The sequence below is a fragment of the Adiantum capillus-veneris genome, chromosome 8, assembly GCF_014529385.1.
Source record: "Adiantum capillus-veneris isolate H3 chromosome 8, ASM1452938v2, whole genome shotgun sequence".
Classification (NCBI taxonomy): domain Eukaryota; kingdom Viridiplantae; phylum Streptophyta; class Polypodiopsida; order Polypodiales; family Pteridaceae; genus Adiantum; species Adiantum capillus-veneris.
The window spans coordinates 117,544,462-117,616,550 of record NC_140938.1 but is presented as its reverse complement, the minus strand read 5'-3'; the positions used below and the strand labels follow the sequence as shown (position 1 = coordinate 117,616,550).

Below are 72,089 nucleotides of genomic sequence, written 5' to 3'. Positions count from 1 at the left end.
AATTCGGTCACTTGTGCCAACAATGCCTCTTATCCAGTTAAGGGAGTTGGAAAGATTGTGCTTACTGCTACAAATGGCAGTTCCTTCACACTTGTTGATGCACTTTATGCACCTGGGATCAAGAAGAATCTTTTGTCTATATCTGCACTTGCTAGACTTGGACTTGTAGTCAAAATTGTGGATGACAGATGTACAGTTCATGATCTTAGTTTTGGTGATGAAATTGTTGCATCTGAGCTTTTGTGTCGTGGGATGTATAAGCTCACATTGTATGACAAGCGTGGACAAAATTTTGCAAATGCAGTTGCTGATTCAAGGGCTATTTCAGATACAAAACTTTGGCTTGCACGTTTTGGTCATCTGAATTTTGCTAGTTTGTTGCGTTTGTGGAAATCTGATATGGTTGCTTCTTTGCCACCTGTTGAAGCACCTGCCAAACATGTTTGTGAAGGCTGTATTTTGGGTAAGATGCACTGTTTGAAGTTTCCAAAGGATGGTTCAATTAGGGCCACATGCAGGTTGCAGCTTGTGCATTGTGATGTTTGCGGGCCCATGCAAACTATGTCCTTGGGCAATTACCTGTACTTTGTGACTTTCATTGATGATTACTCCAGGCATGCATGGGTATTTCCGCTTAAAGCGAAGTCCGCAGTTTTTATGTGCTTCAAACAATTTCTGGCTATGGATGAAAATGTCTCAAAATGTACTATGGACACCCTCCGTTCCGATCGAGTGGGTGAGTATATGTCTCATGAATTTAATGCATTTTTGGCTAGTCATGGGATAAAACACCAATGTACAGTGCCTTATACACCTCAAAAAAATGGTGTTGGTGAGAGGAAAAACAGGTAACTTACGGAAATGGCACGATGTATGGTCAAAAGTCAAGCTTTGCTGCATTCTTTTTGGCTTGAGGCGATCATGTGCGTCACTTATATACTAAACAAGTGTCCTATGAAATATTTGCTGTCTATTACTTCATATGAAGCATGGCATGATAGAAAGCCTTCTATTGAGCGCATGCTTGTTTCTAGATGTTTGGCATATGCTTTGGTGCCACAAACACAACACAAAAAATTGGATGATAAGGCTGTCAAATGTATTTTTTTTAGTTATAATGCTGATAGCAAAAGTTACAGGTTGTATCATCCGCAAACAAAGCGTATTCTGGTTTCACGGGATGTAATGTTTGTGGAAGATTTTGTTCAGCCCTTGTTGTCATGTACTAGAGATAGTAATGTAAGCTCACAAGACATTTATGACACTTTGTTGCCTATTTTCAGTGGTGCAAATACGAATGCAAATTCCAATGAGACAAATGTACAGCCTATGGGGGTTTCTGAAAATGTTACAGATCAACCTATTACTGATGCAGATGTACATGATGTACTTGATGATAAGGGTTGAAAATGAGCAGGCTAGAGGTATGCCAAAATGGTTGGTGCATACATTGCGTGACAGTAAATTGGATGCACCGTTGTCTAGTTGTACTCGTTCAGGCTCTAGCCATGCATCTTATGCATGAGATTGTTATGCTTTGGCTGTGTCTAGCTTACATGATGTTGAGGAACCTTTGTCTTTTTTATGAAACACAAAATTTAGAAAATTGGATGGCTGCCATGCAATCAGAATATGATGCACTTATAGAAAATGACACATGGAATTTATGTGATTTGCCTCCTGGCAAAAAGGCCATTGGTACGAAGTGGGTGTACAAGTTGAAATGCAAGCCGGATGGTGAGATTGATCGCCATAAGGCTCGACTTGTTGCAAAGGGTTATGCACAACAAAAAGGCATAGATTATGAAGAGACTTTTTCTCCCACTTGTCGTATGACTAATGTGCATTTTCTATGTGCATTGACATCTCATGTTGGTTGGGATGTACATCAATCAGACATTGTTACTACTTTCTTGAATGGTGACATATTTGAGGAAGTTTATGTAACGCAGCCTCGCGGTTTTGTCAAGAAAGGACAAGAGGACAAAGTGTGCATATGCAAGAAGGCTTTGTATGGGTTGAAGCAATCTCCTCGTGCTTGGTATGAGAAAACTGACACTCATTTGGTCAAACGAGGCTTTCGTAACAGTCCAACAGAAAGCACATTGTATGTAAAGCGTGAGGGTGATGTACTTCTCATTGTGGTTCTTTATGTCGATGATTTGTTGATCACTGGACCAAATGAGAGACATATTGCTGACCTACAAGAACCTCATCTATACACAGACGGAGTAGCCCTTGCGACTTATTTCTCAGCATCTAAAGGTGCAAAGCCCTTAAGATACACAGAGACAAACTTACACATGAAGTGGTGATGGCTATGGGGATATCCAAGCAATGAGTGATAAGGTGCAACCTTGGCAACTACATCTTGGACAATCTAGTAGAATCTAACCCAAAAGGAAGAGATCACAAAGAAGCATACATGAATGTTGGACCAGTATTGACACGGATCTCATGTCAAGCTTTGGGAATGATAGACCGATTATCATTGGCTTGACTTTCTGCACAAAGAGAAGCATTCAATTAGAGCGTTAGAAGGATCTTCCTTGACTCCCACCAAAATAAGAACAAGGGGCCAAAGCTCTATAGCAAAGGTAACAGATAGTGACACCACGGAGTTTGATGTGCAATTCATCGAGTGAAATGAAGGCAAGGAATAGAGAGTCGCCGTTTGAATTCCAATCAACCACTGAGGAGGAAGAAGAAGATGACATCCCCATTCACTTGGTGAGCGAGCGGAGCAAATTCCCATAACTCAAATGCAAAGATCTATGGAGGAAGCTCATTGCAAGAGGAACAATGCAAGAAGCTGGCAGAGGAGAAGAAGAAAGTTGGTACAGAGGGTTCTAAAGTTGATGATAAAGATGAGGTGGATCTTAACATAAAGTTGGAACAAAGAAAAGCCAAGTGGTTAGAGAAGATCGGGAAATATAAAAGAAGAAAAGCAATAGAAGAAGTGGAGCTCGCCGGCACCATGTGCAACATATCCACAAATTTCTCAAACAAAAGGCGAAGGAGGACTCCCAAAAAGACAAAGTAGATGATTTAGAGTCTCAAGAAGACTCCCCAAGAGACCGGAAACAACCCATGAGCAACCGCCATGGGAGGAGGTGGCAGAAGACACCCCAAGAAACCTACACCAAGATCGAGCAACACTTTTCTCACAAGCCGATAACACCGCCACCTGCTAAAGAAGACAAAGAGGAATCTCAAAAGAAGAATGCAGATCAAGAGCAATTTTTTCCAAAACCAAAAGACCTTGAGGAAAACCAGGATGACCAAGAGAAGGAGGAGATCACTCTTGAGAATCCAGAGAAGAAAGAAGTTGAAAGGATTGATCAATCCCAACTAGAGGAAAAAGACCAAGACAAAGCCCAAGATCAGAAAGTCTAGAAGAAAGAGTTCGAGATTGGGATCTCTCAACAATGAACCAATCAAGAAAGAGACCCAATATTACCGCACTCCCGAGTTGTGATTGAGGATCTGACCGACTCATCACGGAATTTGATTTGGAGCATCATCTCAAAGCCATTAAATTGCAATTTCATTTCTAAAGAGTGGTATCCAACCTTTCGAAGTTGTATGCCCAAGATGCCAAAGCAAAGTCTCAAGCAAAAAAAGAAAAAAACACGATTGCAGTAGTAAATAAAGAGCTTACAAGAAAGTCAAAGCAAGCTGCAAGAGGAACTAACAAAAGAAAAGAGAGAAGCTGCTAGCTACTTCAAAGCACTTGAAGAGCATATTGCAGCTAGCAGCGAAGTGCAAGTGGAGCAACACAGACTTGAAGAGGAGTTATAGAAGGAGCAACACCAAAATGCAAAGCTAAGCAACTCATATGATGTTGTAAAGCACACTCTCTCCAAGATCCTGGAAATGCAAGACACAACGGCTCCAGCTTCTACCTCATAAGCACCATCTATAGTTCTCAAGGAGTTGAACATTGTTAAAGCAGAGCTGGCTCAAGCAAGATTTGACAGACAGGTAATGACAGTTGGCCATATGGCCATACAAGCACAAAAGGGACAAAGGAATAGCTAGCTAAAGCACAAGCAGACCTAGCTGCTCAAGTTAAAAAGCACACAGAGGAGCTATAAAGGAAAGATATGGCAATCAATGCCCTGCAAGCAAAGGTGGTTCTCCCATCTCAACCAGCACCAAAATAGAGACCACACATAGACCTATCCCCAATATATTCACCAAGTACATCTTTTGAGGGTGGGCTACATGATTTTGAAGGCACAGAGGAGCTTACACATGCTAGAGACAAAATCAAGAGGTGGATAGCAGGGATTCCAGATCCATTGCACAAAAGAGTATATGCAATATGAATTAAAGGTCTTGGAATCCACTCCCTTGATGATCAAGCATGACAAGGTGTTCCAAAACTTCAGCCACAACATGATCCCTTTGCGACTGATGAACTAGGAAGCACTTTTATGGAAAACAAATCTCCTACAGGGACTAGAACACAACAAGAAAGTGGGATTACACATATGTACCAGTATCAGTAGATCGCATGTTGGTTGTTTTAGAAAATTAACCCCTATGGTGAAAGAATTAGTTTGATAAGCGGCCATAAGAAGAAACAATCTATCAAAATGCACCTCAATATCTCAACATTGACCCCACCTACTGCCCAATTCCAAGGCGGTGATCCTAGGAGAGTTATGAAGTTTGGCATAGTAAAAGACCCTCACTGCTTAACTACCCTATCTTGTTAAATCCAATCAACAATTACCCACCCATTGAGTATTGCATGGTACATACCTTACAAGCAATGGTTACACATATGCGACATGTTCTCGACCTCACATACCAAATGTTGGTGAAGATAGCAAAGATGATCATTACCTGCATCACCACATTTGAGGATATTAAAGCATCAAAACACCCATCGCAAGTGTTCCTTGAAGGAACAAAGGGCATCGCTTGGAACTTGAGATGAAAGTACCAAATAGAAATATCATCATGGGGATGGATGCTTGAGTCATGTTTGTGCCGTCACATTACATGAAAACATTCAAGGAGGCATTCATGATCGGCTTCTTTGAGATGGACTCCACCATCTTCAGCCCCCTAACAAAGGATTTGTCTGCTCAACACATTGCCTATCACAATGACATCCTAAATAATTCCTTCAAAGATTTAGCAATCCAACCAAACATGTTGTCTAGGGTAGAAAAGTTCAGAATGGTCACCAAGACACTGGAAAAGAGAGCTTTTGACTACTGAAGACAAAGCTGTACACAAAGGTAAATATCAAGCTTGCACGAGGACGTGAAACCACTAGGAAGGGGGGAATGTTCGCAGATGAACCAGACGGGCACCCTCCTAGCTGTCCACCTCTTCATAAAGTCATCAATTTTGTACTCCCATTAATTTTTTGAGAAAAGCTTAATAAATAAGAGAAACTCTAATTTTGTAGTTGAATGATTACTGAGACCAACTTTTGTAAATTTGAGTTGTAATGCCTGATTATGAGATTTGAGCCTTGAAAGCCAGCCACTAGCCAAATGAGTCGTAGATATAAAACTCAAATGTTTGAGTTTGAACGCACTCTTTGTATCTTTATCTAAAGTTTTTGGAGAGTTTGAAGCATACGACTGAGAACGACTACTCTCAAGCAACTTGTAATCAATTTTTCTCAAGCTCTGGTAATCCAAATTTTTTTCCAACAATTGCATTGTTCCTTGTCTTGTGCTCTTTAGTTTAAGTGTAACCATTCTCAATTTTAATTTGGTTTTCAAGGGCTTGTCTGCGAACTAAATATATTGTTGTGAGTGTGTTAGTGGTTGTTTTTTATGTTTTGACCATAGGAGAATGTTCCTAGCCCATAGAGCGACCATTTTGGACAGTTCTGACATAGTTTTTGGGACCTTGATCATGCTTTTTGGTACCTTGTCGGATTGTGACCAGACTTGGTAGGATAGTGTCCCTAGACATATTAGACCTTCTCCTAAATTTTCATTGCGTTTCGACTTAGTTTGAGTACTGAAGTGGTGTGACGATCGAGAGTGGTGAGACAAGACATAGATAAATTGCTTGAGTAGAGAGTGATAGACATCTTTGTTCCGTAGGTTCACTTCTTGAGGTTGACATTCTCAAAGAGTCTTTGTGCCCCATCCGAGTCACTTCCCTGAGTATTGACAATGTGTTGCTATGTTGCAGACATCCGATCTCGGTGGCCCGCTAACAGTGACTTTAGGTTAACTTCTTTACTTGACTGCTAGTCCTAGTTGGTTAAGTTTTTTGTTGAGTGTTTGAGACCTTAGGAGTGTTTTAGGCATAGAGAGTTTTGCTTACTTAAACAACAAAGAACACCATTAAAATACAGAGGAAATGGAAGCAAAAACAAAAATGTCATGAGTGTAAAAGCTTAAGCTGGAAGAGAAATCCCTATTTGATTTTGGTACTTCACTCACATGCATTGCCTATGGTACTAGAGCCCTAGAGGCTCCAAGTGTGGGAGATTTTCTTTGAGAAACAAAAAGCCCCGGGCATACAAAATAAGCATACATGTCAAATGATTTTGTATCAATGTGCAAAAAAAGAAAAATGAAAAAAAAGGAAAAGAAAGAAAAATGACATGAAAAAGACTTCCATTGAGCTTCAAGTGAAAAATTCAAGCTTTTGTTTGTAGTTGTGAGGAGAGTTAGCTAGCTAATCAAAGTTGAAAGTCACAATTAGGGAATCTTGCATTTAGATCATCTTCTTAACTTAGCTAGTTCTAGAGTGAGTGTTTTAACCCTTAGTCATAGCTAACTAATCAATAGGTCATCCATAAGCCCAAAACTCTCGATTGATTAATTTCACCAAAGTGCAATTTATTTGTCCTTAATGGCAATGTAACATTTCATAATTATTTGTATTTAATCATTACCACATGTGCTTTGCCTTCCCCTTATACTTTATTGTCATATAATTAAGCTTGCTACCTCATCAAAATTTTTCTTTTTCATGCACATCCTTCCTCGAGCATCTACTACCACATCGCTTTGTCAAGGATGACAAAGCTTAGGAAGGGGAAAATATTGGCAACGTTCAATACCAAAAATTATTTACCTCTTCTCCATGAGCATAATTTTTTATTTACCATGTATAGATTAACGGGCTCTCTACAAGTTCTAGATTGTATCTATTATTTTACTTTATGTGCCTTGGAAGCCAGCCATTTATTTTCAAAACCCTAGTCATATAAGTAAATGGTAGGTCATGTGAAAGAGGAGAGATCATGTGAGAAAACTTAGACTAGATAAGAATAAGGAGACTATGGAGGTGGAGGCTTGGAGCCACATGTACTCTCTTCACATACCGGTTAAGCATGCAATGAAGTTGAGTCCTATTTCTCCTCTCTTTGCTTTTCCTCCAAGTTGTGTATTAGTGCCTTAATTTATGTGTATTAAGAACTAATCGCCCCCTCTAATTGCTTGACTGCCTATTGTGTGTTTGTTATGGTGTTGTGTCCCATAATTAGATTAGTGTGTAGATTAGGATTCGTGCATACATTGCTCTAATCGTAACCCCACATGCTTGGGTAAGCTTGTGTTTAGGATGTGCTTACAAGAAGTAGTAGGGAATGCAACTAAGAGCAATGTGTGACTAGCATAAGGTTTAGCGTGTGTGTGACACTAGTCCCTTGCATTAGTTCTCTCTTCTTTATAATCTAGATGGACTCTCATGATTTCCCCATTCTTTTCTTACTCATCACTCTCACACACTCACCCATGTGTGATGCTTCCATGGCCTAGTAAGGTCGCTACCATCCATGGATCGATAATTTTGTTGATTTGTTGGAGCTATGCTACAAGGGAGCCAACATTACTCATTCTAGGCATGGTAGCATCCAACTAATATAGCATAAATTTCCATAGGGTCAACATGACAGTACATAAGAATACCTAGACAAATAGGATTTCAAAGTTTCTTATCTAGGGATTATCAACCACTTTTTTTCATTGCAAGAAACTTGCAAAATGACACCCTTCAACAGTAAAGGTTCACAATGGAAAGAAATCACAAAAACATTCTTGTATGATGGTTGAATCTAAGGGAGCATTCTACCTATTTGATAATATATCACAACATATGAACCTTAATCATGTTCTCATAGCATTAAGTGATGGCTCAGTTGTAAAGTTGTGTGCATAATTTCCTTAAGATTTAGGGTGCAGGCACCATTGAGTTGTTCTTCACTGATGCAAGTTTTGGAGGAAATGTGTTGGCATTTGCATGTGCTTGATAATTAGAAGAACATTGATGTAAAATAGGTGAAAAATTCAAGTAGCTTGCTTGTTGCTATTTCTAATAAGCTGGTTGCTATGTGATGGAAGCATAATACAAAAGGACTATAGTTCAATAAATAAGTTGGACAATGTTCTTTAAAAATATAATATCAACATATGCGCACTTTATAATCCGTCCCTCTCTTTCCCATCACAATATTTCTCCAATAAACGAAGCACCTTGTAGTGTAAAAAGTTAAAAAAATTAAGTTGAAATATAAATGAAAGAAATTATAGCCAAGGAAAAAAAGAGTATCTAACACGAAGGGTGTGAGGGTTAGTAGGATTGAGGGTTAGATATTGAAGGCGGTTCAGCTTGGTTGAAACAAGCGAGGTGATGAAAACGCAAGTGAGTGAGAAGGGGGAGCTGATAGACTGAAGAAAAAGGAAAGCCACGTTGCATGTCATAAAATCTAATATCTAACGAACCCAAATGATTTTCTCATATTAAACTAATCATTTAATGTGGGAGGATAAATGGGAACAAAGGTTAGAATATAGACATGTGCCTACGGGTTTATCTCAGCACAGGGCCAATGGTAAAGGGGCCCAAATGAGACATGATTGTCAAAGAGCAAGGCTAGATAATGGAGCTTAATATACCTTAGGCTTAGCTTCATTAAAGACCTCCAAAGGTTAGTGTTAAAAGTCCTTTGACCTTAGGTAAGCCAGGGATGTGCTTGAGGTGGGCCCAAGCTTGAGGTGCTTGTCGTGCTTGTCGACTAGGGTGCTTGAGGTGCTTGTCGTGCTTGCTGACTAAGGTGATTGAGGGGCCCCATGACTAAGGTTCTTGAGGGTAATGTGTTCCACAAAGTCAAAGCATGTCCCTACACATGAGGGGAGGGCGAGCCCTCATTCTAGGGGATAGAGAGAGAAAACACACCCTCACACACGGCAAGCTTGGTACCAAGAAGGCAAAAAGGGCACTTGTCAAGCTCCTCCTCATGTTTCCATCATAGTGTTCCTAAAGCCTATTGGTTAGCCTCCCAAGGGGTCCAATGAAGATTTAGTTGAGTTAATTAATTGTTTTTGCATTTATCAAGTCCTCTCTCTCAAAGGGGAAAGGGGGACACTTGACCCATTACTACCCTTGTTGCTTGATATGCACTAAGCTTGTGATTGGCCAAGCTTGAGGAGGTCCAATCATATGCAAGATAGTGCTAGAAGAGGGGGTCAACCAAAGCAAGGAGGGGGGTTGTGGCAGGTATACTCCCCCCCCCCCCCCCCCCCAGACACACACACACACACACTCATGGTGTGTGCGCAAAGTGCAAGAGCTCCATCTCCTTCTCCAAGTTAGTAGAGAAGTTGAGAGCCTAACCAACACTCTTGGCTATGGAATGCAAATCCAACCAAGAGCCATGCTTCAATGCTGAGTGTGTGTGCAAAGTGCAAGAGCTCCATCTCCTTCTCCAAGTTAGTAGAGAAGTTGAGAGCCTACACCAACACTCTTGGCTATGGAATGAAAATCCAACCAAGAGCCATGCTTCAATGCTGAGTGTGTGTGCAAAGTGCAAGAGCTCCATCTCCTTCTCCAAGTTAGGAGAGAAGTTGAGAGCCTACACCAACACTCTTGGCTATGGAGTGCAAATCCAACCAAGAACCATGCTTCAATGCTTAAGCTTGCCATCTTCTCCATCTTCATTACTATGCTATTATGTATGCTAGCAAGAAGAGTGATGATAAGTGAGGAACTATTTCTTTCTCCTATGAATGTTTCTTCTTCCTCTTCCCTACCCTCATTCCCAGCTAGCTCTCTCCACCTTTGAAGGTGTTTGAGGCCTTAAGACTGAGGCTTGGGATAGTTAATGCTTTTTGCAAAATTTATGTTATGCTCGTGATGCATGAAGATTTCCATCTTCATTGCATCACCTAGGTCATAAGGAACACAAAGTTGTATTGTACCAAGTCTCTCTTGATGGGAGAATCTATTATATAAAAGCATATTGGAGGGGGGACAAGCTCCACATAAATCCGGTCCTCCTATTTTGTTAAGTTCTCTAAACTCTCTCTTTCAAAAGTATTGTTCATGCCAAGTTAATTAAGTACTATGATTATGTTGCTACTGTCAATTAAGTTCACCCTCTATGTTCTCAAAGTAGTCTCACAAAAATTTTCTCTTTAATTCTCCTAATTCAGCTATTCTCAAAGTTCATAGGCTATTTCCATTACATTGGTATCAGAGCTATTGGTTCCTCTTTTCTTGCTTATGAAGCAAGGTCCTTAAGTTGTCCACCATGAAAGGTTGGGCATGGTTATTGCAATAGGGTAAGTGCAACAGGGATCTATTATCTTGGTTGAGAAGGACTTAGTTTGAGGTACATTGTTGGGAACTATAGTCTTAATAATGGAGCCTCTTGTGGCTTGCCTTGGCTTTACCATTATTGAGCTACGAGCAAGCTCAATAGAAACCATAATCAACCGAACAATATTAGACCCTCTCCACTAGTCTTTTCAATCAATAGTGTCTAAACCACGGGTATGGCTCCTTGAGAGCTGATTTTCAAAGGTAAAGAAGAGTAGCGAGTAAATTTTTTGAGGGTACCAAAGCACAAAGTAATCTATACATAAGTTTAATTAGCATGGCTGGAAATAACCAAGAGAGTAGAATGAACATTGATAACTTTGATTTTGCACATGAAGGTGCTAATGATGATGCCCCCACATTTGTCAGTTATCTTGTTACTACATTGCAGCAAGCTATGGGCAACCTTGCTTTGCAAGCCAAAGTTATTTAACAACTTCCTGCTTATGGGATTTCCCTTCCTCTCCAAGAGGAGAGAGATCTTAGGAGGCCTCTGGATGAGACCCCCAAAAGAATACTCTCTCCCATACAAGAGGAGGAATCCAAAGAACAAAAAAGTAATGAATCCCTAAGTTCCTTTGAAGATGTGGCTCCACAAAGACGACGGTCTAGACGGTCGCCAACTCCTCCCAAGAGGAAACGATCAACCCACCGTTTTTCTTCTCATCACTCCAAAAGGGAAGAGAGGAAACAAAGGAAGAAAAGGGCAAGAGAGAGGTCACCCTCTTCTCCTTCTTCTTCACCTTCTCCTCTTCTGACAAAAGCTATGGCTATTCTCCTAGAGAATACAAGAGGGGAGGACATCACAAATCTTACCCTGCATGGCAAAGGTCACAAAAGCTCAAGAAGTTCAAAGAGGGAGGACAAAATATCTCTTTTCTCACCTATGATGGCACCTTTGGTGCTACCAACAAAGTATTGGCCTTCATCCAGCAATTTGATGCGGCCTTTGGAGACGAGGGCTTCACGAAGTCCTCCAAGCTACACCATGTAGCTATGCACTTTTAAAAATCGGTTCGTCAATGGTGGTCTAGCCTTCATGGCAACGACAAAGTCCCAAAGACATGGAAAACTCTACGAGTTTCCATCATGAGGCAATTCCTTGCAAGCGATGCAAAGGACAAAGTGCTTACCAAATGGCGCCTTCTCTCCCATGAATCTATCCACAAATATATAGACAAGTTTTGGGATTTACATCTCAAGGCTACTGTCTTTCAAAAGATAGACTTTTCCAATCAAAAAGCAACAATTTTGTGCATGATTACCTGAAGACATGGTCAAGTATGTCAACTCCCAACAACCTGGTTCTATCATCGAAGTAATCCACCACACTATGGTTGCTTCGTGCATCAATTTCCAACAAGGGGCTAGACGGAATATCAAGCCCATGGAAAGCAAAGACAAAAGTGATGCAAAGGGAAAAACCAATGCCCAAAATTCTTCCCAAGGCAATACCAACACAACAACAACAATCAGTCCAAGGAGAAGGGAGTCTACAAAGGTAAAAACAAACTTTCTCCTAAAGAGCTTGAAGCTTTTTGCAAGGACCATAAATGTTTTAAGTGTGGGGAGCAAGGACATGCTATCATTCTTGCCGCAAGAGAAATGCCCACAATGAGACTCCTAGAGGGGAAAGGTAAGGGAGCATGATGCCTTCATCTTGTTTGACCCTGGCTCTACTCACAACTTCATATCAATGGAGTTGGCCACCAAGTTGGGCATTCAAACTTTCAAGATGGGAGATACTGTAACTGCCACTACCTCTTTCAAGAGACAACAAGCCTCCCTTATTCCCTTGATTGGGAAGTTGAGGCTTGATGTCCAAAGCTATGTCAATAAAAAGAAGACTTTTTCATCTCTCCTCTCCAACATGAGGATGCTATCCTAGGGGCACCATGGTTCAACCACATGGCTGTCAACATGAAGTTCCCTGAAAGGAGAATTTACTTCACCTATAGGGGAAAGAGCATATATATAGATGGTAGTGAGTCTGGTCGTACTACACCACTTGTAAATCCTCCCGATTTTGATAAATCAACGAAGAGCTCAGTTTCTATGTACATGATCTTTGTCAAAGAGTCCCTAAAAAGTCCTAATGTTTCATCAAATGTAAATGGTAGGAATCAAGAAGAGTTAGACTTGTCTAATTCTCTAAAAGGATTCCAATATGTGTTTATCAATGATATCCCTATGGACTTACCTCCAAAATGAGGGGATGATGACCATCAAATAGAGCTCCTACCGAGAAGCTCACTGCCTAACAAGCCTCCTTATCGAGTTTCCCAATTTCAACAAGAGGAGATCATGAAGCAAGTACAAGAATTGGTAGACAAAGGGATGGTGAGGCCTAGATCCTCTCCCTTTTGTTCTCTAGTCCTTTTAGTGCAAAAGAAGGATGGTACATACCGTATGTGTGTGGACTACCAAGCACTAAACCATATCACTATCAAAAATAGATTTCTCGTGCCTCAGATAGAAGATCTTTTTCATAAGATACAAGGCTCTACCTAATTCATTAGGATTGACCTTAAAAGTGGCTATTATCAAATAAAGATAGTGAATGAAGATATCCTAAAGATCGTGTTTCGTACAACGTTTGGCCTTTATGAATATCTAGTCATGCCTTTTGGCTTGATTAATGCACCATCCATGTTCAATCGTCTAATGGAGAAAATCTTTAGACCCTACCACAAATTCATTGGAGTGTTTTTTGATGATATCATCATCTACTCCAAGTCCTTGGAGGAACACAATCAACATCTCGAAGTGATTTTTCAAGCATTGGGGGAGAACAAGCTTTTTCTCAATCAAAAGAAAAGTGAATTTTTCCTTCAAGAGACTCATTACTTAGGTCATATTATCTCTCAAGATGGTATCCATATGAATCCATCAAAGTTGGAGGTAATAAAAGCATGGCCTAATCCAAGGAATCTACATGAGCTAAAAAGCTTTATTGGTATGTGTGCGTACTATAGACGCTTCACAAATAGCAGGACCATTACATGACTTAACAAATAAGAACGTTAAGTATTCATGTACTACTAACGAGAAAAATGATTTTGACCCGCAAAGAGAAGCTTACCTCCCAACGAGTCCTTATGCTTTCAGATTTCTCAAAGCCATTTGAGGTCCAATGTGATGCTTGTGATGATTGCCTTGCAGCAGTCTTGCTTCAAGAAGGGCATTCCATAGCATATCAGAGTCAAAGGCTCAATACAGATGAACGGGTCTTAGGCACTTATGAGAAAGAGATTTTAGCTATTCTACATGCCATAAACACATGGAAGCACTATCTATTGGGAACTCCATTTATTTAACGAGAACAGACCACCAAAGTCTCAAGTACTTCATGACGCGAACCAAGATTTTCGACAAACAATTGAGGTGGGCAATTTTTCTTTTGCAATTTTAGTTTCATATTGCTCACATTGCTGGTAAGCACAATCAAGTGGCTGATGCACTTCCATGACGACGAAAAGTTAATGCAGTGTTTATAGCTACTCACAATGATCTATCTTGTATGATAGATGAGTATGCTACTGACCCTGACTTTAAAGACATAATGTCAACCCTTGATTTGGGGAAGAAAGAGGAACCATTCACCTTACAGGATGGTTATCTCCTCCATGGTAATAGGCTATGTATTACCCACTCCCTTCGTGAGAAATTTATGTATGAATCCCATGCTCCTCCTTATGCGGGGCATAGAGGTATTTAACCTACTCTCCGAGGAAAAGAGATGTATTTTCATTGGCCTACCATAAAAGTGGACATACAAGAGTATGTTTCAAAATGTGTGGTATGCCAAAAGACCAAGTATGATAGAGGGAAGCAACCTGGATTACTCCAAACATTGCCTATCCCAAATTCACCATGGGAGAGTATATCCATGGGTTTTATCTTTAAATTACCCAAGTCTATATCCATGGGAATACGGGAATATGGATAATAGTCAACAGGTTTAGCAAGCAAGCACACTTTATTCCTGTCAAAAAGACTATTAAGGCACACCAAATGGCAACCCTCTTCATATCTCAGATTTTCAAACACCATGGATTGCTAACATCCATCGTGTCAAACAGGGATCCTAGAATGACCAGTAATTTTTGAGAAGGTCTCTTTGAAAATCTAGGTACAAGATTGAATTTCTCTTTGGCCTATCACCCATAAACGGATGGTCAAAGTGAGGTAGTCAATCTTACGATTCTTGATCTACTAAAGACTTATGTTACAAAAGTAGATCAACACTGACAATGGGAAAAGTAATTACCTCTTGTAGAGTATGCATACAATCAAACTGTCCATACTTCTACGGGAAAAGAACCTTTTAAAATCATTCAGGAAAGACCTAAAAGTCCCTTGCTACTTAAAGTACATGGGAAGATCTTCATTGCCGATGAGTATAATCGTGACCTACAAGAATATTTTCAAAAGATTAAGGAGGCTATATCCATCTCTCAACAAAGGAAAAAATCTGATGTTGACAAGCATAGAAGGGCCTTAACGTTCAAAGAAAATTATTGGGCCTTAAGTTTCTCAAGGCTCGATTGAGGCAAACAAGAGGCAAAAATCCTACGGGCCATCAAAAGTGTTATGCTAAATTAGCAAAAAGATATTGTGGTCCTTTTCAAATTTTAAAGCCAATCAATGAGACTGCTTATCAACTCAAGCTGCTAAACCATTGGCTCATACACAATGCTTTTCATGTGCGCCTACTTAAGCCCTACAAAGGAGAGCCACCAAGTGAACCAATTATTGAAGACCCTCCCGAAATCAAAGACCAAGAAGAGGTGCTACAACCCGAAGCTATCCTTCGGCATGAAGACAAGGTAATACGACATGGTAAGATTATCAGACAATATCTTATTAAGCTCAAAAATTATGCTTTTAAAGATGCTAGATGGATGCAAGGAATACGCTTAAGGAGAGTTTTACCAAACAACGAGTGAGTTTTTTTTAGCAGAGAAAAAAGCGAGCAAAGCCCATCAAATCTAAGAAATAAAATTGCATTACAAATATACATCTACTTACAACTTGATACATAAAGCTAGCTTGTTAAGGTTTATGTTCATACTCAAGCTTATTGTATCAAGTTAACTTCTATCCTAGCAAAAGCAAAGAAACTCCATTATCTTGACCATTTATAGCTCATGATTTGTAAGTAAGCAAATTAATATGTGTCAATTGCATATTAAGTTCAAAATTAGTAAATTGTATCAGTTTGAAAATTACATCAGAAATATACATCTACTTGCAACTTAGTTTAAAAGAAGAAAACTGTGTGCATTAACTACCAGCTAGATAGTATGTTGTTGACCGAGAATGGAGCTAGGAGTCTGAATGTGGGTCAAGGGTGCATATATGGATGGTGTGACTTTGTTGGTTGGGCAAGATAGTTATGTCATTTCTTAGAAGCAGGTTGTGGGTTTTCCAAGGTGGCATGATGCAATCTTTTTTTGCCACTTCTTGAATTAGTGCTTATCATTGTCTGAGGAAAAGGACCTTCAATTGGCTCAAACCAAGGAGAAACATGAGATGCTTGCAGTCCGAATTGGAGATCAAGGGCGCAAATATCGATGGTGAGTGATGAATTTTCCGGTTAGGCAAGATAGTTGTCATTCGTGGGTGTGCTTGGTTGGTTAGCAATTAAGGTAGTTATATGATTTGTGGGTGTCGCTTGTCTTGAGATAGTGGGTGTGCCAAGGTGGCAGGATGCAATCTTTTTCTCCCACTTCTTGAATTGGCATTTAGCATTGCTCAAGGAAAAGGACCTTCAATTGTCTCAAACTGAGGAGAATCATGATTGTTCCAATAGTTGTTGCTTCCATTCACGAGGATGAAGTGGCCAATCTTAGCAGTAAATCATTAGCTGATGGTAAATCCTCTCACTATGAATATTACATTCACCTAGAGCTTATTGCTCTCTTGTATTGGTTACAAGGGCTCAATCTCTTTATGAGCACTCATTGGCTCTTACAAACAGGGGAGCAAACAGAGAAGGAGTGAGAGAGAGGGAGACTATCAACAATGTTTTTGGTCTGCCACAATGAAAGTGAGAGAGATGACTAAGCTCCATATGTACAACTTGTCTACATCAAGGCCAAGTATAGACATATAACTTCTCTATTTGTTATTTCAAAATCTTTCATTAATCCATAAATGTATTTACATGCCTGGAGTGCCTCCATTTATGAAGGCCATGCTCTTTGTGTATGAGTGTGGTGCCTAAGATGTATAACACAAATGCTTCGGCTCCTATCACACATGTCTGCTCGGACATGTCTTGCGATGAGGTTGCAAAACCTAGTTAGCTTAACACCTTATCTGTTGTTCTCCGAAACGGACCAAGGTAGACCCTCATGCATTCATGCTCAATAGTGGACAAGTGAAAAAAGTAGAAACATGGAGACGAAACATTGGGTTTGATTGCATGGTGTCAATCGTCAGAGTTGCATCCGCTTTCATTGGACTCGCTTTAATTACATCTGGCCTAGGCCCATTAGCTGAAAGAAACTATGAGAATTTAAATTGTAAACTGTGTATGTCATGTGTCACTAGAAGGGTACCCAAATGGGTCTTTTATACTCGTGTCCACTGCTAAAACCCCCTCAAAGCATCCTACGTTGACACGGACTACTTTGGCAGTATTGTGAAGCATGTCATTCTAGGAGCATGACACACATCCCAGGTGTCTCAGCCCTTGTACGTAATATGCAATAGGAGGCTAAGGCAGTGTTCAATTAGCCAACTTCACTAGGGCGCTTGTCCTTCGTGGCACGTCGTGGTTGAACTAGAAAGAAAAACCTCTAGTTTTTGTCCCGCTAGCTAGTGGGTAGCCTCATACCCTTGGGGCCCAAACACTTGCCATGTCCATGAACTTTTCAGTGCAAAATGCACGAAGGCATTGAACCTACAATAGTTCATGCCCACGACAACCGAGGAAGCCACGAGGCCCAAACCTATTTATCCTAGCAAATTTGAATTTTATTAATTTTGTGTTGTCCTCCGCCTATTGTGAACCACAAGCATTTTTGAAAGGGGAAGGAATGTGAGCATTGGTGTGCAGCAAGACACCCTTGTCTTGGATATCAAAAGCCATAAAATCAATCCGCGGCACGGCGAACTGATTTTGAGGGGTATCAAAGCTTGATGCAAGGCTTAATGGGCTAAGAGCTGCGACTTAATGCTACCTCGTCGGCTAGCCAGAATTCAGATCATAACTCTCTCTCTCTCTCTCTCTCTCATGGGTATGTGCCGCATGGCAACCCAACCTCATGGTCATCGATTCTTAGAGATGCATCTTTCCTGTAGCAAAGACTCCATAAAAAATAATAGGAGAAACTACCAAAATACCCCTCTAATTTGTGGATTTCCCAATATACCCCTCAAATTTCAAATATTTCCAAAATACCCCCAATATTTTGTCATAAATTCCCGAAATGCCCTTCAAATTTTCCAAAAGTCTCAAACTACCCTTGGTTGTGAGATTAGATTTCTGTGTAGGTACAAAAATTTGTAGCTTTTTATAGAAGATTGATTGTTTATCAATACAAGATGCTAAAACTAGAATTTGAGTTGGTTATGTAGGCTTTGGAGATGACTTCCTTTATTATTTTTAGACATAATTGCATTTTTGTGAGTTAATTTGGGACAAGTTACATGCTAAGCAAAGAGGGTCTCAATTGATAAAAAGAATAAAGATTCAAAAATCTTGAACAATCCAATCAAAATAAATACAAAGGTATTTTGAGAATTTTCACAAATTAGAGGGGTATTTTGGTAATTCTCCCAAAATAATAACATTTTGAAAGATCCGTTGGGTATTGAAACCTCTTTAAAAAAAAGACATTAGATGATGCTGAAAGTCTACATTTTAACAATTTAGGCTTTTTTTTCAAAAGCGATAATATTATAATCTTAAAAACACTTTTGTTGCTCACACTTAGATTGGGCAAACCTACTAGCTTGTTTTATATTTTTATTCAATCATCATAGAGATTCTTCCAGATCGCAACCTTGCCTATTCATGAGTTTCTCTCTCACCCTTACAAAAGGAGGGACAAGGATTCAAACTCACACACGCTTGACATAAGACTTACAGAGGCTCTTGCAACCACTCCAACACCCATAAGAGATGCTCCCATTGCCAAGCCATGTACATTAAAATATATTACATGTCGCATCACCTAAAGCAGGACTATTGTGATGACATGTTGCACCTTGCCTCTGTCTGCTCCCTTCTCATCCAGCCCCCCTCACCCAATACACGCTTTTCATGTATATGTCACCTGTCATTTATCTTCACGCTTTAATTTCGTCGGTAAATGAAACAAAGGGTACCTCACTCAATTCTTTCAATGTTTTGATTTAAATTCATTGTGCCACCCCTACTGGGCTACTGGAGTCACACAACTTCTCCTCAAATTTTAACTCTCAAATGATGCCTGCGGTGGATAATTGCTACATCAGTCCCAAATCATAGATTCTCTACCAATTGTACTGTCATTTTTGCTTCAATGTCTCTCTTACAAATTCTCAAACATCTTATTGTCTAACTTTGTCCACCTACTATTGTCAAACCTACCATCACTTAGCAACATTTATTTTACTATTTGTACCATTTATCTCCTCAGTGGTTTTTTAATTGAATTGGTGCATAGCGATTAGCCCCTAGCACTTAGATTGTGTAGGAGCCTTGTTTAACAAGATGCTCACCTTCTACAACTTTCACACCAATGCATGTTATGCACTCACTAGCCACGTCTCATCACCCTTTGAGGGTATTCAAATAACTACACACACAAACACACACAAGTGGAGAGGTGTAATGGTCGTGCACTCATTTCACTAGTAATAATGTTAAAGCTAGCCACAAGTATCTTGGACGCTAGTAAAGTGCCCGTGCTAGCTTTATTCTTAGAACTTGGTGTGGATTACATATTGATTGACTTGGCAAGTACCTCTCTTTGGTTGGTTTGGCTCAGATTTTGGCTCGCTCGAAAAATCTTGCTCGGTCTTTGGGATTCCTCCTTAAGGATAGTATGAACCTTGTCAATGCTTACAACGCTACATTAGAGTAAGCAAATGTCCAAATTTCTTTTAAATGACCAATGTTGTCTTATAAGACTAGTTCTCTTTTTATTGTGCACAAATTTAAGTAGTATGCATACTTAGAATCATGTTTGTGATGATGACATCTCTCAAACACCAAGTAGAATTTGTCACTCTACTTGGGAAAATGACATGGATTAAAGAGCAGGCATGCTTGCAGCAGCTATGTCTCCCAAGCACCAATGGATTAGTCATCCATCTTGGAATGATGTCGTAGGGTAAAAAGGGATCCTCTACCCGCTAAGAAAAATTGACTAATGACTAAGGCTTTATCTCTTCTACCTCATATTCCATGACGACTATGATTTCAAGAGAGAGGTAATGTCATAAAATCTTATATCTAACCAACACAAATGATTTTCTCTTCTTAAACTGATTAGTTAATGTGGGAGGATAAACGGGAACAAGGGTTAGAATATAGACATGTGCTTACGGATCTATCTCAACACAGGGCCAATGGTAAAGGGGTACAAATCAGACATGATCTGTCAAAGTGCAAGGCTAGATAATGGAGCTTAAAAGACCTTAGGGTTAGTTTCATTAAAGACCTCCAAAGGTTAGTGTTAAAAGTCCTTTGACCTTAGGTAAGCTATGGTTGTGCTGGAGGTGGGAACCCATCCCAAGCTTGAGGTGCTTGTCGTGCTTTGTCATAATAATCAATATCTAATTCTCCTAAATGATTTTCTCATATTAAACTGATCATTTAATGTGGGAACCCATCCCAAGCTTGAGGTGCTTGTCGTGCTTTGTCATAATAATCAATATCTAATTCTCCTAAATGATTTTCTCATATTAATGCCTAAACCAAGGAATCTTCATGAACTAAGAAGATTTATAGGTATGTGTGCATACTATAGACGCTTCATAGAAAAGTTCTCACAAATTGCGGGACCATTACATGACCTAACAAAGAAAAGCGTTAGGTATACATGGTCTTCTAAGGAGAAAAATGCTTTCAAAAAGCTTAAAGAAAAGCTTATCTCTCAACCTGTGCTTACACTACCGGATCTCTCAAAACCATTTGAGGTCCAATGTGATGCTTGTGGTGATTGCCTTGGAGCTGTTTTACTCCAAGAAGGGCATGCCATAGGCTATGAGAGTCGAAGGCTCAACCCTGTTGAGCAAGCTCTAGGCATATATGAAAAGGAACTCCTTGCAGTTCTACATGCCTTAGACTCATGGAAGCACTATTTATTGGGGACTCCTTTCATTCTGTGAACGGATCACCAAAGTCTTAAGTACTTCATGACGCAAACCAAGCTCTCCAACAAACAAATGAGGTGGGCAAATTTCCTTTCGCAATTTCATTTTCATATTGCTCACATTGCTGGCAAGCATAATCAAGTAGCTGATGCACTCTCAAGACGTCCGAGAGTGAATGCGGTTTCCATAGCAACTCACAATGATCTATCTTCAATGATAGATGAGTATGCTATTGATCCCGATTTTAGAGATGTGATTTCAGCCCTTGCATTAGGGAGGAAAGAAGAACCATTTACCTTACAAGATGGTTATCTTCTCTATGGCAATAGACTATGCTTTACTAACTAACTACGTGAGAAAGTAATGTATGAATCTCATGCTCCACCTTATGCGGGGCATAGAGGGATTCAATCTACCTTAAAGGGAATTGAAACATATTTCTATTGGCCTACCATGAAAGTGAACATACAAGAGTATGTTTCTAAATGTGTGGTATGCCAAAAGACAAAATTTGATAGAGGGAAGCAACTTGGATTGCTTCAACCCTTGCCAATCCCTAATTCACCATGGGAGAGCATATCCATGGATTTTATCTTTGGATTGCCTAAGTCTATCCATGGGAATACGGGAATATGGACGATAGTGGACAGGTTCAGTAAACAAGCTCATTTTATACCTATCAAAAAGACTATCAAAGCCCATCAAATGGAAACCCTCTTCATTTCACAAAATTTCAAGTACCATGGCTTGCCAATGTCCATAGTGTTGGATAGAGATCCTAGAATGACCAGTAATTTCTGGAAGGGTCTCTTTGAGAATTTAGGGACAAGGCTAAACTTCTCTTCGGCCTATCATCCACAAACGGATGGCCAAAGTGAAATAGCTAACATAACCATTTTCGATCTACTAAAAGCCTATGTAACGGAAGTAGATCAAAGATCCCAATGGGAGAAGTACTTACCCTTAGTGGAGTATGCTTACAATAACACTGTACATACTTCCACGGGAAAAGCACCTTTCCAGGTAATTGAGGGAAGATCAAAAAGTCCCTTGCTACTTAAGGTACATGGGAAGATCTTCGCTGCAGATGAGTATAGCCGAGACCTACAAGAATCTTTCCAAAAGATTAAGGATGCTATCTCTATCTCACAGCAAAGGCAAAAGGCTGTTGCTGACAAGCACAGAAGAGCCCAAGCCTTTAAAGAAAACGATTGGGTCTTGTTAAAGTTTCCCAAGGCTCGATTAAGGCACACGACGGGCAAGAATCCTACGGGCCACCAAAAGTACTATGCTAAACTAACAAAAAGGTACTATGGTCCCTTTTAGATTCTTAGGCCAATCAATGAGATGGCCTATCAACTCAAGTTGCCCAATCATTGGCTCATACACAATGCTTTCCATGTGAGCCTCTTAAAGACTTACAAAGGAGAGCCACCTCAAGAAACAACTATTGAAGACCTGCCGGAGATCGAGGACCAAGAGGAGGTGCTGCAGCCCGAGTCCATTCTTCGACATGAAGACAAGGTACTAAGAGGAGGTAAGACTATTCGACGATATCTTATTAAGTTTAAGAATTATCCTTTTGAAGATGCTAGATGGATGCAAGGCATACAATTAAAGGATAACCTAAACCTTGTCAATGCTTACAATGCTTCCCAATGAGTAAGCAAATGTACAAAATGTTAAAAATGAACAAACTTTTTGTCTTATAAGACTTTCTTTTTCTTTATTGTGCACAAAAATGAAGTAGTATGCATGCTTAGATCAAGTTTGCGGAGACGACGTCTCCCAAACACCAAGTAGAGCTTGTCACTCTATTATGGAAGACTGATAGGACTAATGTGTAGACATGCTTGCGGCAGCCTAAGGCTCTCAAGCGCCAAATGGACTAGTCATCCATTGTGGAATGATGTCGTAGGGTAACATAGGGATCCGCTACCCACTAAGAAAAGGACTCATGAATATGCTCTATCTTCTCTACACCATAGTCGAGGACGACTATGATTTCAAGAGAGAGGTAATGTCATAATAATCAATATCTAATTCTCCTAAATTATTTTCTCATATTAAACTGATCACTTAATGTGGGGAAGTGCCAGGGGAGAAAAGGCTAGAATATTGGTTAAGCTAGCAGACCGGCCACAGTAGGGATCCAAAGGGGGGGCCATCTACAAAAGAGCCATGTGCAACAATGGGCTAAAAAGACCCTAAGGTTCAGCCCATTAAGACTTCCAAAATGCTAAGGTTCCAAAATTCAAAGGTTATGTCCAAAGGGTTAAAGCTTAGGGGGAATTGGATGCTTTGTGTGCTCTCCAAAGTCAACACATATCCCTACATGGGAGGGGGCGAGCCCTTCTTCTAGGGGATGAGAGAGAAAGCCACACACACACACGCACACACAGGCTCCCTTTACACAAAGGGAATGAGGGACACATGTCAGCTCCCTAGGCCAGATGCCCACAAGGTGTGCCCAGTTTCTATTGGATGACCCTTGAAGTGGACCAATGAGAATTAAGCTAGAGTAAATCTAGTTTAATTAATTTAAAAACATTTAATAAAAGAAACAAATGAGAATTAAGTCTCCTAGAAGACTATTGGGCAGTCTCACAAGGGGTCCAATGAGCATTCAGGAGCCCAATGGCTTGCCTGATTCCTCTTGGCCAAGAGGCAAAGGGGTCCAATGAGAGTTTAGTTTAATTATTTAATTACCTAAAGCTCTCACAAAAGGGGAAAGGGGGACACATGTCAGAAGGGTATCACTTATGTTGCTTAATAGTCATTGGCTTGACTTGGGGAGAGCCAATGAGGGCTCAGCAAGAGAAAATAGCAAGAGGGCTCGCCCAAGAGAGCGAGGGGGCTGATTTTTGGAAGGCATTATCACACACACACTCACACAATCTCATGTGTGAAGAAAGAGAAGACTATCTCTTCCCAAGCTTTAATGGAGAGCTCATCACCTACTCCAAGCTTGTGAGATAGAAGCCTACATCAACACACTCTTGGCATGTGGATGCAAATCCAACCAAGAGCCAAGCTTCAATGCATGCTCATCTCCTCTACCAAGCTAATTACTAAGCTAAGCTATGCTAATATGAGTGATTATGTGAGGAGATGTACATCTTTCTCGTAAGATACTCCTTCTTCCTCTCAATCTACTCTCATACCCTGCTAGCTCTCACCATCTTCGAAGGTGTGTGAGGTATTGGGTCTGAGAACGGGGATAATTCAAGTTGTGTTTGCTAAGTGTTTTTCTTAGTGCATGAAGCTTTCATCTTCATTGCACTAGCTAGTCTTGAAGGAACACAAAGAATTGTATTGTACAATGTCTCTCTTGATGGGAAAAACCATAATACAAAGCCTTTTGGAGGGGGGACCAGCTCCATGCAAATCCGGTCCTCAACTGTTGTCATTAGATTAATTTCTCTCTCTTTTGAAAGTATTGTCGATGCTATCTAACTAGGTGTTATGCTTTTTGTTGCTCTCTCCACCCAAGCACTCTTGTAATTCTCATTAGGAATCTATTCTAATGAAATGCCCACTATGTTCATGCTCATTTCCGCTACACACAAGTTATTAGGCCATTAAATGTTACATGCTTGTTGACTAAAGTGCTTGAGGTTCTTGAGGTGCTTGTTGTGCTTGCTGACTAAGGTGCTTGAGGTGCTTAATGACTAAGGTGCTAAGGTGCCCAATGACTAAGGTGCTTGAGGGTAAGGTGTTCCACAAAGTCAAAGGATGTCCCTACACAAGGGGGGGCAAGCCGTCATTCTAGTGGATAGAGAGAGAACACACACACCCTCACACAAGGTAAGCTTGGTACCAAGAAGGCAAAAAGGACACTTGTTAAGCTCCTCCTCATGTTTCCCTCATCGTGGGCCTAAAGACTATTGGTTAGCCCCCCAAGGGTTCCAATGATAATTTAGTTGATTTAATTGATTATTTTTGCATTTATCAAGTCCTCTCTCTCAAAGGGGAAAGGGGGACACTTGTCCCAAGACTACCCTTGTTGCTTGATATGCACTAACCTATGATTGGCCAAGCTTGAGGAGGTCCAATCGTATGCAAGATAGTGCTAGAAGAGGGGGTCGACCAAAGCAAGGAGGGGGGTTGCTTGGGGGGTATACTCTCACACACACACACACACACACACACACACACACACACACTCATGGTGTGTGTGCAAAGTGCAAGAGCTCCATCTCCTTCTCCAAGTTAGTAGAGAAGTTAGGAGCCTACACCAACACTCTTGGCTATCGAATGCAAATCCAACCAAGAGCCATGCTTCAATGCTTAAGCTTGCCATCTTTTCCATCTTGTTACTATGCTAATATGTATGCTAGCAAGAAGAGTGATGATAAGTGAGGAACTATTTCTTTTTCCTATGCATGTTTCTTTTTCCTCTTCCCTACCCTCATTCCCCGCTAGCTCTCTCCACCTTTGAAGGTGTTTGAGGCCTTGGGATTGAGGCTTGGGATATTTAATGATTTTTGCAAAGTTTATGTTATGCTCGTGATGCATGAAGCTTTCCATATTCATTGCATCACCTAGGTCACAAGGAACACAAATTGTATTGTACCAAGTCTCTCTTGATGGGAGAATCTATAATACAAAAGCCTATTGGAGGGGGGACGGGCTCCACATAAATCCGGTCCTCCTGTTTTGTCAAGTTCTCTAAACTCTCTCTTTCAAAAGTATTGCTCATGCCAAGTTAATTAAGTACTATGATTATGTTGCTATTGTCAATTAAGTTCACCCTCTATGTTCTCAAAGTAGCCTCACAAAAATGTTCTCTTTAATTCTCCTAATTCCGCTATTCTCAAAGTTCATAGGCCATTTCCATTACATTGCATTATTGAGTACCTCAAGATCTTCCTATCACCAAATTTCATTTTTAGTCTACTTAACTGAATTTTTTCTCTCCAAAATTGGCCACTCTGGTGAGTGAATATAAAAAAAGTAGAAGGGTCAATTATGTACAATGGGTAGAGAAATGTGTTTGTGAACTAGAGAGTTCCAAAATTTGAATGCATTCTTTAGAAGTTCTGACAAAATTTGATAAGGATTCAATTTGGATTTTATAGGGCGAAGACGGGATATTAGCAAGTCCAAAAGAGTCTAAAACGGATCCCAAAAGCTTTCAAAAGTAAGAAAGATAACCAAAAGGTGGGAATGGGAGCCAATGTGTTATTATCCACACATGCGAACCTAAAGCTATGTGGAGATAAGCGATGTGTTCCAGAAGCCTCCCATGCAAAAGAGAAGGTGAGAGGAGTAGCTTTAAAAATAGAAAACTAATTTTACAGAACTTAGGGTGAGTATTCTTGGAATAACTCAAAAAAGAATGTGATTTTGTATAAAGATCCCTACTGACTTATAAAAAATGATGAGATGAACAACTTTGTAGTTCATAGTTTTTTCATTTAAGAACCGCAAGAGGGAGATTTCTTCGTTTTTTTGTAGGGTTGTTCTGGAGAGAACAGAGAAACTTTTGTCTTCTTGCCTCTTGAAGCTCGAGGAAATCCTCAGTCAAAAGGAAGCTCTCCATGCACTTCTCAGGGCTCATCATCTTCTCTCTCTCTCTCTCTCTCTCTCTCTCTCTCTCTCTCTCTCTCTCTCTCTCTCTCTCTCTCTCTCTCTCACACACACACACACACACACACACACACACATCAAACCTAGTTATACACCTGCTATTGAGTACTTGGAAATGTTAGAGGAGATGTCGTAGTATTTAGTAAATACCATGCATGATGAAGTTGATGGTCATATGGACATGTGGATGACTACCATGATTCTATACCTTCTTGCACTTCCCTTTAATGGTGAATGTAAGCATGGGGCTTGATTTTCAATGTCGAAAATCGGGTAATTTTTGGTGAATACCCTAGATTTTGACACAATCTCTGCTTGTTTGCCTTGTGTTTCCTTGAAATATATGGTTAAGAAAATGTTTTTTTGCAACACTAAACATTTGTTGGATTCACCTAGGTTTATTTCCTAGACCCTGCAAACATGCACACTTCACATTGTGAGGTTTTTGCTCAAGTTATGATCAGTTGAAAATGCATTAATTCTTCTACCATACAAGGTACGCATGCCCTATCAACTACCCTATTTTTGTGCTAACTTTCATGTCTCTTTTAGTGATCCCCTTCATCCTGGCTGAGTCTAGCTTGCATGTCTAGAGCCATGACTAAAACTTAGTATGCAGATCTTTATATTGATGTATGCTCGCCTATATGTTAATACCTAGTTCTACACCAACTATTGGGCCAAGATGATGCTAGATTAATGGTTGTTGTGGTATTTAGTCAAACTACACAAGATAGAGCCAATGGCTACATTGACTTGTGTATGACTACCAGGGGTTCACACTTTGCACTTCCCTTCTTTAAAGGTGAATCCCAACATATCCTGGATTCACCTAGGTCAATTTCGTAGTTTGACATGTATAATTTTGTGTTTGCATATGGTCTGTTTGTTTGCCTTGAGCTATTGTGGATTATGCATACTTCTCGTGTTTGCTATAGGGCTACTTTGCTTGCTTCTAGGTTTCCTTGTTTGCATGTTGTTTTACTTGACCATTTATGTCCATCTCAGACGTCTTTGCTGGTTCAAAGTTTTCCTCATGTTCTCAAAGTGGTCCATGGATGCCTAATTGCTTGCCTCTCCCTTATTCATTGCAAGCATTTGCCTACTGGTGTCTACTTATCCGTGGCTGCCCTCGTTCCCGTGCTTGTGTCTCTCGATGGCCCCGTTTACTTGCCCTTGTTTATTTCCTCAGAATGATCGGGGTGATCCATGTGACCATTAACGACCACATCCGTCTATCTTTGCTCATTTGTTGCCCGTGTTTGTCTATCCTTGTCTATTTTCTTGGAGTGGCCCATGTCTAGGTGTCCATGGCTCAAGCCCATCCGTGTCTACTTAGCAGCACTCGCATGCCCATCCTTGTCTACTTGAATGCCTATGTCCCTCGGTCTTTACCTGTCCTCAAGGCCACACATTGGTCTATGGCTACCTTTGTTTGCTCCACCCTTGTTCACATTGAGAATGATCCATATCTACTTGAACGCTTATGTCCCTCTATAGATCTTTGTTTATTCATAGCTATCCTCAAGGTCATGTAGTGGTTTGTGGCTACCTTGGTTTGCCTGATCTTGTTCATACAGATCCACCCTCAAGGCTAGGTAGTGGTATATGGCTACCTCTGTTTGCCCATTCGTGTTCATCCAGAGTCATTGAGGAGGCTACGCAGTGGTTTGTGTCTACTTGAATGCCTACATTCGTTTGACGTTGTCTATTTCCTCGAAGTGGCTCATGTCTACTTATCCGTTGGCTTTTGCTTGTCCTTGTCTACTTAGTGTCGATGCTAGCACTCGCATGCTTGTCCTTGTCTACTTGAATGCCTATGTCCCCTCAAGCTTGCCTGTCCTCCTCAAGGCCACAGAGTGGTCTATGGCTACCTCTCGTCTCTTTGCCCTTGTTCACACCCTGAGCCGTTGAAGAGTTCTCGGTGTGGTCCATGTCTACTTGAAGACATATGGCCCTCTAGAGGTATTTTAATTCAAATCCATGCGCAAAGCCACATAATGGTTTGTGGCTACCTCTGTTTTCCTTTCCTTGCTCATCTAGAGCCATCCTCAAGGCCACACAATGGTCTGTGGCTACCTTTGTTTGCCTGCCCATGTTCATCCATAGATGTTGAGGAGGCCACACAATGGTTTGTGTCTACTTGAATGCCTACATTCACCCGACCTTCTCTATTTCCTTGGAGCGGCTTATGTCTACTTGTCCATGGCTTTTGCCCGTGCTTGTCTGCTTAGCGTCAACGCCAACACTCACGTGACCTTGTCTATTTCCTTGGAGTGGCTCGTAACTACTAGTCTGTAGCTTCTGCCCATCCTTGTCTACTTAGCGTCGATGCCAACGCTTGCGTGCTCGTCCTTGTCTACTTGAATGCCTATGTCTGGTCTTTGCGATTTAGACACTACCTTGCAAGATCTAGGTAAGACCTTTTTCGAGGATATTCACACACAAGTCAAGAGCACCAAAGCCCATTCGGTTATAAAGGGCGTGATATGCCTATTAAGGTACTAGCACTCACTAGAAGGTCATGAGCTACCTCCGAGGCCAAGCTCAAGGGGAGGAGGTTTGGGTTTTAAAAGGGTTATGTCAAGCTATGGCCATGAACGAGAAGATCAAATGACCAAGATAACCATGAAGATGCTACATCAACATAAAGAGAACCACAAAGATCAAGATCAAGATGACGACGACAAGGATGAATCATGTAATGGAAATGGCCTATGAACTTTGAGAATAACGGAATTAAGAGAATTAGAGTAAGCATTTTTGTGAGATTACTTTGACAATATAGAGGGTGAACTTAATTGATGGTAGCAACATAAACATAGTACTTAATTGATGGTAGCAACATAAACATAGTACTTAATTAACTTGGCATGAACAATCATTTTGCAAGAGAGAGTATTAAAGAACATGACAATAGTTGAGGACCAGATTTACTTGGAGCCATTCCCCCCTCCAAAAGGCGTTTGTATTATAGATTCTCCCATCAAGAGAGACTTGGTACAATACAATCTTTGTGTTGCTTGTGACCTAGGTGATGCAATGAAGATGGAAAGCTTCATGCATCATGAGAATAACATGAAAATTTACAAAAAGCATTAACTATCCCAAGCCTCAGTCCCAAGGCCTCAAACACCTTCGAAGGTAGATAGAGCTAGCGGGAAATGAGGGTAGGAAAGAGGAAGAAGAATCATTCATAGGAGAAAGAAATAGTTCCTCACTTATCATCAATCTTCTTGCTTAGCATAGCATAATAGCTCCTTGTGTTCCTTGTGACCTAGGTGATGCAATGAAGATGGCAAGCTTAAGCATTGAAGCATGGCTCTTGGTTGGATCTGCATTCCATAGCCAAGAGTGTTGGTGTAGGCTCTCAACTTTTCAACAAGCTTGGAGAAGGAGATGGAGCTCTTGCACTTTGCACTTCACACAATGAAAGTGTATGTGTGTGTGTGTGTGTGTGTGTGGGAGAGTGTACCCCCTCTCATGCTTGGTCCACCCTCTCTCTCTCTCTCTCTCTCTCTCTCTCTCTCTCTCTCTCTCTCTCTCTCTTTTGTATTATTTAATTATATCATTTGGACACGTGTCCTCCTTTTTTTCTTTGAGAGAAAGAATTTAATTATTTATTTTTATGCATCTAAATTCTCAATGGACCCCTTTAATGCCTATCCAATAGGATTCAAGCACATCATGAGGGCCAAACGGGGAGGATCTTGACATGTGTCTTTTCAGCTTCTTAAGATATCATGTTTGAATTGAACACTTCAAGAACCTTAGTCATTTAAGCATGAAAATCGTTTATGCCTCTTGAGAGATCATGTTTGAATTGAACACTTCAAGAACCTTAGTCATTTAAGCATGAGAAGCATCTCAAGCTTGGGCAAGAATCCCACAAACACCTTAAGCACCTTAGTTAGCAAGCACGACAAGCACCTCATGCTTGGGTAGGATTCCGACCTCAAGGTGAGCCCTAGTTTGCTTAAGGTCAAAGGACTCTTTAACACTAACTTTTGGAGGTCATTAATGAAGTTAATCCTAAGGTCTTTAAGCTCCATAAGGTAGCATTTCTCTTTAACAAACCATCTCTCATTTGGACCCCTTTAACCTTGGCCCCGTATTTACAGATCCATAAGCACATGTCTATATTCTAACCCTTGTTCTTGTTTATTCTCCCACATTAAATGATCAGTTTAATATGATAAAATCATTGGGTTGGTTAGATATTAGATTTTATGACATTACCTCTCTCTTGAAATCATAGTGGTCCTCGACTATGAGGTGGAAGAGATAAAGTCTCACTCATTAGTCTACGTTTCCTTGCGGCTAGAGGATCCCTTTTTACCCTACGACACATCATTCCAAAATGGATGACTAGTCCATTTTGTGCATGGGAGATGTAGCTGCCGCAAGCATATTTGCTCTTTAGTCCATATCATACTCCCAAAGTAGAGTGACAAGTTCTACTTGGTGTTTGAATGACCTCGTCATCATAAACATGATTCTAAGCATGCATACTATAAATTTGTGCACAAAAGAGGATTAGTCTTATAAGACAAAAACATTGTTAATTTAGAAAGCATTTACATTTGCTTACTCTAGTGTAGCATTGTAAGCATTGACAAGGTTCATACTATCCTTAAGCTATATTCCTTGCATCCATCTAGTATCTTCAAAATGATAGTTTTTAAATTTAATAAGATACCGTTGGATAATCTTACCATGTCTTAGTACCTTGTCTTCATGTCGAAGAATCGATTCGGATTGCAACACCTCTTCTTGATCTTCGATCTCTGGCGGATCCTCAATTATTGGTTCTTTTGGTGGCTCGCCTTTGTAAGGCTTGAGTAGGCTCACATGGATAGCATTATGAATGAGCCAATGGTTGGGCAACTTTAACCAATAAGCCGTCTCATTGATTGGCCTAAGATTTTTTTTAATAAAAAGGACCATAGTATCTTTTTGATAGTTTAGCATAATAGTCTTGGTGGTCCGTAGGATTCTTGCCCTTAGTATGTCTTAGATGAGCCTTGAGAAAATTTAGCAAGACCCAATCATTTTCCTTAAAGGCTCATGCTATTATGTGCTTATTAGCAACAACCCTTTTTGCCTTTGCTGTGAGATGGATATAACCTTTTTAATCTTTGGAAAAGATTCTTGTAAGTCTCGGCTATATTCATCAACAATGGAGATCTTCCCATGTACTTTAAGCAGTAAGGGACTTTTGGATCTTTCCTCTTTATCCTCGAAAGGTACTTTCCCCATAGATGTATGTACAATGTCATTGTACGTATACTCTATAAGAGGTAGTACTTCTCTCATTGAGAACGTTGATCTTCTTTTATGACATAGGCTTTTAGTAGATCAAGAACCATTAGATTAGTTATTTCACTTTGGTCATCCGTTTGTGGATAGGCCAAAAGAGAAATTTAATCTAATTCCTATATTCTCAAAGAGACCCTTCCAGAAACTACTGGTCATTCTAGGATCTTTGCCTGACACTATGAATGTTGGCAAGCCATGATACTTGAAAATTTGAGATCTAAAGAGGGTTGCCGTTTGATGTGCCTTAATAGTCTTTTTGACAGACATAGAGTTTGTTTTCTTGCTAAGCCTGTCGAATGAAACAATCCAAGTTGCTTCCCTCGGTCAAATTTTGACTTTTAGAATTGCATTTTTACTCCTCGAAAAGTAGATTATAGAATCCTTCTTTGCCCCACATAATGAGAAGTATCTCTAATGCAAAGGCTGTAATTACGTACTTAAAGTCTCAGATAGTAGCATACTCATCTATCATAAAAGATAGATCATTGTGAGTTGCTACAGACACCACATTTACCCTTGGCCGTCGTGAAAGTGCATCGATCACTTGATTATGCTTGCCAGCAATGTGAGCAATATGAAATTTAAATTGCGAAAGAAAATTCTTCCACCTGATTTGTTTATCAGAGAGCTTGGTTGTGTAATGAAGGTCTTGAGGCTTTGTGATCTATTTATAGGATGAATGGAGCCCTTAAGAGATAGTGCTTCCATGTGTCTAGGACATGTAGAACAACTAAAAGCTCTTTTTCGTATATGCCCAAGACCTGTTCATCGGCATTGAGCCTTCGGCTCTCATATGCTATGGCATGCCCTTCTTGAAGCAAAACTGCTCCAAGGCAATCACCACAAGTATCACATTGGACTTCAAATGGCTTTGAGAGATCCAGAAGCATAAGGATTGGTTGGGAGGTAAGCTTCTCTTTGAGCTTGTCAAAAGCATTTTGTTCTTTAGCAGTCCATGAGTACTTAACGTTCTTCTTTGTTAAGTCATGCAATAGTCCTGCTATTTGAGAGAATTTTGCTATGAAGCATCTATAGTATGCACACATACCAATAAAGCTTCTTAGCTCATGTAGATTCCTTGGATTAGGCCATGCTTTTATTACCTCCAACTTTGATGGATCCATACGGATACCATCTTGAGAGATAATGTAACCTAAATATTGAATCTCTTGTAGGAAAAAAAATCACTTTTCTTTTGATTAATGGAAAGCTTATTCTCTCTCACAACTTGAAAGATTACCTAGAGGTGTCACTTGTACTCCTCAAGAGAATTTGAGTGGCCTAAAGATTTTTGTCCATCGTGAGTTTGAATGCGGCTGAGCATTTGTCATGCCAAAACTTGTAACTTATCAAATAGATCTTCTACCCGTGGCATGGGAAATCTTTTTTTTTATAGTGATCCTATTTATTGCTCTATAGTTGACACACATGTGATATGTGCCATCTTTCTTTTGCACTAAAAGTACTGGTGAACAGAATGGAGAGGAGCTAGGCCTCACCATCCCTTTTTCCACCAATTCATGCACTTGCCTCATGATCTCCTCTTGTTGAGCTTGTGAAACTCAATAAGGAAATTTATTAGGCGGTGAGCTTCCTAGGAGAAGCTCTATTGCATGGTCATTATCCCCTCGTTTTGGAGGTAGCTCACTAGGATGTCATCAATGAAAACATCTTAGAATCCATTTAGGAAATTAAACAACTCTAATTCCTCTTGATTCCCTTTATTGCTACTTGTGGAAACATTAGAAACATTTACAGATTCTCTAACAAAAATTATATATGCAAAAATAGAGCTTTTCATTGACTTATCAAAAGCAAGCATATTTACCAGGGATATGGTGTTCCCCAACTCATTAGCATCTATGTACATGCTCTTTTCCCTGCAAGGGTCAAGTAGATTCTCCTTTCAAGAAACTTCATGTTGGCAGCCATGCGGTTGAACCATGGTGCCCCTAGGATAATATCCTCATGTTGAAGAGGAGAGATGCAAAAGTCTTCTTTGTTGATGTAGCTTTGGACATGAAGCCTCAAAGTCCCACTCAAGGGAGTAACAGAGGCTTTGTTGTCCCCTTGAAAGCTCCATCAGCAGCCAGTTACAGTATCTCCCATCTAGAAACCTTGAATGCCCAACTTAGTGGCCAACTTCGTCGATATAAATTTGTGAGTAGAGCCAGGGTCAAACAAGATGAAGGCATCATGCTCCCTTACTTTTCCCCAAGCATAGGAGAGGGATGAGCCTTTGCAATGAGTATCCTCTTTTGGAGCTTCAACCATGGAAGCTCTAGGAGTGTCATTGCATACATTTCTTTTGGTGCAAGAACGATAACCATGTCCTTGCTCTCCACACTTAAAGCATTTATGGTCTTTATGAAAGGCCTCTAATTCTTCGAGAGAGAGCTTATTTTTACCTTTGTAAGCTCCTTTCTCCTTGGCCTCGTTGGTGTTAGTGTTGGTGTTGCCTTGGGAAGAGTTTTGAACATTGCTCTTCCCTTTAGCTTCATTTCGATCCTTGTTTTCCATGGGCTTGAAATTTCTTCTCGCCCCTTGTTGGAAATTGATCCTTGAAGCAAGCATAGTGTGGTGGATGACTTCGGTGATAGTGCTAGGCCATTGTGAGTTGACATACTCGGCCATTTCTTCAAGTAATCCCGCACAAAATTGTTGCTTTTGTTTGGCAAAGTCTATCCTTTGAAAGATTGTAGCTTTGAGATGTAAATCCCAAAACTTGTCTAGATATTTGTGGATAGACTCGTTGAAGAATAGCTTCAAGCTCCACCATTCGGTAAGCACTTTGTCCTTTGCATCGCTTGCAAAGGAATTGCTTCATTTCCATGTCTTTGGGGCCTCGCTGTTGTCACGAAGACTAGCCCACCATTAACGAGCAGATTTTTGGAAATGCATAGCTACATGACATAGCTTAGAGGACTCTGTGAAGCCCTCGTCTCCAAAGGCCGCATCAAATTGCTGAATGAAGGCCAATACTTTGTGGTAGCACCAAAGGTGCCATCATAGGAGAGAGAAGAGATACTCTTTCATGAGGAAGGTCAATCAAACATGACGATCCAAACACAACCAAATAAATGATCAAGTGTACAACAAGGAATTAGTTGAACCTATGCACTAAGTGATCACCTTGTGAACCTAGAGAGATGAATCGAATAGTCTCCTAGATGTATCAGTGAATCACTTCCTAAATGAATCATAATCCTAGCCATAGGTACTTACCCTACTTCCCAAACACATGATACATGCACCACATATTAATGAGGTCAACGCCATAGTCCATGTGAGTGTAGGAACATGAGGATGGGCCATTAATGCTTGTGAGACATCACAGATGATGTCACTCAAAATCTCTCCCAAGCTCTATACAAGGGCTAGCACTTCCATGAGTTGAGTTAATCAAAGTCTACTTTGCATTCAAGCTCTTGTAAAGTGTATTAGTGTTATTATATCTAGTATACCTAATCATGAATGCTTCTAACCCTAATCTACCCTAGCCTAATCTTAACAAAACCTAAAATTGAAATCCCATTATCTATAAATTTTTCATGAATAGAACATCCCCTTCCCTATTCAATCTATAACTACATTCTTTAAATGAACCCCTTTTGTATATTAAAACACTATAATATGGATTTTGAAAACTCCTCTCCTATTCAACCTATAACTACACCCTTTAAATGATTCCCTTCTGTATATTAAAACACTATAAAATAAGAATTTTAAAAATTCCTTTTGTTGAACTCACGATGTATGAGGTTGAGCAACTAAAGAGTAGTAATTCTCTATCTAGCCCTCAAGGTTCTCAATTTACATGAATGATAGCTTTGGTAAAGTCCGAAGTCACAATTCAAGACTTGGCTATGCTCCAAATGGAGCATTTTGAGTCTCTCATAATGAAAATTTATTACAATGACAAGAAAATTTCAAGTAAAAAATAAATGATATGATCAACGATAAGTTAAAATTGATTGAATTGTATTAAACTGTGTCCTCAACTCAAATTTTCACATCTACGTTTGACTTCTTAAACCTTTGCTTTTCATGTGTATAGAACTTTATAAAGAGAAATTGATATTCAAATATAAAAAGACCATATTCTCAAGCCCAGTGTCCATGCACATTACAAACTATAAGCAAAATTCCTTTGCCTTGAAAACGCCAACAAGTAGGCAAACTTTATTTGTATATTAATCTAATCCCATTTATTAAATTTTTATGCATAACTAGACAAGACTTTTCAGTTCTCTTTATGCTGTTGTGAAAATAAATTATCAATGCCAAATTGTGTCCTTGTTAAGGGATTAGCAAATGATCCATTGATAGTCACGCAGATTCAAGTAGCTCAAAATATCTAAAGAATCACTACAACCTGAGCGCGATCACCTCTGAACCCCCGTTATTCATCAGTCATCTTTTTCAATCTACAATTGAGACCATGCACATAAAGTCTCCCAGAAATCGGCCTTGTAAATCTCCTCAGCATACCCGTCTCCTACGCCGTGGCGTCACAGTCGGCGGTCGGCTCTTTCCGCCACCAGCCACTGCCAGCAGCCTGTCTGCCTCCAAGGGCCATTACCTATTACATTTACAACATTTAAGCAGAAATACCACCTAAGAATCCAGCACCTGGCCTTCACACATATGCTGTATGTACATTGATCATATGCTGTATTGGAATTGGGGATAAGTTCATAAAAATTCACCTGTATGTACATTGATCTAACACATATACAGTCGTATATGTATTAATCTCAAGTACATCTTTGCTGGAGGATGGATCCTTTCGTAGTAGTACTACACACATCCTGTGTATACAAACAAAAAAGCCAGTCAACCCATTTGGTAAAATCACCTCTTGTTCCTGCTATAATGAGGGAAAAATGTTCTCAAATATACAAAACTGCCCGTAGGAGATGGGAGCCACTATAAGCAGCATCACAACATGTCCTTAATCCACACTCAGATTGTCAGTCCTTTTCGTAACACGTCCTTAATCTACTCTCAAATTGTCAGTCCTTTTAACGGCTGTACAACCACCAATCCTGGACTGAAGATTGGCAGCCAGGTTGTCTCTTCTCACCTCTTCCTGCTGCTTCGCTGCCATATCTTTAAGTTTGACTATCCCCCGATTTAACTCATCTTGCCCAACCAAAACCACCCATGGTATGCCATCCTTCTCTGACGCATCTGAAAGCTGCTTTGTAATCTTTTCTGGAGCCACGCATCTAAATTCAGTTGCCATTTCCAGTTCCCATAGCTCACTAGCAATGCTAATAGCCACATTCCAGAGTGATTCCCCAATTCCAAGCACCAAAACTTGCGTTTGAGTCTTCCGAACAGAAAGCTGTAAAAGCAAACCATGTCCGGCTAAGAGAATACTTGGACAACAACTGAAATCACAAGCTTCAAGACACTGCCAGGAAAAAATGCAAGTTCCTTTAGAATCCTCACATGGCTAGATTGCTCCTCCATGATTGCAAATACTCGTTCAATACCCAAACTCATCCCAACAGATGGCACTTGCACTCCGCTGAACATGCCCACCAAGTCATCATACCTACCCCCAGCAGCAATTGATCCCATCTGCAGTCTCAAAGGTAACGACTTATGAGCGCCATGAAGTGTTTTTACCAGAAAAAATAAAAGCAGAACCAAAGAGCATTTAATTTGTGTTACTACCGATATGTGCTTGTGGAACTTAATGCAAGCACATAAGAACAGACAATCAATTTTGTATTACTGTGTGAACGCATGCATGCGCGCGTGTGTGTGTGTGTGTGTGTGTTGGGTGGGGGGGGTGTTTTAAATAGATTACTTGAGACACAAAAGAACACCATGTTCAAAAGACAACTGGATCCAAACAAAAAGATATGATATGCACAAAAACATTTTTGTATTCAAAGTTTTAAATAGATTACTTGAGACACAAAAGAACACCATGTTCAAATGACAACTGGATCCAAACAAAAAGATATCATATGCACAAAACCATTTTGTACTCCAAGCATTTCTGTACATTTTTGCCAGAATGAACGGAACCACCTTGGAAAGAGTGAACCAATACCTTTTCACATAATCTGTGACTCGCTCGTGCTCTTTCTAGGAAAACCCATCCCAATTATCTCTGAAGCCTTCCTCAAAATATAGAGACAAAAAAATTCCTTGGAAAACTCAGCCTTGAATTGAATCCAGGTCTTTTCTTGAGTTCCTTGTAAAGCTTTGGTATTACAACAAGTACTTGCAGTCCCTTGAGGTGCTTGGTCACATGCTCATCTTCGACTCTTCTGAGAGACTGCTAGTTGCAAAGGCAACTTCGAACTGTCGAATGAAAGAGGTAGCTTTCTAGACATTTTCACTTCCGTCAAAAGTATCAAACTTGATTGGAGTTTTCTCAAGTCGAGAGACCTTCTTTAGAGCTGAGTCGCGCCACGGATTAATGGGGTGAGTGGGAAGAAAGCAAAGGTTCAGGTCGCACTCTCTGAATTAAAAAGGAGGTGGGAGAAAAAAAAGGAGAAAAGGAGAGAACACTATTGGTTCTCTCATTCCATGAGTTAAGGAGAGAATAGAGTGAAAGTAAATTTGCTTAATCCTTCCAATAGTGGGGTTTCTATTTTCATAAAAAATGCTGGAAACTTTACTTTTAGTAGAGTATTACTCCCCCTACTACTCCTGAGTGCAACCCGGGCCTTATATCCTTCCTGGAATTGGAAGATTTCTTGGCTATGGTTCTAGACTCGATGTTCATGGGTATTTTGAAAGAGATGAGTGACGTGAACTTTGGATAATCGGGAGCGTTCTTTAGGATCTCTCTGAACAAAAAAATTCACCTCACTTAAGGATTCTGAAAAATCTCGAGCATTGCGCTCCTCGAATTCTCTAGGTTCTTGAGCATCATGCTCGTCACCTTCTCAAGGAATCCCATGTCTTGTCAACTTCCTTCAGAGAGAAAAAAAATCTCCAACTCTGCAAGATTTTCCTATAGGTCTTTAAGTTCCGCCTACTCGCTTCTCTCTTGGCTTGTTGGGGCTTCTTCCGTATCTTCCCAAAGTCGTCTCCTTTACAAAGAAAGAGAGGAGGCCGTGCTCTGATACCACTGTCACAAACGAGAAGCGCATAACAATATCAAACATCGTCATATAGATCGATTTTATCACTTAACATTGAAGCAAAGTTACTTGGAACGGGAACGGGGGCTCTGGAACGGTACTAGAACGTATAGGCGGGGACCCGAATGGGAAAGCCGGAACGGTCCACCAAAAAACGTTGAAATTAGCCTCAAAACAGCTTCAAGGTGGATCGGATTGCATGCGGGAGCGTCAACAAGCCTTCCTATGACTATGGACTTTGGGCCCCTTCTTCACTATCTAGGAAGTGCAAAGATTGAAGAGCTCAATAGACAGAAAGACGGAGTAAAAAGACCATGACTATAAGTTCAAGTGTGGCTTATAAGGCCAGCCACAGCGCTACAAAAAGGTAAGCACTGACAACTCAAAGAAAAGATAAGAGTCAAGGCTCAAGAGTCAAGACTAGCCACTAGGGACTCAAGAGCTCAATACATAGATACCAAAATGGAAACATGTCAAGGGCCAAGGCTCAAGGACCAGTGGCAAAAGAGCCAACCTGCCAATCTCTAGAGGTGTCGTGGAGATCATGGATGTCATCCCAATCCTCATCCCCAACAGGCTCATCCGTAATATCCACTTCATGTAAAACTTCTGTAGATCCACCCTCCCCAAGTATCTCCGCCTCTGCCTCCATCTTCCACTGTAGAAAGAGATCTAATACTTTGGATGCCGACTTGCAAAGCATATGCAAGTTTGCACTCACAAATACAAGATCATTTGCTTTCTCCACGGCAAGTCGGTTTCTCTTCCTGGATGCAACGTGGCTGTAAACACTCCACAATTGCTCCAAGCAAGAGGAGCTAACCACCTGGCTGAGGATGCGGATAGTGAGTCGCTGAACTTCTGGCTCATCTGAGCCATAGTCCTGCCACCACAAAACTGAGGAGATCTTGGTGCGATCAACTTAGGCCGTCACATTCTTGCAATGCTTCACTTGCTTCTCCACTACGTGAAGGAGGTGTGCTCGAACCTTGCTTGTCCCATATTTGCGTTGGAAGCCACATAGTTTGCACGTCCATGATCTTGCACCGCCTTCTTTGCCCAAGACTTCGGAGTGCAACTCATCCCACCATGAAGGCTCATCCTTCTTTCCTCTCTTACCAACTGAGGGACCTTCATGTGATGCGGAAGCTTGTGCCATATCGATGGCGCTTGAGACTTGAGGCTTGAGGCTTGAAACTCGAGAGAGGGATGGAGCTTGAAAGTTGAGAGAGGGATGGAGCTTGAGAGAGGGATGCGATGAAGGAATGGAGCTTGCGAGAGGGATGAAGCTTCAAGCTTGAGAGCTTGTGGCTTCAAGCTTGAGAGAGTGGGTGAGAGTTGTTAGGTGCAGCGGAATGATTGTTTGCGCTTTGCTCAAGATGAGTGCTCCGAACTGTGTTCAAGGTTCCTTTTAGTTCTTATGGAAGGGAGAGCCTTCCGTTCTTAGTGGAAAGTGCTATGATCACAAACAAAGTGAATGGACACTGTGCGTGCAAGTGTATGAGACTGAGAGATACAGAGATACGACACCAGAGACGTAAAACCCTCCTCCGAAGGCCCCACTCTCGTCGGTGAGAGTGGTCTACTTTTGATTGTACAAAGTGGTACAATGACGATGCAATGGACTGATGCAACCTGGGACTAAGCCGATGACGACGACGACGACTTTAGGGCTGAAATCTGGGATCTTCTAACTGCTGAAAATCTGCTGTTTTGGGGGGACTGAAAATGACTGTTTGGTTCACTGTTTTGTGGCTGAAATTCCCTGTTTTGTCGCGGGTATTAGGGCTGATAAAAAACGCTGAGAAGAGGGAGACTCTGCTGCGTTTTACTGCGGCAAATCCATGGCTGAAAACGCTGCAAAAACGCTGGGTCAAGGCTGCGTTTTTGTGGCTGAAAATGCTGAGAATCTGCAAGTCTTGATAGCGTTAGTAAAACGCTGAGGCTGATGGGGGTTCTGGATGGTGATAGCGATGCCTAGTAGGAAATGCTAGGGCCTGACTGTTGACGGCGATGATGCAGGGGCTGAAATTGCCAAGGATCTGGGGAAAAGCCCAAAATGCTAGGCTAGGGTGCGTGCTGACGAGTGCTTGATGAGTTCTTGAACGTTCCTGCTGAGAAGGTGCCTGTTGAGCGGGGAGCTCCTACTGCCTCTTCTGCCAGAAAGTGCTAACTTGGGTTTGCTTATATATTAACTTAGCAAAATTGCCCTACCTACTTTTGTTGGAAAGTCACTTAAAAATAATAAGTGAAAATACCAAAAAAAGGAAAAATACGCTAAATGCACTGGAAAATTCCCCTGACTGAATCTGATGGATCCTGAAGGGAATACTGATGATCATGCTGTGTGCAACTAGAGGATATGTACCTATACTAAGTGACTGGGCATGCACGGTCTACGAATAGACTCACAAAAGGCTAGATCACTTCTAAAATCTAGATTGACTGGATTGATTGAACCCTGATCATACTGTAGCTTGTCCACGGACACATAGGGTTAGATGTGTCACGTAACATCCCCTCCTTTTCAAAGTGAGGTACTGGTACCGAACTGTATGGCGTCGAGGGAGATCGCCAATAGCATCCGGAATCCTAGAAGGGACTCTTCGCTGGCCCACTCGGATGTGTGGGTCATGCGGTACTTGAAGTTCATAAAGGTTTGCAACGCTTGCTTCTTTGGGCCGCGCCGAAAGCGACAAAGTCTTCTGTGGCTCCTTCGATGCTTCAACTTCGTCTAGAGACCTGCTTCTTTCGTCTTCAAGAATCTCCATGGCTGAAAATTCCTGAAACCATTTCCAACACAAAAACATGAACATACCATTCCATGTAAAGTGAGTGGAAAATATCTTGTCTTCCTAAAAGACTGTGCATGCAATGTAGATGAGCAAAGAGATGGGAGTCATCAAACACATGCAAACAATGAGATCGAATCTTTCTCTTATGATCTAGAGCAATCAACTGTGGCAATTCACAACGGAAATGCCCATGCTTGGTGCTCATACTTTCATGTGCTTGTCCGGAAACTGTGTCATGCCAAGGAAGAGACATGGAATGTGACTTCCTTACATACATACTTTTCAGCTTTTCACAAAAAATCCGCATACATTCGTGGTCATCCATGAGAGAAACGTGCTCAACATACAATATGTCATGCCTAGGAAAAGGGATCACATAACTATACTGTCTAAAATATAGGAAACGATCACGAATGAAACACTCGAACAATGCGTGCGTATCAATCATGCGAACACATAATACTTCCTGTGATGGTTCGTTGGACCTAGGCTCGAGAGCCAAGATCGCTTCTTCCTGAGGGATCGAATCGTCCTGTGGGGGTTCTTTGGACCTCGACTCGAAAGCCAAGATCGGTTCTTCGTGATTGATTGAATCTACAACGAGGTTAGCTTCGCTAGAAAAAGCATCCACTAACACATCATCCTTGTGAACAATCACATCATCTTCATGCAACTCATCATGCTTGTGAGAAATCACATCTTGATCATGCAAATCATCATGTTTGTCTTTATCATCCAAATCATCATGCAAGTCATTATCATTCAAACCATCATGCTTCTCATAATCATGCAAGTTCTGTGTGTCATGCTGTGGAGAAAAAGAGACTGAGAGAGTCTTCTTATCCCGAATCCTTTCAATCTTGTCCTGCATATTAGCAATGAGAGATGGAGAATGAGCAATATCCTCTCCATTAATGAGACTAGGAGAATCACTTTTGGCATTGAGAGTTAAAGTGTTAGCCTCAAAATCAATGAGAGTGTTAGTCTCACGAAACCATAGAATGCTCAAAATCATATCACATCCTGAGAGAGGAGAAACAACAAATCTTCTAGTGAAGGCAGTCTGTTGAATTGCAAACAACACATCAAGGCACTCCTCCGTGATGAGAGCGTCCATACCGGGACAAAAGCCAAAGACCTCGATAGGAGATCTCGGACTAACTTCGAGGCGGGCTCTCTCAACAAGAGAGGAACTCATCACATCATGTCACGTGACACATCCCAACCCTATGTGTCCGTGGACAAGCTACACCATAGCAGGGTTCAGTCAGTTCAGTCAAGTCTACATTAGCAGTGATCTGGCACTTTTGTGAGTCTACTCGTAGACCGTGCATGCCCAGTCACTTAGCATAGAAGCATATCCTCCGGTTGCACACAACATGATCATCGGAATTCCCATCATAATCCATTAGCATCAGTTAGGGGAATTTTCCGGTGCATTTAGCCTATTTTCCTATTTTTGGTTATTTTCAATTATTATTTTTACGTGACTTTCCAACAAAAGTAGGTAGGGCAATTTTGCTAAGTTAATATATAAGCAAACCCAAGTTAGCACTTTCTGGCAGAAGAGGCAGCAGGAGCTTCACGCTCAATAGGCAACTTCTCAGCAGTACCCCCCCTTCAGCACCCTAGCGTTTTCTAGCAGTAGATCAGCCTCCCACTTCCTTGGCGTTTTCTTCACAGAAACCTCGCCTACAAGATCCCTTCCCTGGCGTTTTTACCCATCTGCAACAGCCAAGCCATCAACATCTTGGTCGCTAGCAGAGTAGTAAAGCCCAGCGTTTTTGGACTCATACATTTCAGCCTATTAGCGTTTTGTGTCTCCACAGCCCCAACGTTTTGGCAAGGAAAATGGCAGTTGAAACCGGCCCGTAGGGCGGTAGGCGTTGGCTTTCACCCAAAATTCTTTACTTTATACACACACACAGAGCACTTTGCAAAGAGAACCTGCGACGGGAGTTAACACTTCAACTCACACACGGCTCGGAAGCTAGAATGCTCCGAGCAGACGCCGACAACCTGTAGGCCCCAAAATTGGCGCCCCTTTCGGTATTTCTTTATTCTTTAGGAGGGTAAATTACAAGGTAAGGTCCTAGGAATCCTTCACGTGTATCCACCTAGATACCATTTGATTTGGCCAAATTTCGGCAGCATAACAGCCCCAAAACTTACGCGAAACCAATTCCCCTGCTGGAACTCGCTTGCACTGTCGTATACCCTCTGATTCCTATCCAAAAACAGTAAATTCAGCACGCTGTATTTACTGGTTTTTGCCCTGTTTTCAGCCCCAAACAGTCCCCTAACTGTCCTTTGCCAGTGGGGCACGATTCCCAATGATCCTGGCGTCCGTATGGCTGAAAAACAGTCAAATTACAGCGCATACACAGCGCTGATTTTGCACCTGTACGGTGAGGTTATGACCCTCACCAGTGCCTGCTTTGGAGCAGCAGTTAGCTACCCCTGTTCCTGCTCAAGGAGGCTCTTGCCTCAGCACAAAAGCATGAACCCACACAACTGTACATCAGTCAAATGAGTAGCCCTCTTGTGGGGCATCACATAACTGCACGTAGGGGAGAAAGAGAGCACTATGTAGCGTGCGGGGCATCACTCCCGTCACCATACTGTGCATAGAGGGCAAGGTAAGCATTCCATAGCTTCTGTACCTGTTGCAATCTGCTTGTGGCTGAAAATGGCGCCCCCTTTGATGATATGCAGCTCGTTTTTGCCTCCCAGAGTGGCAGAATCGCTCACAAGCTGACACGTCGCCCAGTTTCCGAGTTTGGGCTTTCCCTGCTAAAAATATCTCAACTGGTGCGTCAGTTGACTTTGCGGCAGAGTTGTAAAGTGTTCCCCTAGTCATACCGAAGGTAATGACGCGAACACATTTCGTGGCCCAAAATAGCAGTTCCCTAAATTTTAGGAGATGCTTCCGTTGGGCTCCCACTGGTCTTCTGACCATCTATCCTCATTGGGACCGCATCCAAAAATGCAATGTGGCCCAACTGTCGGATACTTTTTGTTGGAAGTCCCACCTTGACTTTACGCCTTAATTGAGTTCACTTCCTAGTATCCACCAACTTGCTAAGTGCGACGGGGGAACCTATATGATCTTGCTCTGAGCCTAGACATCCTCTTACCATACGAATTCCAGTGCCGACCACTTCCCGTCTGCGGGTGAATCTACCGTTCACATTGGCCATACAATGTCCGACCGTTTGCTACTTCAAAAAGAGGGTCTCAAAATAAATAAAATAAACCCCATTGGAAAGAAACCAACAACCAAGGTTAGCAGTTGCCACATCTCTGTGACATGGTTAATAACTGCCACGTCCTCGTGACATACCCCCCTCTTGAAATCGCAAACGTCCTCAATTGCATACCATAAATACACGCCACTGATGATCTTGTGCTATCAACACTCTTTTATCATCGCATGTATCCGCAAGAAAGGTCGTAACATACATAGATACAAATGACTTAATGAGGCCTTCATACTTTTGCCATTTCTATCTATGGCACTGAATTCATATGTACATTCGATGTACTAGCTCTATCATTACCCCTCCTTTGCACACGTTGGGTTGGGGCATAAGTAGGTTGTAACCCAAAGGCTTCAAGGTAAAGCTGCAATACATTTGGTGACTCTGACAGTTCATGCTCTTCCATCCACTTTGCATCCATAGGCGGATAGTTCTTGAACTTCACCAAATAACGTCTTGCAACTTGTCCTTTAACTTTTCTGTCCTTATGTGCCAAAACTTACTCAGGTACCAGGATCTCATCAAGTTCCTCAACTTCTGGCTGATCCTCAACTGGCATATCTTCTGGCACATCACCCACGAAGGGTCTTAGAAGACTCACGTGAAACGCATTATGAATCTTCCACGCATCAGGCAATTTCAGCCTGTAAGCCACATCGCTGATCTTGTCAAGCACTTGAAAAGGCCCATAGTAACGCATGCTGAGCTTAGGAAACAGCCGTTCCTTACCCTTCATCTTCTTTAACCTTGCCTTTTCGAACCTTAAAAGAACCCAATCACCAGGTGATAGTAGCAATTCACGACGGTGACGATCAGCAGCCTTTTTCTGTTTTGCCTGAGTCTTCTCCAAGGCAACTTTAATCTTCTTATACATCTCATCCAAGTTCTCAACATATCGATCTGCCTCAAAGATCTTGTCCTTTGTATGCAAAATGGGAGGAACCTTTTTGCCGCCTTCAACAATTTCAAAAGGTGCTTTGCCAGTAGACGAATGCACTGTATTATTGTACGCATACTCAAGCATAGGCAAATACTGTTCCCACTTGCCCTTATTATCTGACACATAGCATTTCAGCAGATCTAAGACAGTAGAATTGGCCTCTTCTGACTGTCCATCAGTTTGTGGATGAAACGAAGACGAGAACTTGAGCGTAGTACCCATGTTCTCAAACAATCCTCTCCAGAACAAACTGGTCATGCGAGGATCACGATCACTGATAATCGATTGTGGCATACCATGGTACTTAAACACATTGTATATGAACAAGCGTGCCATCTGATCAGATTTTATCTTCTTCCTGACAGGGATAAAATGGGCCTGCTTGCTGAACCTGCAGATAATGGTCCATATACCATCATTCCCTGTTGGTGTCCTTGGAAGATCAAAGATAAAGTCCATAGCAATGCTTTCCCATGGCTTATCCGGAATCGGCAGTGGTTGTAACAACCCTGGTGCCTTTTGCCTGTCAAACTTGACCTTTTGGCAAACTATGCATGCTCGCACAAAGGCATCCACATCTCTCCTCAAGGTAGGCCAATAGAAGAATGTCTCTACCGCCTTAACTGTCGCATCAATGCCACGATGCCCTGCATACGGTGGGACATGACTCTCTTCCATGACCTTATGTCGCAGTGGCCTAGTGACACAAAGTCTGCCATGCATCATCATAAAACCATCTCTGAGGAGGTAGTGCTCGTGATGTTGCCCCTCTTGTAACTGTTCAAAGATCCTTGCAAAATCTTCATCAGCAGTATACTGTTCCTTCATGTCATCTAACTCATGATGATAAGGAATTGACACAGCTGAAATTTGTGGCTTTCTTGATAACGCATCAGCCACAACATTCTTCTTGCCTTCCACATGCATAATCTGGAAGTGGAACATGGAAAGAATGTTTGCCCATCGCATATGCTTTTCGGATAACTTTGACTGTGTCAAGAAGTATCGCAAGGTCTGATGATCTGTTTGGACAACAAAATCAGCACCTACGAGGTAGTGCTTCCAGCTAGAAAGCGCATGAATCACGGCCAAGAGCTCTTTCTCATAGACTTGCATAGTCCTCTCTGGCCCTTGCAAAATTCGGTTTTCATAGGCTACTACCCGTCCATCTTGCATTAGCACTGCTCCGATGCTACTGCCACACGCGTCACATTGGACCACAAATGACTTCCTGAGATCTGGCAAAACAATAACTGGATCTGAAGTCAACTTTTCCTTTAAGAGACTAAAAGCTGAAATCTCTTTTTGGGTCCATCTGAAAGTGACCTCTTTCTTTTGCAATGCGTGAAGAGGCGATGCTATCTCTGCAAAATTTCTGATAAACCTTCTATAGTAGGAACACAATCCCAAGAAGCTTCTGACATCGTGCACAGTCTTCAAGTCTGGCCATGTCTTGATAGCTTCGACCTTTGCGGGATCCATTCTTACACCATCCTTTGAGACTATGTGGCCCAGAAAGTGGATCTCTTCAAGGAAGAATTCACTTTTCTTAGGATTGACAAGTAACCTGTGACTGCGCAGCTCTTCGAACACAATGGTCAAGTGATGCCTATGCTCCTCTTCATTCTTCGAATACACAATCATGTCATCGAAGAATGTTCCAACAAATTGTTGATGCGAGCGGAAAATCCGGTCCATCATTCTGTTGAACGTGGCAGGAGCATTTGTTAGCCCAAACGGCATCACTAGAAACTCATAAAGACCAAATGTCGTTCTAAACGCAGTCTTGTCCACATCCTCTAGGCTTATACGAATCTGATGGTACCCACTCTTCAGGTCTATCCTGCTGAAAATTGCAGCACCCTCTAAACGATCGAGAATATCATCAATGCGAGGAATAGGAAACCTATTCTTGATGGTATTCTTATTCAACGCACGGTAATCAATACACATGCGCCATGAGCCATCCTTCTTCTGCACTAGGAGCACTGGGGAGCAAAAGGGTGAAGAACTAGGCTGAATCAGCCCCTTCTCTAATAACTCCTCAACCTGGCCCATAATCTCTTTCTGCTGCGCCGCACTAACCCTGTAGGGAGGTCTATTTGGTGGGCTACACCCTGGCACCAAATCTATCCGATGGTCCTCAGGTCTCTCTGGCGGTAATTGCGACGGTAATGAATCAGAAAAACAGTCACTAAACTTTTGCAAAAATGCTGACCTTTCTTTATCTAACACAGATAAATTTGACTGATCCCTATCTGAGACATCACGTGCAAAAATCAAGTACACAGAAAGATGATTCTTTATTACAGAAGTGATAGCAGAAGCAGATACAATAGGGACTGACTCTCCTTTAAGCTTTACATCCAAGATGTGAGTTTTGCCCCTATGCTGTACAGTGATCTTTTTGTTGTAGGCATCCAAGACTCCATGCACTCGGAACATCCACGGGATCCCCAACAAGGCGTCACAGCCTTCCAGCGGCATGATGTAAAACTCTTCAGTGTCCACATACGACTGAATATGCAGACGCAGTTTTCCAATGATGGGAGTAACACACTCTGAGTGGCCAGGACATGCCAACCCTGCCTCTGCGGTGTACCCCATCTCTTCAGCTTTGATGCCGAGCTTCATAGCTAACTCTGGTGAGATAAAGTTGGCTTTGGCACCTGGATCAAAGAAGATGAGTGCCGTCTGATCCCTAACTTTACCCCATGCCCTGCATAACTCACTGGCATCTGTGCTGGGTCTGTCACCCACCATGTCTGGCACTAAACCTGCCGTGGGTTTAGGCTTCTTGCCTTTCTGGTCTTCTTTATCCTCTGAGTCAGCTGGCCTTTTCCTTTGTGGACAATTGATAGAAAAGTGACCAGGCTGCTCGCATATAAAGCATTTGTTCTCAGCCATTAGGACCTTCTTTTCCTCTAGCGACTTGTGCACAAAAGGCTTCCTTTTCTGTTTCTTTGCCTGCGCTCCAGAAGTCCCAGCTGAATCCTTGTCTTTGGTGGCCTGTTCAGACCCCTGTGACGCATCAGGAGCCGTTTTCACAAAGGGCTTCTTCGCTGAATTTTTCTTCTGCTGCCCTCCTTTATCACTGCTCGGAAATCCACTGTCCTCTCCTTTCAACAGGGCAAGACCAGTGTTCGCAACTTCCATAAGCTGAGTAAGGGTAGCCACTCTATTCTTTGTACAATAATCGCGAAGCCCTTTAGGCAACCCACAACAATACTTCTCTATCTGCTCTGTCAGTGGCACAAATCTGTAGGAGGTCACTGAGAGTAATGCTTTACAAAACCTCCTATTGTACTCCAGCAAGCTCTTGCACGAAGCTGCCGTAAGCTGGTGCCAATCTGTCAAGACATCGGCTTCAAATTCATTTGATAGCCAAGCAGATGCAAACATTTGCTTGAAGTAAACCCAAGTGGCGGGTGCCTGTCCTTGCATTAACAATGTCGTCCACCATGTAAGCGCATTGTCCTTTAAGAAAGTGGCAGCTTTCCTAACCTTCGAGGCCTCTGTAAAATTCCCTCCCGCATAAGCTGTATCAAACTGCTGGAGGAAAGTGAGTGCCTTTGTCTTGTCCTCGAAACCACTGAAGGTACTGAACTTTACCGCTGCACCACCTTCTTTGTAAGCCTTCGGCTTCTCTAGTGCCCCCAAATTGTCATACGGAATGGTCTGTAACATGGGCACTGTACTAGGCATGATCGGCACGTGTTGGCCATTCACATTTTGCGTCAGAGGTGCGATATCTGGCTGCTGTCCAGAAAAACCAGCCATGCCAAAATGACCCTGTGGCACCCCAAATAGGCCCTGGTTGCCGTGGAAACCTTGCTGCATGCCGATAGTACCATACATGGGGTTTGGTATGATGCCTTGCATACCCCCGAACACTGTTCCTGGTAGGTACGGCTGACTTCCAGACGCATAACCAGCCATACTTTGGAACACTGATCCACCCCCGAAATACCCAGGATGTACCGTGGGTGGTGGAAAAACTGAGTGCATAGCCTGGTATCCAGCTCCCTGTCCATTCAAGACAGCATGCTGGCTCTGAAAGGTGGCGGGCTGAACTGGCATAACCTGTGGAATAGGCGTTCTAGCCACCTGTTCAAGCACGGGAGGAACCTGCTTTGGAGCCCCCGACTCCGCAACATGCGAGTGTTCCCTTTCCTCCTGCGTCTCATGAAGTACCTGGGCTTGAGCTTCAACAAGCTCCGTACGCGGCGTAGGTTGCCTATTTTGATGTTGCACTGGTGGCGCTTGCAAGAATTCCATAAACCTCGGATTCTGCACCAGCTGCGAAAAGACATTCACCGCGGCAACTAACTGAGTCTTAAACGCATCATCCTCAAGTTGCCCTGTCATAAAGCCCTGTACTACTGGAGGGACATTCACGTTGACAGGAGGTACAGACTGACGTGGCCGTGAGCTCTCGCCAATCTCAAAAACCATAGGAATCTCCTGCCTGTCCTTTGGAGAGGAACCCTCTTCCATAATTCCCTTCCCCTTGTCGGCCATAGTGTAATCCCCGTGTTCTTGCACTGTGTGTCTTTACCCTGAACAATCCAGGCTCACTCTTTGAGGAAAAAGTGATTGATATCCCGGCGATGGAACCATGAAACCGGCCCGTAGGGCGGTAGGCGTTGGCTTTCACCCGAAATTCTTTACTTTATACACACACACAGAGCACTTTGCAAAGAGAACCTGCGACGGGAGTTAACACTTCAACTCACACACGGCTCGGAAGCTAGAATGCTCCGAGCAGACGCCGACAACCTGTAGGCCCCAAAATTGGCGCCCCTTTCGGTATTTCTTTATTCTTTAGGAGGGTAAATTACAAGGTAAGGTCCTAGGAATCCTTCACGTGTATCCACCTAGATACCATTTGATTTGGCCAAATTTCGGCAGCATAACAGCCCCAAAACTTGCGCGAAACCAATTCCCCTGCTGGAACTCGCTTGCACTGTCGTATACCCTCTGATTCCTATCCAAAAACAGTAAATTCAGCACGCTATATTTACTGGTTTTTGCCCTGTTTTCAGCCCCAAACAGTCCCCTAACTGTCCTTTGCCAGTGGCGCACGATTCCCAATGATCCTGGCGTCCGTATGGCTGAAAAACAGTCAAATTACAGCGCATACACAGCGCTGATTTTGCACCTGTACGGTGAGGTTATGACCCTCACCAGTGCCTGTTTTGGAGCAGCAGTTAGCTACCCCTGTTCCTGCTCAAGGAGGCTCTTGCCTCAGCACAAAAGCATGAACCCACACAACTGTACATCAGTCAAATGAGTAGCCCTCTTGTGGGGCATCACATAACTGCACGTAGGGGAGAAAGAGAGCACTATGTAGCGTGCGGGGCATCACTCCCGTCACCATACTGTGCATAGAGGGCAAGGTAAGCTTTCCATAGCTTCTGTACCTGTTGCAATCCGCCTGTGGCTGAAAATGGCGCCCCCTTTGATGATATGCAGCTCGTTTTTGCCTCCCAGAGTGGCAGAATCGCTCACAAGCTGACACGTCGCCCAGTTTCCGAGTTTGGGCTTTCCCTGCTAAAAATATCTCAACTGGTGCGTCAGTTGACTTCGCGGCAGAGTTGTAAAGTGTTCCCCTAGTCATACCGAAGGTAATGACGCGAACACATTTCGTGGCCCAAAATAGCAGTTCCCTAAATTTTAGGAGATGCTTCCGTTGGGCTCCCACTGGTCTTCTGACCATCTATCCTCATTGGGACCGCATCCAAAAATGCAATGTGGCCCAACTGTCGGATACTTTTTGTTGGAAGTCCCACCTTGACTTTACGCCTTAATTGAGTTCACTTCCTAGTATCCACCAACTTGCTAAGTGCGACGGGGGAACCTATATGATCTTGCTCTGAGCCTAGACATCCTCTTACCATACGAATTCCAGTGCCGACCACTTCTCGTCTGCGGGTGAATCTACCGTTCACATTGGCCATACAATGTCCGACCGTTTGCTACTTCAAAAAGAGGGTCTCAAAATAAATAAAATAAACCCCATTGGAAAGAAACCAACAACCAAGGTTAGCAGTTGCCACATCTCTGTGACATGGTTAATAACTGCCACGTCCTCGTGACAGCAGCCCAGCGTTTTGATTCTCAGCCCAAACCAACAGCAGATACATAGCGATTTCAGCCCTATGGACAGTAGCAGATCAGCCCCAAGATGGTTGCAGATGTTCCCCCATTTTCAGCCATAAAAACACAGCCAAAACAGTCATTTTCAGCCACTGAAACAGTCCCGAAATTTAGCGATTAGAAGATCTCAGTCGTCGTCGTCGGCAGTCCCATTGCATCAGTCCTTTGCATACGCATTGTACACCTTTGTGCAATCAAAGTAGACCACTCTCGCCGACGAGAGTGGAGCCTTCGAAGGAGGGTTTTACAACCTCTCGGGTGTCGTATCTCTTCTCTCTCCTTCTCTCAGTCTCATTCACTTGCACGCACAATATCCACTCACTTTGTTCGTGATCATAGCACTCTCCATAAGACGGAAAGCTCTCTCTTTCCCTAAGAACTAAAAGGAACCTTGAGCAAATAAAGATCACTAATCTTGAGAAAAACAACATTCATTCCGCTACACCTTACACATCATGCATACTACCTGGGTCAAACAATATGACAAAACGGTGCCCCGACGTACGACCATAACATTTAATGAGAGATTCATCAATGGGAGTGTCCTGAGAAACTTGGGGCACACTTGTGTTATCATTCATTGCATTGACAAAGGAAGTGGGTGCTGTGGGTTCTTTAGATTCATTCGATTCAAGCTTAGCACATGTTCTTTTTATGTGACCCTTAATGTGACAATGAAAACAACGACCTTCCTTAGAATAAGTGCTTTGTTCTTCCGACGTGATGTATCCTCCTACAATTCCTTGTGCTACCTTTTCATCTGGAGTAAGCTTAGGTTTAGCAATTGTGTTAGCCTTACCCTTAGATTCATCGGAAGAATTCTTTGATGAGAGATTGTTGTAAGATTGGTTAGAAGAGTTATCATTCTTACCGTTCTAAGGGTTCTGAGAAGTCTGCGAGATACTTGTGGAAGTCTTGTTCTCCTTAGGCTTTCCCTTGTTGTGCTTCATCTCCTGTGCGAGAGCAATCGCTACCGCCTTGTTGAGATCGATTGGATCGAGAACCTCGACATCGTACTTGATATACTCGTCCAATCCAAAGAGAAAAGCCTCCTTGCGCTCATCATCCGATTTTCGTAATTGAGTGCCTAGCTACAAAACACGATTAGAAAAAGACATGACTGGCATACCATTTTGCTTGAGAGAGCGCCAATCGTCTTTCAATCGTGCGAGGTACTGAGGTGGCATAAACCGCGCCTTGAGCTTGTCTTGGAAATCAGCCCAATCGAAGGAAAGGGACGTGAATCCGTCGGCGGCTGCCTCTAGGTGCGCGGCTAGATGTGCCTCTTGCCATGCGTGGTACCAATTGATGGCATCACCGACAAGGTACATAGCTGCCGTCAAAACTTTGCTATTTCCTGTTTTCTTAGTTGTCGCAAAATAAACATTAAATTGATGCAACCAAGAATGAATAACCGTAGCATCCATCTTACCGTCATACTTACTGAAAGTCAACTTCTCTGTGACTGGATGGTTGGAATCCGCATCGTGGCTTGTGCCACTTGACGAACTCCCACGATCTTTGGGTGGTTCGGTCCTCGAGGCTAGCATTTGGGAAATAAATTCTTGAGTGCGTAGCTCCCTTTGAGCTTCACGCTCGGCCTCCAAGGCCGCGCTTCGTGCTGCCGCTTCCTCCTTTCTTAGTTCTTTTCTTTCTTTCCTTGCGTCGCGTTCGCGTTCTAAAGCAATTGCTTGTCTTCCTGTTGTGCGGCCTGTTTGGCGTTTCTTTCATCGCGCTCACGATCCTTGGCTTCTTGTTCTGCGGCAATTTTTGCAATTCTGTCGTCGCGCTCACGGTCCCTAGCTTCTTGTTGTTCTGCTTTGCTTGCGAGGTTGTGCCAATGCAACTCGATTCGTTTCTTGTTGTTGTGCCATCATGTCCAACATCGACTTGACCATCATCTCCATAGGAGTGAGTACAACTCGTGGCGTAGATGGCGGAGGGGGAGGGTCGAAAAAGTCTCCTGGTGGGGAAAAATCTTCGCCGCCTCTCTCATGCTCATCACCTGTATGCGGAGTATCCATTCTGCTTCGGGTGACGACCATGCACTAGGATCTTTGGTTCTTAAGTTCACGAGGAACTTGGGTTCTTGAGGGTCTTGGTTCTTGGGTTCTTGGGTTCTTGAAGTTCTTGAGGTTCTTGAGGATCTTGAAGTTCTTGAGGTTCTTGAGGTTTTCTTTCGCTTGCAAATCGCGTTGGAGAAGGATCTTCTCTTCACCCGAGTTCTACTCCTTTCCGCGGGTGCACCCCTTGGCGGCCTTGCGCTCACACCAAGGTTGCTTTTTCCCACCTCACGTCGATTGGCCAGCCGCTAAGTGCACGGTCCGCTCTCAATGAGTGAAAAGAGACACAAGGGGAGGCTGGACAAGCCCTTCTTTCTTGGGATTCCTATCACTCTTCAACAAAACACGATTAGGAATCGACACGCCCAGGCGAACTTGGGTTCTTGCGACCTCAACAAGCAAAAAAACTCTTGTGGTTCTTTCCTCGAGTGATACAGAACACTGCCAAAGCTCTGATACCAATGTTAGGTGCAGCGGAATGATTGTTTGCGCTTTGCTCAAGATGAGTGCTCCGAACTGTGTTCAAGGTTCCTTTTAGTTCTTATGGAAGGGAGAGCCTTCCGTTCTTAGTGGAAAGTGCTATGATCACAAACAAAGTGAATGGACACTGTGCGTGCAAGTGTATGAGACTGAGAGATAGAGAGAGAAGAGAGATACGACACCAGAGACGTAAAACCCTCCTCCGAAGGCCCCACTCTCGTCGGCGAGAGTGGTCTACTTTTGATTGCACAAAGTGGTACAATGACGATGCAATGGACTGATGCAACCTGGGACTATGCCGATGACGACGACGGTGATGACGACGACGACTTTAGGGCTGAAATCTGGGATCTTCTAACTGCTGAAAATCTGCTGTTTTGGGGGGCTGAAAATGACTCTTTGGTTCACTGTTTTGTGGCTGAAATTCCCTGTTTTGTCGCGGATATTAGGTCTGATAAAAAACGCTGAGAAGAGGGAGACTCTGCTCCGTTTTACTGCGGCAAATCCATGGCTGAAAACGCTGCAAAAACGCTGGGTCAAGGCTGCGTTTTTGTGGCTGAAAATGCTGAGAATCTGCAAGTCTTGCCAGCGTTAAGAAAACGCTGAGGCTGATGGGGGTTCTGGATGGTGGTAGCGATGCCTAGCAGGAAATGCTAGGGCCTGCTGACTGTTGACGGCGATGATGCGGGGGCTGAAATCGCCAAGGATCTGAGGAAAAGCCCAAAACGCTAGGCTAGGGTGCGTGCTGACGGATGCTAGATGAGTTCTTGAAGGCTCCTGCTGCCTCTTCTGCCAGAAAGTGCTAACTTGGGTTTGCTTATATATAAACTTAGCAAAATTGCCCTACCTACTTTTGTTGGAAAGTCGCTTAAAAATAATAAGTGAAAATACCAAAAATAGGGAAAATAGGCTAAATGCACTGGAAAATTGCCATGACTGAATCTGATGGATCCTGAAGGGAATACTGATGATCATGCTGTGTGCAACCAGAGGATATGCATCTATACTAAGTGACTAGGCATGCACGGTCTACGAATAGACTCACAAAAGTGCCAGATCGATTCTAAATCTAGACTGACTGGACTGACTGAACCTTGATCATGTTGTAGCTTGTCCACGGACACATAGGGTTGGATGTGTCACGTGACAAGAGTGGCTTGAAGCTTCAAGATTCAAACTTGAGAGGGAGGGTGAGACTCAAGAGAGTGGCTTCAAGCTTGATGCAGGAGAGTGAGGGCTATGAAAGTGTAAGGGGTGAGGGTTAGCTTTAATAGGAGAAAAGAGTCAAGACACCCCCCCCCCCCCCCTTCCAACCCACACACACACCTCTAGTGTGAACCACCCCAAACTTCAAATGGAATGGGCGCTACCTAAAACTGCCGCCACTTTTTTAGATTTCAAATCTGCCGCTTTTTTCCAAGATCTGCCGCCACGTTCCGCTGTTACACATCCGAACCGGAACGCTGTTCTGTTCACGTCGCCATTTCCCCGGTTGAAGATGATCGGAACGCCGTTTTGGTACGTATACCCTCCATTCCGCCCGTTCCCTGCTACTGTGCATCGAAGCCAATTGATAATGATATATATATATATATATATACTGGGGACCAGAAGAGGGACTGGTCCCCCCCTATAATAGTATCTTTATTACTGAGAAGAAGTCTATACAAGCACTTGAACCGAACGTATTACCACGTTCATTCTAGAATAAGACTTGATGGTTCCTGGAAGCCTCGGCTTCCTATTCCTAGGGTAAAACCCTATTCCAAGGAACTTCCCTTCCTTATTCCAAATCCTCGAGAACCAAGGTTCTCGCCTCTGGACCTCACCTTCCAGACTCACGGCATGGCATCCCTACAACTCTTTTCCAACTCTGTTTCTGTCACAAGGCAGGCACCACGTGCCAATAGAAAAGAACAGACTGAACAGACTTTTAGCACTTCAATAACAACTGTTCAATAACAACTGAACTGAGAGAGAGAGAGAGAGAGAGAGAGAGACGACATGCGACACGGAGTGGCGAAATTCCACCCTAGAGAGTATTGGCCCCAAACCTTGGCGCCTCTTTCGGTATTTCTTTATATTACTGTTGATTCGCAAAGTACAACAGCCGGGGAGCACCTCCTCTGCAATCTGCACGCTGAAGAGTGCCAGAGAGGGCCCCCAAGGCTCATATTTAAAGGCCCAAAGCCTAAAAGCATCAAATATGAAAAGCTGACCCCAAAAAATCACTTCCCTAAAATTTCGGGATTTCCCTAAAAATCCGCCGCGAATTCCGAGACGTCCGTACAGGTGCCACATCATCATATTTTGATGTGCAAAGTCTTTTGAGTGTGTTCTGCTTTATTTTTAATGCCTTTATGCCACTTGGGACCCCATCGGACGGGATCCCCATAAGTTAGTAGGACTTCTTCTTCTGTTGCTTGTTCTTCTTAGGGTTTCTAGAATTAGGGTTTGCAGGTTTTAGGGTTAGGGTTTCTGCTCTCATCTGTAAGTTGGCTCCATTCTTTAGGCTTTGACACGTCAGCAGTTTGTTACATCTCCCCTTCTTGAAAGAGTAATCGTCCGCGATTACACCATATCTGCAAAACAACTCAAGTTAGCTCAAAAAATTTCCGAGGGTCATTCCGAGGGACATTCTGAGGGACAATCAGTTTGCTCTTTTAATAAGGAGTTAGCTTCTCCTTTCTGCTCTTTTGATCAAGGAGTTAGCTGCTCCTATCGGCTATTTTGATCAAGGAGTTAGCTTCTCCTTTCGTCCAAATCGGAACTCTTGATATTCCGGCGTAGTAAAATTAGCCATCACACCCAGACCGTACTGATCTTCCTCGGGTGTCTTGATGCACTAAAATTACATACCCAGGCAATCTCATCCAATTAGGAATATTCAGTGGTTGACACATCACAATGCAACACAAATGCTCACATATGCATGTTACAAGACATAGAAACATAAAGCCGCCGATGAACACTCCCCCCGCAAATAACCATCCAGGTCCGGGCCATGAGCTGTTCAACGACTCCCTCATCACTCCTCCCGCAAATAACATAAAAAGGTCCGGGCCATGAGATATAGAGGCCTTTTACAACCAAACGCCCCCCAGACCGCAGCCTGTGTCGTTTGGAGGTGCTGAGAGTAACCACTGCTCAGACTTCTTAATACTCCTCCCGCATAACCATCCAGGTCCGGGCCATGAGTAACAACAATACTCCCCCCGTAAATAACCACAAGGGTCCGGGCCATGAGTAACAACAACACTTTTCAATCATTCAATACTCCCCCCGCAAATAACCACAAGGGTCCAGGCCATGAGTATGAACAAGCATTCTCAAACATAATTTCTCACTACTCCACTCGGGAGTAAAATCACCAATCATTGAAGCCAGTATTAAAACCAGAGTCAAACAATTCAAATCGGCACCAAGACAGGTTCAAAACAGATACCATCCATTTCAAACAAATTTCAAACAGGATTTCAAACTTAAAAACGCAATCTCGACATCAGTCGAGCTCGAAAAGTCGACGAACTTTCCATCCTGGAACCTGCACCAAAAATTAGGGTTAGGTTCATTCCGTAAGGCCGGTGCCGAGCACAGCATGGTCCATTAGCTCTTGGACAGACAGTGTTTCTTTGGCGGCGATGGTAGTCCCAAGATAGCAATCGCACCGAATCTCCAAGGTCATCTGCTTGTGAAGAGACATCTACTGAGAGATGTCGAGAAATTTCAAGTTATGATCTGCTAGGGTTTCCATGGCAAGCATTTCAGGATACCCCACTCTGCCAGAAGTTGCACTCCGAAGGAAGATGTCAAAAACCATATAACTTCGGGCAAAAATTTTCTTGAAAGCTTGCCAAGTACTTGGAATATGCTGCTTGGTAGCTATAGACATCAACATCTGCATGGCACTGCTTCTGAGAAAAACAGTGACTTGAAACAAATCTGGATCCTTCTCTTGCATGGCTTATTCCATGTAAGATATGAGCGGTGAAGACGGGAGCGCGCCCGACGCGCGATGAAGTAAGGGTGGGAGTGGCTGATACCTCAAATATAATTCAATTCCAATAGCTCTGTCTGCTCTTTTGTAGGACCGGTATGCTTTCAGAAAAGCACACGCCTGATGCTCTGATACCACTGTCACAAGGCAGGCACCACGTGCCAATAGAAAAGAACAGACTGAACAGACTTTTAGCACTTCAATAACAACTGTTCAATAACAACTGAACTGAGAGAGAGAGAGAGAGAGACGACACGCGACACGGAGTGGCGAAATTCCACCCCAGAGAGTATTGGCCCCAAACCTTGGCGCCCCTTTCGGTATTTCTTTATATTACTGCTGATTCGCAAAGTACAACAGCCGGGGAGCACCTCCTCTGCAATCTGCGCGCTGAAGAGTGCCAGAGAGGGCCCCCAAGGCTCATATTTAAAGGCCCAAAGCCTAAAAGCATCAAATATGAAGAGCTGACCCCAAAAAATCACTTCCCTAAAATTTTGGGATTTCCCTAAAAATCCGCCGCGAATTCCGGGACGTCCGTACAGGTGCCACATCATCATATTTTGATGTGCAAAGTCTTTTGAGTGTGTTCTGCTTTATTTTTAATGCCTTTATGCCACTTGGGACCCCATCGGACGGGATCCCCATAAGTTAGTAGGACTTCTTCTTCTGTTGCTTGTTCTTCTTAGGGTTTCTAGAATTAGGGTTTGCAGGTTTTAGGGTTAGGGTTTCAATAGTTAGGGTTTCTGACAGAAATTAGGGTTAGGGTTTCTGCTCTCATCTATAAGTTGGCTCCATTCTTTAGGCTTTGACACGTCAGCAGTTTGTTACAGTTTCCACAATCCTCTTCCTGCAAAACAACTCTGCCTTTTGCGGACACGAAGTCCTTACTTGGAAATCTCAACTTCCGGATCACAACTTGAGAGACTACCTCTCTCCGATCCGTGGATCTACTTCCCAAACTCGGGTATGAAACCCTTGGACTGATCTGGCTCTAATTCCTCAAAGTGCTTTTCTCCTCCAGAGGCTCATGGCTTCCTCTGCTCCTACTCCCTCACGAAGAGGAAGTTCACCTGCAAACAAACACTCAAAGATCATAACATGGAAATCGTTACCTTCAAAGCCCTGACGCTAGAAACGAACGGTTCTCAAAAAGCATCTTCCCGGAAGAGTTCACGGGATGCCACGTCAGCAGTACGGAATTTCCGGGTTCTGCGTCGCAAATTGCGGGCCTGTCCGTATGGTGCCACGTCATCATTCCAACCTGTCTGCATTCCTTGGGCTTGTCCGTGCAAAGTGTGTGTACACATGGGCAGCCACGTCACTAGTTTGTGACACAATCTGGCAACGGGTCCAAGAGGGAATGCGTAGACCGGAAAGCTATGGCGGCCCGGACGCCTCTAAGCTGGCTACGGAGAGAGGTAGCAGAGAAGTATTTCATTCGTAATGGATTACTTTTCAAGCAAGGCAAAGTGTGTGTGCCCGTTGATGAGGATATCCGCAAGCAAATTTTGTTTGAGTGTCACGATGCACCTAGTGTAGGACACCCTAGCATACACCGTACTTTGGCCTTGGTTGGCCGGTATTTTTATTGGCCGTACATGAAAGCTTTTGTTGAAAAGTATGTGCGGGAATGCGAGCAATGTCAGCTCAATAAAGCTGAACATCAAAAACAAGTTAGGCTATTACATCCTTCGCAAATTTCCGACAGTACATGGTCAAGCATAAAGAGCCACGAGTTAGCTCAGCTTTTTGTGGAACACTTGTACAAACTATATGGTTTGCCAAATGAAATTATCAATGATCGTGATCCAAAACTCACAGGCAATTTTTGGCAGGTCGTCCAAAAGTTGGAAGCCCGTTTGTGCATGTCGTCCTCAGATCATCCTGAAATTGAGGGACAGACCGATGCACGAATCAAACTATGGAGGACATGCTACGAGCGTATGTCTCCCGGTGTCAATCTGATTGGGAATGCTATCTCCCACAGATTGAGTTTGCTTATAGCAGTACAAAGCACTCGGCTACTGGCTATAGCCCGTTTATGCTTATGTACGGATATGAGCCGAAACCACCAATTGCTATTGGATTCAAAGGGATCAAGATGCGACTAGTAGCCGAATTCTTACATGATATGCAAGAAATGCTTCAGATTGCGAAAGAGAGCATAAAGACGGCACGAGATCGTGCTACTTTTTATGCCAATCAGCATCGACAACCCAGCGAACTCAAAGAGGGCATGTGGGTGTACCTTAGGGTTCCGAAGGATTCCAGAACGATCCGAACTGGCCAATGCTCGAAACTGTCTTCTCGCTATTGTGGTCCGTTCCAGATCACAAAAAAGAAAAGTGGGGTTTTTTTATAAGTTGGAACTGCCTCCAAGCATTATCGTTCATCCCATATGTCAGCTGTCTGAAAGAACAGCTAGGGCAGGATGACTTGGTAGTTCCTCCTGAGCAAGTCCCGAACTTAGAAGACACCACTCATTATATTCCACTTGAACCTGAATCGGTTCTCGATCAAAGGGTCCGCAAGTCTCGCAGGTCTTTGTACCCCGAATATTTGATCAAGTGGAAGCATCGTCTTGAATCCCAAGCTACGTGGGAGTCAGTTAAATCGCTAAGAAATCACTTCCCCGGTTTTATAACCGAGGATATTGTTGAGGACACCAATTAAAAATAAGGGGGGAAGTGTTACGTCCTCAGACATTAGGATGGGCGCCTGTAGTTATGTCCGGCCAGTGTGAACATGGCCCTTTGGTTATGAAGTCCTATAAATAGGACTTGAGTATCATTTGTGAGACATCTGGTGTGATCACCACACTTGGACTCTTGGCCCTTGGCAGCTCTGCCCGCACACCCATATTGGTGTGGGTTCGGTGGTATGGGACACCGGCCCTTGTGAAGAAGGCTAGCCCGCTTGGCTGCAGGCTCCCAAGCTCATGGGTGAGCCCGTATTGGCTCTATGGCTGGGAGGTGAGCCTGATGTCCGCTCACTCGCGTGTCTAGGTGTGAGTTTGGCTTGTGTCATGTCATGTGTGCAAGATGGATCCGGCGAGGGACTACCACGAATAATGAAGTTACGTATACTCGCAACCACTGGACTACCTCTTGGATCAACGATTCCCTTGTTGGTTGCCGGCCAGCCTTTGCTACCCCAACTCGGATGGTGTGAACAAAATTGAAAACCGGATGAATGCTCGTAGAGCGCATGGCTGGAGATGCAAATGTTGATGCCCATGAAGGTTACTCGCCAGACTATGCTGCCCCTACACGAGAAGATTAGTGAGAGCACGCCGAATGGAAGATGAAGATGGATATGTGTCACAAACGGGAGCGCATAACAATATAAAATTACATTTGGACAAATAGAATTTATCACTTATAACTGAAGCCAGAGGATATAGAGAGAAATAAATAGAGAGAGAGAGAGAGAGTGAGAAGATCGACACAGTACTGGGGACAAGAAGATGGGCTGGTTTTGTTGCTTTATTTTCTAAGTGGCTGCCCACTTATTAAATGGATGGCCGGCATATTTTTAAATTGGTCTGAACCTTCCCAAAAACTCAATAAAACCTTATAAGTTTAAAACAATGCTTTTCACAACACTTCCCAAGCGTCCCTGGATGCAACCACATGCACAAATGCAATGCAGACATAGATTCCTCGCGGGAAAGCGTTTGCTCTTCCCGGAAAACTCGTTAAAATTTTCCGCTTTTTAAGAAAAGCTTCTCAGAACCCATCTTTATTCTTGTGCTTGCGTCTTTACGCGTATTCCTCTTTTCCAGTTCGGATTTCCTCTCGACTATGGATATCCCCTTTCCGATGCACCCGTCACCCAACTTGTGACGCATCAGGAATACCCATCACCTAGTCCTTTAATACCGAACTTACGGTACAATCCCCTTCACGATGCTCTATGTCACCCATCCTATGACGCATCAGAGATGTCCGTTCCCGGATGGTCGGATACTTCTTACTGATGCTCCCTGTCACCCATCCGTTGTGAGGCATCAGAAGTACCCATTCCTGGTGGCCTTACAGATATTCCCTTTCACAATGCTCCTGTCATTACTTAGAATGAAGCACTAGGGATACTCTGTACTCGGATGTCTCCAGTGAGAAAAACGCTTTCACTTAAAATTCCAATAATTCATTTAGAATTATTTTTCCTTGGTGTAATCAAGCGAGAAAACCCTCTCACTTATAAATCCAATAATTCATTTAGAATTATTTTTCTGTCAGATCAAGCCAATTTAGGAACATCCCTCTCGCTTATAAGCAGTTGTCCTCAACTGTAGAGGTCCAACTGAACTGCCGGGGAGAAACCGGAAAATTTCAAATCTTGCTCAATGGTGAGTTGAGCTAGTCCTTTCTCAAAAGAATACTTAGAAATTAAATTCAATAATTCAATACTTACCTTACCGGTTCATGTCCTTCCTCTAGTACCTCGAGGATATCCTTCACCAATCATAAACTTACGAGCCACATAAGAACTCCTCATTCACGTCTTTCCGAGAATCTGTTAACTCAATTCCACCTTCTCAATCCCGAGAAGAATAATCCTCCTAAAAATCAATTTAGGTCTATGTCCTTGCGCATAACCTTGCGTTATTAGTCCTGAGGATATTAAACCTCTTTTGTCCTCTCGCATAGGGCATGTCGAGAGCATTAAGCTCGATGTCTTTCTTTCACAAACAGAGTTCGCTAAAAAAGGTTCTTGTTTCGGGCCGTCGCTCAACGTAGGCAGACGGTTCTAATCCGAAGATTCCTTGTGCACGGCCGCACTTCTTTCCAATCTTTTCCTCTTGCGAGTTATTACCACCAGCAATGTTTTCCACTACTTGCTTTGACTCGCTCGTGTTCCTATTGGGCAAACAGATCCCAATCTTATTGGATGCCTTCCTCAAAGCGTAGAGGAAAAAAAAATTGTCGGAAAATTCAGTCTTGAATTGAATCTAAGTCTTGTTGTAAGTTCCTTGCAGAGCCTTGGTATACCACCAACTACTTGCAATCCCCTTGAGGTGTTTGGTCACATGCCTCACCTTCGACGCTTCTCAAAGAATTCCAAGTCTTGCGTCGACTTCTTGCAGAGAGAAAAAAAATTCCCAACTCTGCGAGCTTTTTCTGCAGGACTTAGGTTTCCGCCTGCTTACTTCTCTCTTGGCTTGTCATGGCTTCTTCCTGTATCTTCCCAGAGTCGTCCTCCTTTACAGAGAAAGAGAGGAGACCATGCTCTAATACCACTGTCACAAACTGGAGTGCATAACAATATAAAATTACATTTGGATAAATAGAATTTATCACTTAATACTGAAGCCAGAGGATATAGAGAGAAATAAATAGAGAGAGAGAGTGAGAAGATCGACACAGTACTGGGGACCAGAAGATGGGCTGGTTTTGTTGCTTTATTTTGTAAGTGGCTACCCACTTATAAGTGGACGGCCGGCATATTTTAAAATTGGTTTGAACCTGCCCAAAAACTCAATAAAACCTTATAAGTTTAAAACAATGCTTTTCACAACACTTCCCAGGCGTCCCTGCATGCAACCATATGCACAAATGCAATGCAGACATAGATTCCTCGCGGGAAAGCGTTTGCTCTTCCCGCAAAAACTCCTTAAAATTTTTCGCTTTTTAACAAAAGCTTCTCAGAACCCATCTTTATTCTTGTGCTTGCGTCTTTACGTGTATTCCTCTTTTCCAATTCGGATTTCCTCTCGACTATGGATATCCCCTTTCCGATGCACCTGTCACCCACCTTGTGACGCATCAGGAATACCCATCACCTAGTCCTTTCCTACCGAACTTACGGTACAATCCTCTTCACGATGCTCTATGTCACCCATCCTATGACGCATCAGAGATGTCCGTTCCCGGATGGTCGGATACTTCTTACTGATGCTCCCTGTCACCCATCCGTTGTGACGCATCAGAAGTACCTGTTCCTGGTGGCCTTACAAATATTCCCTTTCACAGTGCTCCTGTCATTACTTAGAATGACGCACTAGGGATACTCTATACTCGGATGTCTCCAGTGAGGAAAACCCTCTCACTTAAAATTCCAATAATTCATTTAGAATTATTTTTCCTTGGTGTAACCAAGCGAGAAAACCCTCTCACTTATAAATCCAATAATTCATTTAGAATTATTTTTCTGTCAAATTAAGCCAATTTAGCAACATGCTCTGATATCACTGTCACAAACTGGAGCGCATAACAATATAAAATTACATTTGGATAAATAGAATTTCACTTAATATTGAAGCCAGAAGATATAGAGAGAAATAAATAGAGAGAGAGAGTGAGAAGATCGACATAGTACTGGGGACCAGAAGATGGGCTAGTTTTGTTGCTTTATTTTCTAAGTGGTTGCCCACTTATTAAGTGGACGGTTGGCATGTTTTAAAATTGGTCTGAACCTTCCCAAAAACTCAATAAAACCTTATAAGTTTAAAACAATGCTTTTCACAACACTTCCAAGGCGTCCCTGAATGCAACCACATACACAAATGCAATGCAGACATAGATCCTCGCGGGAAAGCGTTTGCTCTTCCCGGAAAACTCGTTAAAATTTTCTGCTTTTTAAGAAAAGCTTCTCAGAACCCATCTTTTTTCTTGTGCTTGCGTCTTTACGCGTATTCCTCTTTTCCAGTTCGGATTTCCTCTCAACTATGGATATCCCCTTCCGATGCACCCGTCACCCACCTTGTGACGCATCAGGAATACCCATCACCTAGTCCTTTCCTACCGAACTTACGGTACAATCCTCTTCACGATGCTCTATGTCACCCATCCTATGACGCATCAGAGATGTCCGTTCCCGGATGGTCCGATACTTCTTACTGATGCTCCCTGTCACCCATCCGTTGTGACGCATCAGAAGTACCCGTTCCTGAAGTACCCGTTCCTGGTGGCCTTACATATATTCCCTTTCACAGTGCTCCTGTCATTACTTAGAATGACGCACTAGGGATGCTCTATACTCGGATGTCTCCAGTGAGAAAAACCCTCTCACTTAAAATTCCAATAATTCATTTAGAATTATTTTTCCTTGGTGTAACCAAGCGAGAAAACCCTCTCACTTATAAATCCAATAATTCATTTAGAATTATTTTTCTGTCAGATAAAGCCAATTTAGCAACAATATGTCCTTTGGAATGCCCACAAACCATGGCACGTTTGATTCACCTTTGGATCCGTCTCGATGAGGAGTTGCTGATGGCCACCAAGATATATATATTGGGCTGATTTGCACCCTTGATGTAAAAGGATCAAGGGCTGATAGATCACTGCAAAAATGCAGCTGATCTGTCACGTCAAGGAAGAACCGATGATGCAAAGCAATGGGAGCACTCGATGTGACAAGGGAATGGCCGAGAAGAGGCTCAATGGGATGCCGAAGTACCAGGCTACAGCAGGGAAGACACTAGGCTAGTCTGCTTCTTGTAGAAATGTTGGGCTGACCTGCAAGACATGTTAATTTAAAAACACTAGGGCCGGATCTCTGACACTTAAAAACGCTGGACAATGCGCTCCTTTATAGGACTTTTAGGTCAGGTCGGGAATTTAAGGCAAGGGCCGGAAAAATGTGCAAATGTGTGCACATGAGGGTAACTGGACCAACACATTCCTCTAACCTAGACCTACATGCTCATCATGTCAGATTCCCCCACTGAAGTGTAATAACATCTATCAGAACCCTTGTACAAACCACTTATGCAAGAGGGTTCCAAAATTGGAAAACCTAATCTAATGGACTCATCCGAACATGCAGGTACTCCGAAAAGGCTCACAAAATTGCCGATACTAATCCTCCTAGGATTCCAAACACTCCTATCTAGGGATAGGTGCAAAGTTGGCTCTCGCAATCGACAAAGCATGTCCACGTGGCACACAGAACCATGTGCGCCTGACATAGCAAGAAATGGCGAAGAGAAATTGGGAAGAGAGAAGGTAGGAGGGACTATGAAATCCTCAAAAGCTCTTGACATAGGATAGCATCTCTACATACACCACAATCTTCTTCTTGGATTTCATTTCGCCATCTACATTTATTTGTGGAATTATAGCAAAGAGACATACTCTTCACAAACTTACATCAACCTTCTCTCTCATTCGATCTTCAACAAAAGCATATGCAAGCCAACTAAGCGCTATCAAATATGATACGGACACCTTTTTGTTGGCAATGGCTTTTTTTTCCTAAATAGTTAAATATAGATAGCCATAGAGAATGCTTCTTCCTGAAAAGCTTTCGACGTATGATCAATCGTGCAACTCACCATTCCATCACCACATGATTCTTTGCACTATTAACCATCTTGGTGAGTAGAATATGAAGTAAAAAGAGTCGATCCTGGACATCCTTCTTGCAAATAGTGGTAAATTGAGTGTTTACATTTGTAAGATCATGCAGTCTTCCCTATCATCCCTAAAAGTCATCCATCAAGAGCATAAAGTATTTATTTCCTTCGAGAGACATGGGAGTAAAAAGCCTATGGATATCACAAAGGCATCTTTCATTGGCCTTACATGAACAGATGAGTCTACCAATCTCTTCCTTCGTTTTGATGATTTTGATAATCATTCGGTCCAGAAAAAGTTCATTGCTCGTTGTAGCCTTTGCTATGCATTGTTTCTGCCGCTCATTAGCTTACCACATGCTTATTATACATTGTTGTTTACATGGCTACTTAACAAAATTTGAAAAAAACAATGTGTATCTACCTTTACTGTTCCAGTGAAGACAGCTCAAATATCACACCCGTGTAATAATTGAGGCCACGCGCTAGACTGAGATCAAACACAAAGCGATTGATGCATTTTCCTACATCCATGAATGTGAACAGCTGATTTAACTCTGCAAGTGCCTGTTGTGATGCAGCGTTTCCATGGATGGGGCTATCCTCTTTCATTAGTTCATCCAGTAGCTCCATGGGTTTCCCTCTCATTTTAACAAGATTCCCAATCTTGTCAGCAACATCTTCTGTCAACCCTTTATCGAGCACCTGACAAAGCCACCAACAGAGGGTAAGAGTTCAACTATTGACAATTACCTAGAAAAACATGAGGAAAGACACCCTTGTAACACTTTAGAGCCAGTAATACCATTTCTTTCCTAACATCCTCCCAAGCTAGCTTATCCAGCTTATCAATGGCAGAGCAGATAGTTCTAAACTTTTCAGCTGGCACCCCACAAAGCTCTAGCATGCCATCCAAAAGCCGCCTATGATTGAGCTTCACCTGACCACGAGATCCAAACCCATTAAGATGAGAGCACATGACACACGCTACATGATTGCAAAGATAAAAAATGTCTCCCAGAAAGATTGTGCTTCAATGAACAGAACTCATGTGTTGCTTCGATTGATCAACTCATACAGCAACAAGTATCAAATTAGTTCTTTCAAGTGTGTCAGAGAAAAAAATCACTATCTTTATTACACTAACAGAAAATCAAACTTCAACAGAGAATTACCTCATAATCTCCAATATTCAGCTTGTCAAGAATCTCTGTCAACACTTTCAGTATCTCAAAATCAGGAACCATTGATTCATACTGCCCAGCAATATCAAAATCACACTGGTAGAACTCCCGAAATCTTCCCCTGCCTGTATTATCTCGTCTATAAACCTTCGCTATGTGGTACCTCCTCATACTTGTCAACTTCTTGGTGGCCAGGTATCGTGCAAACGGCACTGTTAGGTCATACCGAAGAGATGACAATTCACCCCCCTGTTACAAAAGAAGAAACGCTACATTGTTGATCAAGGTGGATAAATTTGCACACAAAATAGCATCCCCATATCTAAAAAATCAACAGTAGACTCTCACCTGGTCTGCTAGATCGTATATCAATCTCGAATCTTCACCATACTTTCCCATGAGTGTTTCTTTCAGCTCAAACACGGGAGTATCAAGGGCCACACCACCATGACGTTTGAAAACACCAGTTACAATCCCAAAGACTTTCTCTCTGATAGCCATTTGCAAAGGGTCGAAATCTCTCGTGCCCTACAAAACACCAAACAAAAAAATTTAAATGATACACTGATCCACAAGCAAGGACTCAGATGGCTTCAACGCCGAAAGAAAATAGAGCTTGACAATCCGCGGCTCAAGATACGTGCAAATCAACCTTGGGGACTTTAACTCCACGGCGAGAAGCTCTGGTGTCATTGGGGCCAGCAGCAGATGAGAGATCGGTCGCCATGGATGCAGCTGCTTTACGTCATGGCCTATAATCTAACGCACTAGAGAAACAACTGTGTGAAATTTGTGATCTCCAAGCAAAAAACGTAAGCATGGGCATAAAAAGTAAACATGCCATGTGGAGCTGGCGTGCTGAGGTGGAGTCTGAGTGGCGAGGAATTTTGAAATTGCCCTGCAGGTGGCTCAATGATAAAATTTGAATTGGCGGGGTAAGACATCGGCGAAAAGGAGGGGCATCACATGGAGTAAGTGTACAAGGGTGCAAGGCTTCTCGAGCAAGGGGCAAGAAAGCCAACTGTCAATGGAACGAGGGAACAAGGTACTTTTTGTGTTGAGGGTAGCTCTCTTTGTTGTTTCTTGTTGTGTGTGTGTGCCAAATGCGCAATGTACTTTGCTATTGGACTAAGATGACGTTAGTGGGATGTGATGGTATTTAGTCAATGCGGTGCACAATGGATTGATGGTTATTTTAACTTGTGGATCCTAACCATGGGCCCACCTTGCACTTCCCTTTAAAGTTGAATCCACCATATCCTCAAAGGCGGCATGTGTTGGTGGCCTAGATTGCGCTAAAGAAGGGTGCTACTAGAGAAGCTTGGGCTATACTTGCATGTCCACATATTTGCTTCATTGTTGTACCATCTAGAGATAAAATTCTATTGGAGCGAAGCTAATATTAATATGCCCAAATCTTAAACTTTACCAGGCATTTTGAGAAATTTAAAATTGTTTGAAAAAGGTTAGCTGCTTTGTGCAATCTTAATTCCTTGCCATTTTTAAAGCATTTTGGTAATTTTAAAATAATCTAGCCTCTGCTATGGCTCTATTTTCTGGCCCACTAAATACTCATGGTTGTCCCCTCCCTTGGCATTCCTTTTCTGTGATGTTGAATCATTATTGATTTTTTCTGCATTTTTCTCCACCCATAAAAGGAATTTTTCTAATGCATGTTTAGTTTGTCTCCACTTATAATTCTCCCTACAGAAATTTGACCCTTGTGTGTGTGTGTGTGTGTGTGTGTGTGTGTGTAGCTGTTTTTACTTAAATAATAAGACATAATTGAACTTTAACATTCAAAAGATAGCTGGCTTTAGAGAAAAGGCAATGATAAGTACAAAAACAACTCAGTCTTAGAATTATCTTTGTACATGGCTTATGAGAATGAAGCCTTATTCCAATATAAACTGATAGTAGAAGTACTTCCTAAGTAGTAGGAGCAAGTTGAATCATGGACAGACATTTGCTTTAGGCAAAAAAAAATCCAAGAAAGCATAGAGTCCTCACTTGCATCCATCCAAACAAGACAACACATACATTAGCCTTGGATGTGTTTTACAGGTGTCAATGGACTATAGCAGTTGTTATTCATGTCCAACTTACAACTTTTTTAATTTAAAACCGATGTCCAAAGTTTTTCCGATTATTGTAAAAAAGTTTTATATAACCCAAAAGTTATATTATAAATATGGTGCCCATCTTTTAATTTATATCCTTTAAATAGATAATAGCAATCATATCATTTTTTATAAGAGGCCCACCACCCCTTCCTATCCAAATGTCTTAGTTTCTATAGCATCTCATTAGTCAATATCAGATTTTGCCAGATTAGTCAGGCACTACTTCTTTTAGTTTTTTAAGTGCTATGAACCTTTAAATACCTCTTATCAACACAAACTTCTATTTATCAGTATAAGGTAACCGATTCGGCCATGTTTGTCAAACTCAACCAAAATATATAAGTCCACTTGGGCTAACTAAATCACTCTACTTGGGGTTTGTATGTCCCAAGTCATTTTGTATATTTATACAAATCTGTCCACCAAGTATGTTGTATCAAACCAGTGAACGAGGTGTCAAACCATCCAAAAAAACAAAAACCAGTGCATTAACCCATCCTTCTATGACAAAAACGAGCTAGAACTAAGATGTTAATGCATCAAAAAAATCCTTATATAGCTTTTTTTGCAAAATTTAAACAAATAATCATTCTTGTTTATAGTCCTGACAGCGTATATTTTCAGATGCCATGCCACATAAGACAGTAAGCAAGATATTCTGCAAGTGCAACTTTCCCAAAAAGTCACTAGGGAAGCAAACCTCGTTAGATTATGCAGTAATACGGAGAGTTTTTTACCCGTCGAATACAAAGTCCAAAGAATAGATAGAAAGCACGACACTAGTGTTTTATAGTCCCAAAAGGCAGGAGTTCCTACCAATTACCAACAAGTACAATAGTTGTGTACAATACTACCAGAGTCCAAAGCAATAAGAAGAGGTCACGTCTATAGTACGGACAGATCATGGTAGAACATACCAGTAAATCGTAGTGAAACACTCCCCCCCCCCCCCCCCCCCTTTTGTGGTTCCTTCATTAGTTCATTAGGGTATGAAAAAGGTGCCAAGTATACCTTAGAGTATGCAGTGAGTTTCATTTATGCACGGCTCAGTATCAAGCTATAGTGTAATAAAGACCAAAGTGCACAGTAATTTCAAAAAGTGGGGTTGTAACAAAACTACCCTACACCCAGTTTTTCCTCCAACCCAGTGCCCCCTTCTTTTTGGGCAACGAACCATCCCATGCACTGTTGAATCAGCCAATACATCGTAATAATCAACCACTCCAAGTGTTATCATACATATACAGAGCCAAAGATAACCATTAGAAACATGTGTCATTTCACCTTTAAATGTTTATTAACATCGTCAAAAATTACTGTCATCCGCTTTTATAGTTAAGCAGTTACCAAAAATGTTCAATCAATGTGTCTTACCAAGGTACGAACAAAGGTGCTTACATCACCTCAGAACCACCATTTCATAGAGAGATTACCATATTACAGTATAGAATGAATTTAAACCAGGTACAAACCTGCGTGGGGTTCACTGTGAGCTCCACTCCATAGCAAACAACAATGCACACAGTCCTCTCTTTCAAACTCTCACACTATCAAACACACTCAATGCTAAGTGAGAGGCAAAATGTGGCCTCACCTATTTAAATAGAAGCAGGTCGAGCTTGAATAATCATGGCGTGTAGTGAGGAGTAACCTCCATCATTCTAAGCTTGATTTGGCAGGGTGCCACTCTCATCAAGGAACCAAATGTAGCCGCCTCCGACGTGGATAGGATATGGTGACAAGATCTGCCTACGTGCCATTAACACGGCAGGGAGGAGAGATTGAGGCAAAGAGACAAGGCGTGAAGCCGGCCTCGTTATACGAGAGTTTTTATGCCCACGTTTTAGGCTTATTAAGTT

General features: G+C 42.3%; 1 pseudogene across 1 annotated transcript; it reads right to left on the bottom strand.

Moving 5' to 3' along the window:
• Nucleotides 1-35,987: 35,987 nt before the first annotated feature.
• LOC147452829 (histidine--tRNA ligase, cytoplasmic-like) lies at nucleotides 35,988-68,916 on the bottom strand (annotated as a pseudogene). Its single transcript, XR_015188928.1, has 8 exons — nucleotides 68,760-68,916; nucleotides 68,456-68,635; nucleotides 68,099-68,356; nucleotides 67,729-67,863; nucleotides 67,348-67,628; nucleotides 37,273-37,404; nucleotides 36,525-37,165; nucleotides 35,988-36,397 (listed from the first exon to the last, which is right to left on the bottom strand). The product of XR_015188928.1 is annotated as a histidine--tRNA ligase, cytoplasmic-like (transcript).
• Nucleotides 68,917-72,089: the final 3,173 nt, after the last annotated feature.